Genomic DNA, 72089 nt, shown 5'->3' with positions numbered 1-72089 from the left:
CTTCTCAGTGTCCAGAGATGCTTAATAGGCAAAGATCACTGCTAGATTATAAAAAATGTGTTTAGCAAGCAGGGAGGGCAAGTTTAAGTTTTAGGAGTGAATATCTCAACTGCTCTTTTCATCTCAGAATGATGTAAATTTTCCTAGCATTAGATGATGAATATAAGTCTGTATCCACAGTATTTGATTCTGAAAGTGGTAGTTTTGCTTCTTGGGACAAGGTGGTGTGAGCTGCTCAGGGTGACTGGGGACTTTCAGCTGTGGATGGAGATGCCTGTTCAGGCACTTTCATTGACTTCCCTCGGCTCCTATGAGGCATCATCTCATGTACCATCACCTGATTAGATTAGGATGCAGCTCCTGCCGACAGCCTTGCCTACCTCTCCACTCTCCTTTTCAAACTCCTTTCCAGGCATTTCCCTCTCATATATTCTGGTCAGTCCTTCCTAGGCTACTTGGGCCTTCCCTGGACATGCCCTGTGTGTTCCTGCTCACATCTTTCTGCACATGTCTCTCTACCCGCCTGGTATGTTCCACTCCCCAGCTTTGTACACAAGATTTGTTCTTCGGGTCCAAGCTCAAAGGTCCCTTGAAACCTCAGCTTCCTGGAGGAACTAATTTATTCTTAATCTTTGATCCTACATGGCCTTATGTGTCCCTTAATTATGGCACTTACCACTTTCTGTCATAGTTTCTACAATGATAATAATTAATCCATCGGTGAAGCTCATCAGTGCTATCCTCAAAACATATCCCAAATCAACTACTTCCCACCACGTCTGCCTTTACCACTCCAGTGCAAACTGCTGTCCTTTCTCATCATGATTACTGTGATCACCTCTGAACCAGTCTCCTTGCCTCCATGCTTGCCTTCCACAGAGGGGCTAGCGTGGCCCTTATAAAGCATGCATTAAATTGAGTCACTCCTCTGCTCAGAACCTTTAGTGCTTCCCATGTGTATTAGCCCAGGCTCTCCAGAGAAACAGAAACAGAACAGTACACACACACACACACCTCTCTATATCTCTATCATCTATATCTATATCTATCTATAGGTATATAAAATAAGACATTGTCTTATACAATTATGGGGGCTGGTGAGTCCAAAATCCTCAGCATGCGCCGGCAGCCTGAAGACCCAGGGGAGCTGATGGTGCAGGGGAAGTCTAAAAGCAGTCTGCTGAACCATTTCCTCTTGATCCATGAGGCTGGTCCTTTTGTTCTATTCAGGCCTTCAATTGATTGGATGAGGCCCACCCACGTTAAGGAGGGCAATCTGCTTACTCAAAGTTCTCTGATTTAAATGTTAATCTCATCGCAAAACACCTTCCACGTTGACATATAAAATTAACCATTCCATCCCTGTCAACTTGGAACCCATACACATCTCCTTAAGTCATGCTATTAATCTCCAAATAAAGACAATAATGAAGTCATATTTCTACCGAACATTAAATAGCTATCCTGCCTACAATAAAAAAAAAAAAAAAAAAAAAAAAAAAACATACTAACTCTTTTCTCAGAAGAAGATTCGAAGTCCTTGCATGTATCTGTAGGGCATCTCCTGTACTGAAGTATGAAATGGTGAGGCAACTTGCCCAAGTCACCCTGTAAGAATCAAGACTATCTGCTCTCACAGCCCACTCTTTAGTGGTGTCTGTTCCCTGACCCAGTTGTAATCTCTGTAAGGATGGCAACTGTGACTTGTCTATCTTTATTTCCCCAGTTCCTTGCACAAGGTTGGCATTAACTAAACGTTTATGAATAGAACGCGTTCCAGCTTGTTCATCTTCCAGGTGCTACTGTGGTGACTTCCTGAGGCTCAGAGGTCAGAACTCCTAGTGGGTGACATTGTACTTAGCCTCTCAGTGCAGAGCATGCAGGAAAGAATTCAGACTTTGCTGTGAAACAAACTCAGGCTCTTTATTTACTGCATGCTATGTGACCTTGGGCCTCAGTTTTTCCATCTGCAAAATGAAGATACGAGTAATATCTGCTTCCAAGTATTATCTTTAAGGTTAACTAAAATAATGTATGTAAATCGTTTAGTTCTGAGATTTGAACACACTAATTGCTCAAAAAATGCTAGCTGTTATTATTTGCTGACCTTGTTCTGAACTTCTGCAGCACATCACTTGTTATTTGTACTTGGTCTATCACTTCTCAAATTCACAGTGTGTCATTTACCTCAAGATGAGCCTCTGGAACATGGGGGTGGGGAGAGACTATGCCTTGCACTTCTGTGTTGCTATGCAGGGCTGAAACCAGAGCTTTGTGCATCATGGTTGTTCAGTACTTAAATGAATCAATTTATTCCTGCAGCTCCCACAAAGGAAGTTTATGTCACCAGATCTCCACAATGATTCCATGAAAGTCTGAGGTAGGTTTCAGATGATGGATATGGGAATTTCTGTCTATACCAACATTCAGGGAATCTTGGATTGTAGGTCAGTGGTTTGGGTGGACCAAAATCAGAATAAAAACGTATACTTTAGCACGTGAACCTATGATCACATTTCTTCAAGCTCTTGTCCCTCATTTCTTTTTTCCCATAAGTATCATAGTAGTGCAGATGTCAAACAAAAATGCTGAAAAATTCTGATTTGACCTGGATTCCCAAACACTTGGAGTACAAGTCAAAGCACCCAGAATTCCAAAGGCATTAGACCATTATGCAAGTGGAGAGATCTGGTAAGGGCACAAGGAGCAATGGTAGAGACATATTAGAGAAGATAGGGAAGAAGGCGCTTGAGCAGAGATCTGAATGACATGAGAAACCAAGCTGTGCAAGTCTAGGGGGAGAAGGAGCAACTCAGGCAGAAGGAAGAACAGATGCAAAGGCCCTGAGGCATTGAATGTTAAGTGTGTAAGAGGAACAGCAAAGAGGCCAGGATGATAGAGTCTAGTGAGGAAAGGGAGGGTGGCTGGAGATGAGGGAGGTGAGGAATTAGAAAGCTAGATCATCTAGAGCTTCACAGGCTAGGGGAAGGGCATGGATTGTACTGTGAGTGATTTGGGAAGCTTCTGGAGAGTTCTGAGCAGAGGAAAAACATGGTATGATTTATATGGCTTACGTCTCTAACATTTCTTGGGCTTCTTTGTGGAATGTAGCTTGTAGGGGGAGAAGAGTGAAAGTAGGAAGTCCAGTTAGGAAGCTACTACGTAATTTGGGTGAGTGACTAGTGGCTTGATGGAGGTGGAGGTGATGAGGAAGTGGTTTATTTTGAAATATATTTGAAGGTAGCTGTCACAGGATTTTTGGATGAATTTGAAGTGTTTGAAGTAGTATAAAGATACAGGATAAATAGAGAAGGCTTTTTCTTTTATCTGGAGCAACAAATTGAATGATTCAACTCAATGAAATGAGGGGGACTTGGAGAGGAAAAAGCTTTGGGCAGCTGTGGAAATCATTCAATGTTGGATGTGTTAAATTTAGACATCCTAGTGGAGATATTGAATAGGAAGTTGGATAGAGAAGCCTGAAGAACGAGGGGGAGGGCAGAGCTAATGATACACATATTTTGGAATCATCAGCAAACAGGGGTATTTAAAGACATAGAAGTGGACGGGGTTATCTAGAGAGTGGGAGAGAGAGGAAAAGAGAGACTTTTCAAAACCTCCATCCTGGGGCACACCAATGTTTAGAGATTTGGAAGAGGAGGAGCTGTCAGAGGAGACTGAGACATGGCAGAGATGTTGGAAGAAAATAAGAATGTCGTGTTTCTGAAGTCAAGTTAAAACTCCATTTTAAAGATGGAGTGATCACCTATATCAGATGTCCCCAGGAGGCCAAGGAAGGTGAGCACTAAGAATTTGCTATTGAGATAAATGCAAGAATCCTCATAGAAGCACTGTTTATTTTTAGAAAAATACTGGAAGCATCCCAAAATGTCTATCAACAAGAGAATGGGTAAATTATACTGTGTTTTTACAATGGAATTCTGTTCAGCTGAGAAAATGAAAGAGCTAGAGTAACATGGGTGTATCCCATAGGCATTATAGTAAGTGAAAAGTTGAAGAATATATGCAGTTGAATACCATTTATAAAGTCTTAAAGCATGCAAAACAAATCTATCTTGTTTAGAGGAAGCTACATAGTAAAAATATAAAGGAATACATGGGAATGAAAAGTGTGAAATTCAGGATTCTAGTTACTTCAAGAATGGGGGAAGGGGAGGCAATCTGAGAACAATACACAGAAACATTCAATTGTATTGGTAATATTTTTGCTTTTTAACCTTGGTGGTAGGTGCAAACATAATATTGAATCATTTATACTTTTTAATACTCTAAATATTGCCTGAAAAATTCTAAGTATAAAAGAAAGATAATAATTTAATCACTGAATTTGTTGATGTGAAAGTAATCTGTGACTTAGACAAAAGAAATTTCAGTGAAATATTTACTGGGCACGCAGATTGATTGGCATGGGTTCAAGAAAGAAAGATATGGAGAAAGTGAAAATGACAAAGAAAACTCTTTAGAGAAGTTCTGGTATAAGGGGGGAGGAAAACGGAGTGATAGCTGGAGGGGTACATGAGGTAAGGGGAGGTTTTATTGAGAATGACTCCAAATGTAAAGTTTGCCAAGGCCAAGTAATGTATGAAATTAAAATATAGTTTTTGTTTAATTATTTATCATTAGCAGATAATCTAAATACCCTTGTTTCCCTTTGGTGTTTTGACATTTGGCTTTTGCTAGTATTCATTAGCATCGTACCCAGTGGGGGGAAGAACTCAAATCAGTATCTTTGGATATTGGCAAAAATAATTTACTAAAGGCGTCACTTGGGAAAAAGTTGGAAACCACTTATTTAAATGACATTTGAGACTATTTGTGGATTAATAATAATGGAACATTGAACAAAAACGTTACACAAAATGTGTGAATTATTTCAGATGCTTTAGAGTACATGGTTTCTGGAATTAGGAAGATTGTTCAAAATGATATGTAAAAGTCATTGATATCCATAACTTTCAAGAAAACTTCTCGAAGAAGGTAGATTTGAAGAGGCTTTTCATGTGATTGTTATTTTGCATATAAGATCTATTACCATTAAGGAATGGGTATTGGGTTTTCGTTTTCATTTTTTCCTAGTAACTGTTGCAGATTTATAAAGATCTTTTCACCTTATCTCCCGGAACCCATTTAGACCAAGGATATACCTCCCATCAGCACGTTAAGAGTTGTAACAAAATACATATGTACTCTAACTACAACTTGTAATCTATTGTGTGCCATACACTGTTCTAGACATTAGGGAAGATTTTATTCAACTCTTACAACCTCCGTGCAAAGTAGGTTTTATTATCCCAACTTTAGAGATGAGGAAACTGAAGGAGAAAGGAGTTCCACAGGTGGTAAGTTCTAGAACTGGGACTGGAATACAGGATGTATAATTCTAAAGCCAGGGCTTTCTCTACTTTTCTGTGCAACCTCTAAGAATGGCTGTAATTAGGTCCTCGACACAGAGTCACCTTAAACCCCATCCATGGGGTGGCCATTTCTGACAAAAAGGCCAATCTTCTCCTTGGTTCGTGATGTTTTGTGTTGCCACTGCACAGGGGACAACGTGGATAGGAGTGGCCATCATGAGAAATACAGTAGTACACCAGTTAGAAATTTTGAAGTCTGCAATTAATTGGGAATAAAACTGTGACTGCACGTTTTGAGGGCTTTTACTTTGAAGAACATCCTGTGTTTTTAAAACATCCACAGTGACTGTTGTTGTTCTATATTATTTAAATGAGTAAGTGTCCTAGTTTCAGGAGAAAGGAATTATTTTTTTCATCAAATTTACTGCACATCTGTTTAAAGAATGTGGCAACAGTGTGCATAAATCTCCAATCAAAATATTACAGAACAAGTCAATTTTATGATATTAAAAATGTATGGCCAGACGCAATGTGCTGAAAATATAAAATTACCCCATGGTGATTTTTTTGCTCTTCTTGTATTGGACTGTTCAGTCCTGAATTAAGTCTTGGGCAAAAATATACTGGACAAAAAAGGAGTTAAACTTGGCTCTGAACAATTCAACTGGTGTTATAAAAGTACGTCTATATAATATGCCAACATTGCAAATATATTTTTATAGCAATAGAATTTTTGTAGTATCTTAAATAGATTTTGAAACATTCAAATTATATATGCCATTACAAGTAATGATATTTTATAGTTATTGGATAACATTCTAATATAGAAAAATTTAAAAACTTCTTTAGTAGAAAATCTTCAGATGTTTTATGAGCAACCAGGAAACTATTTGGAGAATTTCTAGTGTAATTGGTACTTTGTGTTTTGGGGTAAGATCAGCACATCAGTGAAAGTCCAGTTGGACTTTTACATAAGCAGGATGATACCTTCAGTTTTCAGAACAGAGACATCATCATTATCTTCTTTCATGGAATATCACCACCACCATCACCACTGTGGTGACACCGGAATGTATGACTACCTTCCAGTAACATGTAACTATTAGGCATTGCGCATACATCATTTACTTCTCTATGTAAGCCCTATGAGATGATCCATATCAGCCCCATCTTATAGGTTGAGAACCTGAGGTTTGGAAGGTTAATTAATTTTCTCTAGGTAACACAGCCAAGATCTCTGCCCTTGAGGAGCCTGCACGTATGTAATGCTTGGCAATTCACAGCCCTATCCCAGCTGTTTGTCTTGGACAGCCCTCGCAACAGCTCTAGTATGGAGGAGCCCTAAGAGGTATGCCACTCAGAAGAGCAGTGGCTTCTCAAGGTCATCAGTGTTGGGACCAGGCTTTGAATTACTGACTTGTGTTCACTACCAAACTGCACAGAAAGTTTCACTGTGAAACAAAAGCTCTTTATTGATTGGGCCTGTAATGGAACTCCAGGGGGGAATGTGGATGACAGAGATAAGAAGAGGGGGAGTGGAAAGGGATTCAGAGAAAAACACTTCATTTTTCTTGGAGATTTTCTCTGCCAGTCAGTCTCCATGGCTTTACCTCTGATTCTTAGGAAGAGAGGCTGCAGGCAGAAACTCAAAATGTGGATTTCACACAACCCTCTGTGAGATTTTGGGAATACCCAGAAGCTCTCTTTCAGGAATGTAAATTTGGATCATGGTCCCAGAGGGTGTGTGGGTGAAGGGAAATCTTCCCTCTTGAGTAGTGTGGCTTCAGCTGCGTGGTACTGGCAGAGGGAGAGGCAGGGTGGGGCTGTGCACAGGAACTGGTTCTATCATTGCGAGGAAAGGCAAGCACATGGTGGTGCACTGTGGGCAGGATTGGAGCAGCCAAGGAGACAGAGCACTGGATGCAACATGGGTGTGGAAGGTTCTGAGTTTTCCCAGAAGTCACTGAAAAGACCTTGGGGAGGCATGGTACTAAACTAGAGAAGTGAGTATTACAACTGTAATCAAGGCCAAATCTCTGATGCATTTCACAAGACAGGCACAAATTTACCTTTGGAGGGTAGAGATTGGGATGGGTGTGGGATGTGGAGGAAATCAAGGAAGAGAAATATGTGGGTTATTGGAACTTGGCTGGGAAGTGAGGTCAGGGTGATTAGGGGATACTAAACACGGGCAGGAGGAGAGTGAGGTAAGAACAGAGAGGTTAGTTGTAGGTTGTTCTGGAATAAAGTAATATAAATTTGCATCATGATTCTAGAGGGTATGCGGGTGAAGGGGAGTCTTCCCTTTTGAGTGGCGTGTCTTTAGCTCAGAGTGTCACGGGTAGAGGGAGACATGGGATCCGGCTATGCATAGGAAATGGCTCTATCATCAGAAGGAGATACAAGCACATGATCTCAGATAGATGCAGTTGTTTTGATAAGCAGTGGGCATCACTTGAAGATTTGAGATCAGGTTAGTAGGGTGATCATAGCTCAGCTTTGAAAGATGAATTGGGAAGTGATATACTAGAATTTTTAGAGTGGGAAGAGTCTTGGAATATGAACAAACTGGTCAGGAGTTGTTTTTGACAATACGTGGGTACCTCATTTAGCCCAGGACAGAGATTTCTGAGAATGGAAGTGCTAAGTAAATTGGTTCCATAAAGACTCAATATAGCATATCAACAAAAACATGATTCAATAATGCATTATGTTGCATAAGATGCATATGGGCTTAGGGGATGGAGGGAGGAGAGGTTAAAGAGGACAATGGACTATAAATCCCAGTGAGCAGAGAGAACTGGTCTTATAGGTATAATTGAGTGAGGATACTATAATGATGGAATTTTTTGTGATTAGATAGTTCACTCTTTGGGGGTGAAACAATTTCTGGTGAACACAAGGTCTCTGGGTGGAGAAGTTCTTTGCAGTTGAGGAAGTCAGAGTGTTTGGAACCCTCAGGATAGTGGCAGAACTTGGTGAGCATCCCAAAGATATCAGCAAATGAGAAACGATGTCCATGAGGGCAGTAGGTGACAAAGCTGATGAGGACTGAGCATGCTGCAGGGAAAGGGACTTGGGGTTGTTTTTTAAAAGGGTGAAATAATGGTCTGGGAGCTGGAGGTAAGAGGATTTGGGACCTGACTTTGAATTCTGCATGCCTTACCAGTTTTGAATGATGTGAGTAACAGGACCACCCACTTGAGATGGTTGCAAGAGAATTAGGTTTTGGGCACAACCACATTAAGATCAGGGAGTAGGAAGACCCTCAGTGAAGACATTAAGAGTGTAAGGTAATTTGTTAATCAAGGAATCGAGACTCTAGAGAGCATAGGGCAAGGGCTTTGGAGAAATGTGATGCTAGCACTTGGATCAGGGAGGAAGAAACACCAAGCTATTTAGGAATCAGGAAAAAGAAAAGGACGATCATTAGTAGGACCTCAGTTGGAGAAGAGAGTCATGTGGCTGTTTGCCAATGTAAGAGGTCCCAGCAGTTTTCTAGTTTGAGTGGTGAGGTGCTGCCTGGCCCCACAGGATGAATGTGAGGCCGGGTCTCTGGGTGGTGATAGCACGAAGGAGCTCTTCTATGTGTAGGTGTGATCTGTGTGCAGAGACAAGGCTGGGTGGGTGTCACATGCTCTGAGCTTTTGAGGCTACACACCAGAGATGTAGGGCTGGATTCTGACAGGAAAGTTTTGCTAAAAAAAAAACTTGTGTCACCTCTATGCATAAAACCCTTCACACGGCACCACATCCTCTTCATCCTACAGTGAAATTGCTTTAACACAGTTTACGGGACCCTCAAACATCTGGCTCCAGCCTCCCTCTCCAGACTTCTGTCCCTTCCTTAACAAATCATGTTCCAATTATCCAGAGATGCTTATAATTTCCTGAACATTCTTTGCAGCTCCTGACTAGAATTCTTTGTTTCCTACACACCTTTCCCTCTCCTCTACACAGCAATGGTCCTACAGCCTTCACTTTGAAGATTTAGCTTAAAGAATCTCCTTCACCAGGAGGCTTCTCTTGACCACCTTATGTTGGACTACATGCCTCATCTCTCATAGAACCTCCATCCTTATCAACACCCTCTTCTATCAATACCCTCTTATTATCTTTGTCAAACTTAACTCTCTGTATTAAATGTGCCACATAATGTGATCTTTACGCAGAAAATCTCCACCAACAGCACTTGAGTCTGAGAAACTTTTGAGCAAGACTCGTGTCTTATTCATCATCATGTTCTCAATATCTTGATTGATACCCGGCACACAGAAAACTCTCAGTATGTATTCAGAGAATGATGGACATAACAGAAACTGAGTTAGGTCAGTGTTGTGGGGGAATGAAATGAAGAATGGACTCTAGGGACATTTGGTAGAGAACTGCTAAGAGTTAACAGATTTATTACTGTGTAAGTATGCACATTTGTGAGTTTAGTGGAGAAAAGAAGGACTCAAAGCCAGTGACCTGTTACTCATGAGTAATATTTACTTATCTTTACTCAATAGCCCCAGAAAACCTGAGTGTTATCCTCAGGATAGGAAGCAGCTGGCGAGGTTGTAATGGAAGAACCATCACTGGATATTTATCCTCTTTCCTGTAGGCATTTAGTAGAAGAGAATTACTGTTATTATTATTGGTATTATTCTCCTTAATACATGAATGCCATAGATTTGTTTAGGCTTAATTTCTTTAACATAAAGCGGAAGAATCTCTATTACCTCCTCTCAATCTCCCAACACTTTTCTGAAGCAAGTAAAGTACACATTATTCCCATTTTGCAGATGAGAATTAGGGTGTGGTGCTTACAATCTCAATAGGGGCGAAATAAGCATCAGAATGCTTCTTCTAGCTTCCATCTGCAACTGTTTGCACAGAACTGCTCTGCTGCTTCTGAGGGTGAGGAACACACATTAAACAAGAGATTGTAGTTGGTTTCCACTTCATTGTAGTTTTTAACAACATATGGGGGTTGGAAGTTAGACCTGTTTTCTGTGGTTCTCAGGTCTTTGCAGCCCTTTTCATAGAAAGAAGTTGCTCTGGCAATCAGCTACTATGGTGACATGTGGCTATTTGTAACTTCAAGGTTACAATTTGGCCAACAGCTTCACCATTTCATCCTCAAGTTCTTTCAGACCCTTGGGTGGGTGCCATGTATTCCTGGTGATTTATTTATTTCTAAATTTGCCAATTTGGTCTAAAGCATCTGTTTTTTACTGCATTTTTATTTCCCCCTAATTTCTACATTCCAAATGACAATTGGGAGCTAAGAAATTCTTCAGAGTATTTCAGATTACATACTTTCTAAGTAAGGTTGGGGTTTATGTAGACCAAGTCTGAATTAACATTGGCCAAAGATGCAAAATATTCATCTGTTGTGGTTTATATCCAGATGGGAAGTGGGGTGAAATATTCCTCTACTGTATCAAGGGTTGTGGTTAGGGTTGAGGGTTGATTAGAAATAACAGCAATCTTTTAGTCATGAGTGATACTTACTCCTCTTTATTTATCAGCCTTGGAAAATCTATTATCTCCATCTTTCTACTGAAACTATTATGAAAAAGTCAACAAAGAATTTCCTGAATATCAAACCCAAATGGTTGGCATCTCTTTTGTTCTTCTGGAATTTTCTGTGACACCTATCACATTTTCAGGCCATAATCCTAGGATTATTTATCTTTGATTTTTCTTTCTCTTTTATTTCCCTAATGATGATCACGTGGTTGTTCTTTTATTAACTTTTCAATGGTGAGTTGCAGTGATTTTTTTTTAATGTTAAATCAGTGTCACATTCCAAGGATAAATTCTACTAGGTCATGATTTATTATCCTTTCTATAGTTTCTTGATTCCTTAAGATATTGTTTAAGAATGTAGGATCTATGTAAATGAGGGATATTAGTTAGGAGTTTTGTTTTCTGACAATGTCTTTGTTTTGGTATAAGGAAAATATTGGTCTTGTAGGCTGACTTGAGAAGTATTTTCTCCTCTGTAATTTTTTGGAGGAATTTGTATAGAATAGGTATTATTTCCTCTAAAGTTTGTTAGAATTTACCAGTGGAACTATCGGGACCTAGAGTTTGCTTTGGGGAGGTTTTCAAGTATAAGCTTAATTTCTTTAATAGAAATAAATCTATTCAGGTTACATACTCTTGAGTGAGAATTATAGTTTGTGTCTTTCAAGAGATTTGTTCACTTTAAGTTTTCTAATTTATAAGCACAAAGTTGTTCATAATATTCCCTTATTATACTTTTAATATCTGTACAATCTGTAATGATGTCAACTCTTACACCCACTACTGATAATTAGTGTTTTCTTGCTGTTGTGTTTCCTGATCAGTGTTGCTAGAGGTTTATCAATTTTATTGATCTTTTCAAAGAAGCAGCTTTTGGTTTCATTGCTTTTACCTGTTGTTTTCTTGTTTTCTATTTCATTAATTTCCATTTTGATCTTTATTATTTCCTTTCTTCTGCTTACTTTGGGCTTAATTTGCTCTTATTAGCAGCATCCCACAAATTCAATATATGTATTTTCATTTTCATTCAGTTCAAAATAGTGTTCTAATTTTCCTTTTGATCTCTCATTTGACCACGAGATATTTAGAACTGTGTTATTTAGTATCTGAATGTTTACGGATATTTTCCATATATCTTTCTGTTATTGATTTATAATTTAATTCCATTATGGTCAGAGAACATATTTTGTATAACTTGAATCTTTTAACATTTAATAAGACTTTGGTTTATAGCCCCCAATGCTTTCGTAAATTCAATGGGATTCACCTTTGGGGGATCACATTTGCAATGGTCAATCAGCAATACCCTTGATAGCAATTTACAGCTTTTCAGTGGGCAACACCCAAATGGGCTGCTCCTCATAAAACTCCCTTGCTTCCTCTTTTTGTCTTCCCAACCCCTTAAGTCCCTTGATGCACACAGCAAGCATGAAGTTCACTTGCCTTATTTGATAGAATGAGAGGGAGGAGTGCGGAATTAGGCTAAATAAAGCCAGGAGAGAGGGAAGGAGGGCAAATTAAGCAGTAATCCAAGGAAGGCTGAGCTGGGACTATAACGAGATATTTTATTTTTTGGCTCATAAACTGACTCTAAAGGCAATTCCAAAAATGTTTTGAGCAATGAAAGCATTACTGTATGAAAAGTGTAGCCTTGGAGATTTCTTTGAATGACAACACTCATTTGGATGTATGAGTTCCTGAGTGCTTTAGAAAAAATTAATCATTATTTTTAGTTAGATATGTAACTATTTTTGTGAACATTTCCAACTCAGTGCAGTGTGAGCATAAAACAATTTTTCTTTCTCTGATCACTGCTTTCAACCATATTTTGTCAGATCTAGCTTTACTGTCTTCTAATAGCATCATGAACGTTTTATCAGAGCTTTCTAGTCACCTGCAGTTATTAAGTCCAGTAACAACCTTATCTCATGTTTTAGCCTACTTCTGGGATTGACTGTGGCTACTGATCCGCAGTGAAGAAAAAGCAGTTTCTCCCCTTTCCTCTTCTCTTCTGTATTCTTTTTATCCTTCAGCATGTTGGGAAGAGGATCAGAGATTAACAAAGGAACAAGTATCTCAAATTTAGCTGTTGCCAAGTAAGGTGCTGTGTGTGTATGGAAGACAGGGTCCCAGTAAATCTTTCACAGGAATTGGATACAGGGCCTGTATAAAGGGCAGACTGGCCTCCCAGGTGAACATTTGCTTATGCAGTGGTCTTGATGAACTGCACTTGGTGTAGAATCAGCCTGGATGATTCACAGGGTTTTCCTTTTGTCTGCCAGAATCACTCACATTTTTGATACAAAAAACAGTGAATGTTTAGTCAACTCGTCTACTACCCCTCTCTCTGCCTTGCTGTCTTCCTCCCATTCATTTTTCATTGGCTCAAATAGGCATCATATCCATTACCCAAGCAAATACTCAATAGGGGAAGAGAGGCCATTGTCCATTTTTGCTGCCCTTACGTTTACCTTCGAGGATGACAAGGACCTAAGTTGGTGGGAAGGATAAAAAATCATTGTACTCCCTCTAATTCCTGTTGTGGTAACAACACCTCCTAAATCTCAGGAGTTTAAAAAAACAAAGAAAAAATTCTTGTTTAAGTTACTTCTCTATCACTAGTTGGTAGGGAGGCTGTATTCATTATTGCTCACATAGAAGCCACCATTTGAATGGTGACAGATGGCACTGGCCTAGAAGTGACACATGGCCTACCACTAGTCACATGGTCCTGATATAACAGAAGGGTTGAGACATCCTACCAACCCTACTATGTGCCCAAAAGAGAAAAAAAAAGTACTTGATTGATAGCACTAATGATTACCATATGTAGTCTCCATTCCATGCCTCCAGTGCAGTGGTTCTCTCTCTCTCTCTCTCTCTGTCTCTTTTCTCCTCTCCTTCTCTCACACTTCCTCAGTCTTCTGCTTATATAGACAGTTGAGAGGTAGCGGTGGCAGGAAAGCAGCTGAGACGATGGTTGAGAGGCAGAATCTTATTCCACATATTGTTACACACGCATTCATGCCACACACATTCATATGCCTATGAATCACACCTCAGCAAAGCAAAGTTCAAAACTAGTGCAGGGATGGAAAACCTTGGGTTTGTAGATTCATAATCCAGCTCAACACCAATGATTACATCAAGTAAGTTCATTAAAGAACTATTTGTTATGCAGACTGTGTTTATGGATCCAAAAATATAGTCATATGGCCTGAAAAATTCAAATGTACTTCTGTGAGCAATGGAATGAAATAAAGAACCCAACTGTTTCACACAATCCTTGGGTTTACAGTGTCTCAGACTCCAGCCAATAAGAGGAGATACAGTTGAAAAGATCACTAGGTAGGGGCATTCTCATTTAGACTCTGTTGATATTTTAAATTGCTACTTCCATGGGAGATACCAAATCCATAAGAGAGACAGAAGCTGGTCAGGGCTCTGGGTTCTATTGATAGAACTTTTATATAAGCAAAAAAATGACAGATACCAGGATTCCATACTACAGTTCTACAATCCTATAAATATCTCTTTCTTCTTCTGGAAAGTGTGTCTGACCAAAACATATGAAGCAATGTGACAGGCTAGTAAAAGAGAATAGAGGTTTAAATGTCGGCTGAAACAATGTTCATTTCCTTAAAAAAAATCATTTGCACAGCTCTTCAAGCCGCCAAATGGAACCTCTTGCGGTTTGAAGTTCATCCAGAAAACCCTTTTACAAAATATTTGCTGAAACACTGTAATGTAGGAATAGTAAGGGATTAAGGCTTGTTTGCTTTCTCCTCCCCCACACCTATCTTCCCTAAGCTGACTTCAGCAGCCCGGAATCTTAAGTCCGTGTGTCTGAGACCCAGATTCCAAAACCAGCATATTGCTTCCCATCACCACTAAAAACTAAAATATTACTGAAATGTCTCACTTCTAACTAAAATCTGCCTAACTGAGCAGACCAATGGTCTTTCATACAATTCTGCCAGCCTCCAAACACCTCCAGTAGATCCCCTTTTTAAAAAATTGTAAATTGATAATTTACATTTGCATGAATTTATGGGGTACAAAGTGATGTTATGATTTATGAATACAATGTAGAATAATTAAATCAAACTAGTTGACTTACCCATCACCTCAGATACTTAACATTTTGTGTGATGTGAACATTTGAAATTTACTAAAAATTCTGAAATGTTTAATACTCTATTATTAACTGTATTCACTGTGCTGTGCAATAGAACTAAAAAAAAAAAATTCCTCCTGAGATTTTGTATCCTTTGACCACCATCTCCTTATGCTCCCACCCTCCAGCCTATGTAACTGCCATTCTCCTTTCTCCTTGTATGAGCTCAGTTGTTTTAGATTCACATAAGTACATGCAGTATTCATCTTTCTGTGCCTGGCTTATTTTAGCATAATGTTTTCCAACTCCACCCATGTTGTGGCAAATGAAAGAATTTCCTTTTTTAAGGCTAAGTAGTATTCCATGGTGTATGTATATACTACCACATTTTCTTTATGCATTCATCTGTTGATGCACACTTAGGCTCATTCCATAACTTGGCTATTGTAAACAGTGCTGCAATGAATGTGGAAATGCAGACATTTCTTTGACAAACTGATTTCAACTCTTTTGGGTAAATACCCAGAAGTGAGATAGCTAGATCATATGGTAATTCTGTTTTTAGTTTTTTGAGAATGTTCTATACGTTTTTTCATAATGGCTCTACTAATTTACATTTCCCCCAGGTGTTCCCTTTTCTCCGCATCCTTGCTAACCCTTATTAACTCCACCTGGTTGTGGGAGGGACCAGGTGGAGCTCATTGAATCACGGGGGCAGTTTCTCCCATCCTGTTCTCCAGATAGTGAGTTAGTTTTCACAGAGCTGATGGTTTCATAACGGGCTTCCCCCTTCACTGGGCACTCATTCTTCCGCTTCCTGCCACCATGAGAAGAAGGATGTGTTTGCTTCCCCTTCCACCATAATTTTAAGTTTCCTGAAGCCTCTCCAGCCCTGCAGAACTGTAAGCCAATTAAATCTCTTTTCTTTATAAATTACCCAGTGTCAGTTATTTCTTCATAGCAGTGTCAGAACGGACTAATACAAGGTCCTTGCCCATTTTTAAGTTGAGTTTTAAAAATTCTTTGTTTTTGCTATTGAATTATTTGAGCTCTTTTTATCATTTTGGATATTAGCTCTTTTCCAGTTGTATGGGTTACAAATACTTTCTCCCAATCTGTAGGTGTCCTTTGCACCCTGTTATTTCCTTTGCTGTACAGAGGCTTTTTCATTTGATGTAATCCCATTTGTCAATTTGTGCTTTTGAATATATCTCCTTTTGGACCTGTATGAAATTTTTTTTAGATATGTAATCTAGGAACAGACTTGCTAGGTTGTAAAATGTGTGCATTTAGTATGTGTAAGTCGTGGAAGGCTGTTTCCCCTGATAATGGCATTAGCCTGTATTACGATCAGCAATGCATGGGAATTCCAATATAACTAATTCCTTCCCCCAACAATTGGCATTATCCAGTTTTCTAATTCTTGCCAGTCTAATTGGTGTAGAGTGAAATCTTAATGTTGCTTTCATTTGCATTTTTTCTGACTATTTATGAGTTTGAGTGTCTCTTGATATGCTTCTCAGGTTTTGGATTTCCTCTTCTAGGAATTGTCTGTTTATATTAGTTGCCCATTTTTCTAATAGAGATGCTCTCCTCTTGATGTTAATTTGCAGTTCTTCCATATTCTAGATATTAATTCCTTGTAGTTTTAAACATTGAAAATATCTGTCTTCTGACTTCTTGGTGTTTAATGCACAGAAATATTACATTTTGCTGCTATAAACTTCATTGAGTTATTTTAGGATTAACACTTAAAATTTTTAGGAAGTTCTACATTCCTACATTACAAACATATTCTATATTTCTTCTGTGTGGTGTTAATTAGAGATTCAGTTGTTTTTCTCTACTGAATCAGTTTCTGCCAAAATGGCGAATTCTTTCCTCATTGATTTACAGTACTACTTTCTTGTACATTCTCCTATAATGTCATAGATCTCTGACAGTTTCTTTGGTCTATATACCTGTTTTTATGTTAATACCACAGGGAATTTTAAAAATCAATTTTCTAACAACATTTTGCAGGGCAAGTCTGTTCCATTTAGTCTTTTGTTTTAATCATGACTTTATCTATTGGTACTTTTTTTCCATCTACATGTTAAAGTATGCCTATCATGTTTCACAGAAATTTGACTTAAGATTTTAATTCAGTTGCCTTAATTTACCTATTAATTTATAGATAACCAACACGTTTAGGCTATTTCTCTATCCAAAGGCATGAACCTTCTTAATTTATGACATCTGTGTTATTCTCTTCTATGTTCTTTATTAGAGTTTTACATTTTCTTTACAGAGGTCCTGTGTACTTTTGGTGAGGTTAATTTCTAGATACTTTGTAGTATCGAGTTTGTTGATATTGTGATTGGTATTTTCCTTTTTTCAAAATAACATTTTCTTGTTGAGTTTTGATAGCGCAGAGAAATTATTTTTATTTTTAAGGTGAATCTTGTATCTGGCAATTGTGTTGGTTCTTCTAGACAGATGATCATATCTACCTAGAAGACAATTTAATCACTGGCTTTCCAATCCTTATCTTTCTTTTCTTTTACTTCGCTTGTAACATTGATCTCCTGTACTAAGTTAAAAATAGTAGTGAAGATGGAATGCATCATCCTTCATAGGTGTGAAACCTTATCAGCTGTGCCTTCTGTACCAATTGCTATTATAATATATGATGTAATTTATTTATATGCATTTTAACAAATTATATACAATTACTATATAATTTTTCTTTATCCTGAGTGTAGTAAATTATGTCATTAGATTTTTGATACATTTCTTGATAACACCCCTTGAGCTTGTTACACAAACCCACCCACACATCATTGTCAATTCTATTTTCTACTATTTTGTTTAGTATATTTTCATCTAAATTAATAACTGAAATGGCTCTAAAATTTTCCCCTCTTACACTGTGTTTATCTGGTTTTTAGAATCAAGATTATATTTTTCTCATAAAATAATCTTAGCAGGTTTCACCTCTTTTTCTATTTTTAGAAACAATGTTTAAAATTGGAATTCATCATTCCTTGAAAATTTTATAGAACTCTCCTATAAACTATCTGGCTAGTTTTGGGGCAGGAAAGTCATTGAATTTCCTTTCTAGCTCTTCTAAATATTTGTTGTTTTCTTTAAAGTTCCAAAATCTTTTTTTTTTTTTGTCTTTAAAAATTGTTTTAGGCTTTTGTTTGTTTTATCAACGTTTTCAAATATATTATCCTCCCTCCCTCCCTCCCTCCCTCCCTTCCTTCCTTCCTTCCTTCCTCCCTCCCTTCCTTCCTTTATTGGGAGGGCATGTAATTTTTCTCTTGTATGAAAACCAGTCTTGTCAGATGGCTTTTATATTTTATTTTTAGTAGGAAGCAAACAAAACCTCTTGAGTTGTTAACCTTCTGTTACTGTTATGTTCTCTGTTTCATTGATTTCTGCTCTTACTGTTAATATTTCCCTACTTTCTATTTCTTTGTGCTTGCTTTAAGACTCTTTCCCCTCAGTTTTTTAGTTGCATGCTTAATTTATTTCTAACTTTTCCATTTCCTGATAATTTATTTAAAACTCTAACTTTTTCCTCTAGGCATGGCTTTACTAATCTCCCATAGATTTTGTGGTATTTTAATTATCATTCGGTCCTGAATATTTCTAAATTTCCTCTTATTTCCTGTTTAACCCAAGAACTGTTTAATAAAATGTGGTTTCATTTCCAAATATGCTATTTAAATTATCTTTTTGTAGATAATTTCTAATTCTGTTTGATAATTGTTGAAGAACACAGTCTGTTTGATATTGTTCTTTAGTAATTTACTGAGATTGCTTTAATGATCTAATATGTGGTCTACTTTTGTTAATGAGGATGAGCTGAAAGTTATAGTCTCTGTTGGGGCGTACTTACCATGTGTACTCTTTATATACTTGCTAGAGTTTGATAATTGTTATTTAGGATTTTGATATCTCTGCTATTTTCTTATGCTCTCATTTCTAATAAATCTACCAAAACCAAACATTTTTATTAATATATTTCTTCCTGCAATTTAGATAACTATTGCTTTGTACACTTGAAGCTGTATTAGATGCATGTATGTTGGCTCTATCATCTATTTTTTTCTTTCCCCTTTTATGAATAGGTGATGTTCTTATTTGTTCCTTTTCAATTTTCTTAGCTTTAAAACCAATCTTAGATATTAAGATCACTATCAAGCTTTCTTTTGGTTCATGTTTCACTAGTTTATCTTTTCCATCCTATTTCTAAACTTTCTGTGTGTTTTTAAGTATGCATCTTGTAATCAATATATTGTTGAATTAAAACAATTAGAAAGTTTCTATCTTGTAATTAATGAGTTTATTTTATATTCAAATGACTATTACGTTAGAACTTAGTTCTATAATTATCTTTATTTTTTCCATTTACTATATTTTTCTTTTTAAATTTTTTATTCCTGCTTTTCCTTGGATATATTCATATTCTTCTAATTCTAATATTAATTTTGTAGTGGCTGCTCTTAAGAGTCATATTTGTATTCTTTATGATTTTTAAAGTCAGCCTTTCTTCTTCCTTCTCTCCCACCTGTCCTTCCTACCTTCTCTCTTTTTCTAACTCTCTCTTTGTTCTCACAAAACAAATATACTGGCAAACTCTTCTCTCTTAGTATCTTCACTTCTCTACCTCTTATTATGTTGATTTTTCTTAGAATTTTAGTTTTTGATTATTATGGATGTTTTTCCCTTTTCTTGTCTTAGCTTTCTTTTTTCTTTTCTTTTCTTTCTTTCTTTCTTTTTTTTTTTTAATTATAGTTTAAGTTCTGGGATACATGTGCAGAACGTGAAGGTTTGTTACATAGGTATACATGTGCCATGGTGGTTTGCTGAACCCATCAACCCATTATCTAGGTTTTAAGCCCTGCATGCATTAGGTATTTGTCCTAATGCTATCCCTCCCCTTGCCCCCGACCTCCACAACAGGCTCTGGTGTGTGATGTTCCCTCCCTGTGTCCATGTGTTCTCATTGTTCAATTCCCACTTATGAGTGAGAACATGCAGTATTTGGTTTTTTGTTCCTGTGTTAGTTTGCTGAGAATAATGGTTTCCAGGTTCATCCATGTCCCTGCAAAGGACATGAACTCATTCTTTTTTTGTGGTTGCATAGTTTTCCATGGTATAGATGTGCCACATTTTCTTTATCCAGTCTATCACTGATGGGAATTTGGGTTGGTTCCATGTCTTTGCTATTGTAAATAGTGCTGCAATAAACATACATGTGCACGTGTCTTTATAGTAGAATGGTTTATAATCCTTTGGGTGTGTATATATATATCCAGTAATGGGATTACTGGGTCAAATGGTATTTCTGGTTCTAGATTCTTGAGGAATTGCCACACTGTCTTCCACAATGGTTGAATTAATTGACACGTCTCAAAAGCTTTCTCTTTTCATTAAAAAATCATACTAGAATACTTTATCAACTTTGATTTCCATATCACTTGCAGTATCTCCTAGATTTATTTCTCTTATTATTTGAGCACTTCTTCCAAATGTGTCTTTGCTGTGCGTCTTTTTTATTTTTTATTTTGGCAAGCCTCTAGGGCATTATATATGTTAGAATATTTTATTATGTCCTCACATTTAAATGACAATTTAATATACTTAATTCTAGGTTCAAAGTTCTTTTCCTTCAATGCTTTAAAAATATTTCCTCATTGTCTTCTTTTGTCTAATGTTGCCATTGAAAAGTCTAATGTCAATCTGATTCTTGTTCTTACTAAATGATTTATTCATTCTAGAAGCTTTAACATTTATTTTTTTTCTCTGTTATGCCTACAGTTCTATACTGTATATGTGACATCAAGGGGTGTGTGTGTGTGTGTGTGTGTGTGTGTGTGTGTGTGTTTTATGCTTATCTCTTCTGTTTAATACTGTGCGGAGGTTCTTTTGATCTTAGGTTAATTAATAATTCTGAGAACTTTCTGCCCATATTTTTTCACATCTTTCTCTTACTTTTTCTATCACATTTGAGGATTCCTGTTATCTGATGGTGACACTTTTTTTAATCCTCCTCATTCTCAGTTCTTAATTTTATATTTTCTATCTTTTTTCTTTTCTGTGGTTTTTTCTTTTTTTTTTCTTAGACAGGGTCTCTGTCACCCAGACTGAAGTACAGAGTACAGTGATCATAGCTCACTATAGTCGTGAACTCCTGGGCTCAAGCAGTCCTCCCACCACAGCCTCCTGAGTGCTGGGACTACAGATGTGCACCAACACACTCAGCTAATTTTTAATTTTTAAAAATTTTTAGTTGTGTCAGGGGTGTCTCACTGTTGCCCTGCCTGGTCTCAAATGTCTGGCCTCAAGTGATCCTGCTACCTCAGCCTTCGACAATACTGGGAATTTTAAGTTCAGGTGTACAAGTGCACATTTGTTATATAGGTAAACTTGTGCCATGGGAGTTTGTTGTACAGATTATCTGATCATGCAGGCATGTAGCCTAATATCCATTAGTTATTTTTCCTGATCCTCTCCTTCCTTCCACTCTCCACCTTCTGAAAGACCCCAGTGTGTGTTTTCCTCTATGTCCATGTGTTCTCATAATTTAGGTCCCACTTATAAGTGAGAACATGTGGTATTTGGTTTTCTGTTCCTGTGTTAGTTTGCTAAGGATAGTGGCCTCCAGCTCCATCTGTGTCCCTGTAAAGGACATGAGTCCATCCTTTTTAATGGCTGCATAGTATTCCATGGTGTATACAAACCACATTTTCTTTATACAGTCTATCATTGATTTCTTTATACAGTCTATCATTTAGGTTGATTGCATGTCTTTGCTATTGTGAATAGTGCTGCAATGAACACATGCATGCATGTGTCTTTGTAATAGAACGATTTATATTCCTTTGGGTATATACTCATTAATGGGATTGCTGAGTTAAATGGTATTTCTGTCTTTAGGTCTTTGAGGAATCTCCACACTGTCTCCTACAATGGCTGAACTAATTTACAATCCCACTAACAATGAATAAGCATTACTTTTGCTCCACAATTTCACCAGCATCTGTAGTTTTTTGACTTTTTAATAATAGCTATCTGACTGGTGTTAGATGGTATCTCATTGTGGTTTTGATTTGCATTTCTCTAATGATCAGTGATGCTGAGCTTTTTTTCATATGCTTGTTGGCCCCATGTAAGTCTTCTTTTGAAAAGCATCTCTTCATGTCCTTTGCCTACTTTTTGATTTTTTTTTTCTTGTAAATTTGTTTAAATTCTTTGTAAATTCTGGATGTTAGACCTTTGTCAGATGGGTAGATTGCAAAAATTTTCTCCCATTCTTTAGGCTGCCTGTTTGCTCTGATAATTTCTTTTGCTGTGCAGAAACTATTTAGTTTAATTAGATTCCATTTGTCAATTTTAGCTTTTGTTGCAATTGCTTTTGGTGTCTTCGTCATGAAATCTTTGCGCACACCTATGAATGGTGTTCCCTAGGTTGTATTCCAGGGTTTTTACAGTTTTGAGTTTTACATTTAGTTCTTCATCCATCTCGAGTTAATTTTTGTATATGGTGTAAAGAAGGGGTCCAGTTTCAATCTTCTGCATATAGTTAGCCAGTTATCCTTGCACCATTATTGAGCAGGGGATACTTTCCCCATTGCCTGTTTTTGTCAGGCTTATTGACGATCAGGTAGTTGTAGGTGTGTGGTCTTATTTCTGGGTCCTCTATTCTGTTCCATTGGTCTGCGTGTCTGTTTTTGTACCAATATCATGCTGTTTTGTTTACTGTAGCCCTGTAGTATAGTTTGAAGCTGAGTAGTGTAATGCCTCTAGTTTTGTGCTTTTTGCTTAAGATTGCTTTGGCTATTTGGGCTCCTTTATAGTTCTATGTGAATTATAAAATAGTTTTCTCTAGTTCTATGAAGAATGTCAATGGTGGTTAAATAGGAATAGCACTGAATCTGTAATTTGCTTTGGGCAGTATGGCCATTTTCACAATATCGATTCTTCTTATCTATGAGCATGAAATTTTTGTGTGTGTGTCATCTGTGATTTTTTTGCATGATATTTTGTAGTTCTCCTTAAAGACCCCTTTCACCTCCTTTGTTAGCTTTATTCCTAGGTATTTTATTCTTTTGGTGGCAATTGTTTATGGGAGTTCATTCCTGGTTTCACTCTCGGCTTGACTGTTGTTGGTGTATAGGAATGCTAGTGATTTTTGCACGTTGATTTTGTATCCTGAGATTTTGCTGAAGTTATTTATTAGCTTAAGAAGGTTTTGAGCTGAGACTATGAAGTTTTCTAGATATGTGATCATGTCATCTGCAAACAGTGATAGTTCCTCTTTTTCTATTTGGATGCCCTTTATTACTTTCTCTTGCCTGATTTCCCTGGCCAGAACTTCCAATACTATGTTGAATAGGAGTGTTGAGAGAGGGCATCCTTGTATTATGCCAGTTTTCAAGGGGGAATGCTTCCAGCATTTGCCCATTCAGTATGATATTGACTGTGGGTTTGTCATATATGGCTCTTATCACTTTGAGGTATGTTTCTCAATACCCAGTTTAATGAGAGTGTTTAACATGAGGGAGTGTTGAATTTTATAAAAAGCTTTTTTTTTTTTTTTCGCTTCGATTTAGATAATCATGTGGTTTTTGTTTTTAGTTCTGTTTATGTGATTAAACACATTTATTGATTTGCTGAACACACTTGCATCCTGGAGATGAAGCCTACTTGATTATGGTGAATTAGCTTTTTGATGTGCTGCTGGATTCAGTTTGCAAGTAGGATTTTTTGAGAGAATTTCTTAGTCTTTATTTCTAATTTGATTGTTTTGTGGTCCAAGAGACTGTTTGTTATGATTTCAGTTCTCTTATATTTGCTGTGGAGTGTTTTACTTCCGATTATGCGATTGATTTTAGAGTAAGTGCCATGTGTCAATGAGAAGAATGTATATTCTATATACAATTGTTTTTGAGTAGACAGTTCTGTAGATATCTATGAGGTCCATTTGATCAGGTCATGAATATCTTTATTAATTTTCTGTCTCAAAGATCTGTCTAATATTGTCAGTGGGGTGTTAAGGTCTCTCACTGTTATTGTGTGGAAGTCTGTATCTTTGAATGTCCTGGAAAACTTGCTTTATGAATTTGGGTACATATATATTTAGGATAGATTCCTGTTGAATTGAACCCTTTACCATTATGTAATACCCTTCTTTGTCTCTTATGATCTTGTTGGTTTAAAGTCTATTTTGTCAGAAACTAGGATTGCAACCCCTGCTTTTTTCTGTTCCCCATTTGCTTGGTAGATTTTCCTCTATCACTTTATTTTGAGCTTAGGTGTGTCACTGCATGTGAGATGGGTCTCTTGAAGACAGCATATCAATGAGTCTTGGTTCTTTATCAAGCTTGCAACTCTGTGTATTTTAATTGGGGCATTTAGCCCACCTACATTTAAGGTTAGTATTAATATGTGATTTTGATCCTGTCTTCATGATGTTAGCTGGTTATTTTGAAGACTTTTTATGCAGTTGCTTTATAGTGTCACTGGTCTGTGTGCTTTAGTGTGTTTTTGTAGTGGTTGGTAACAATTTTCCCTTTCCATATTTAGTTCTTCCTTCAGGAGCTCTTGGAAGGCACATCTTGTGGTAACAAATGCACTCAGTATTTGCTTGTCAAAAAATGATCTTATTTCTCCTTCACTTATGAAGCTTAGTTTGGCCAGATATGAAATTCTGAGTTGGAATTTCCTTTAAGAATGTTGAATATTGACCCCCCAGTGTCTTCTGGCTTGTAATATTTCAGCTGAGAGGTCCTGTTAGTCTAATGGGCTTTCCTTTATAGATAACCTGGCCTTTCTCTGTAGCTGCCTTTAAAAATTTTTTTCTTTCATTTCCACCTCTGAGAATCTGACGATTATGTGTCTTGGAGATGATCTTCTCATAGAGTATCTTACTGGGGTTCTCTCTGTGCATTTTCTGAATTTGAATGTTAGCCTCTCCAGCTAGGCTGGGGAAGTTCTCATGGATGATATCCTGAAATATGTTTTCCAAATAGGTTTTATTCTCCCCATCTCTTTCACGTATACCAGTCACAGATTCAGTCTCTTTACATAATCCCATATTTCTTGGAGGTTTTGTTCATTCTGTTTTATTCTTTTTTTCTCTACTCTTGTCTGTTTGTCTTATTTCAGAAAGGTAGTCTTCAGCTCTGAGATTCTTTCCTCTCTTGATCTATTCTGTTGTTAATACTTGTGATTGCATTATAAAATTCTTGTTGTCTGTTTTCCAGCTTTATTGGGTCAGTTACATTCTCTAGACTGGCCATTTTGCCTATCAGCTCTTGCAATGTTTTATCATAATTTTTATCTTCCTTGCACTGGGTTACAACACACTCCTTTAGCTCAGTGAACTTCATTCCTATTCCTATTCTGAATTCTATTTCTGTCATTTCAGCCATCTCAGCCTCAGCCCAGTTCTGAACCCTTGCTGGAGAGGTGATGTGGTCATTTGGAGGAAAGGGGGCACTCTGGCTTTTTGAGTTTTCAGTGTTCTTGTGCTGATTCTTTCTCATCTTTGTAGGCTTATCTGCCTTCAATCTTTGAGGTTGCTAACCTTTGGATTTTTTTTTTTAACAGTCTGGCCATTTTTCTGTCAGACTGCTGTGGTATGCTAGAGGTCTGCTCCAATCTCTAGTTGCCTAGATTTTTTAGTACCTGGAGGAATCACCAATGAAGTCTGCAAAACAGGAAAGATGGCAGCCTGTCTCTTCCTTGGGAACTCCATCCCAAGGAGGTGTAGACTTGTTGCTGGCCTGAAAACACCTGTAGGAGGTGGTTGATGACCCCAGAAGGTCCCACCCAATCAGGAGGAATGAGATTGGGGACTCACTTATAAAAGTAGTCTGACCAAGTTTTTGTATAGCAGCTTTGCTGTGCTCAGGGTCCACTTCAGCCCCTGGTCACTTTGGATGCCCTGAAACCCAAAGGTTGGAACAGCTAAGTCACCCAAACAGCAAAGATGGTGGCCTGCCCCTCCTTCTGGGAGCTCTGTCCCAGAGAGGCCTGAAATCTCTGTCAGCTGGAGGACACTGATGGGGGTAGCCAGAGACCCTGGTTGGGAGGCTCCACCTGGTGATGAGGAATGGGCTCAGGGACCCACTTAAAAAAGTAATCTGGCAATGCTTTGTGGGACTTCTCTGCTGTCTGGGGTACCACTTCTACCCCTGGTTGGCTTGGATTCTCCAAAGCCTGAAGGCTAGAACTGCTAAGTTGCCCAAACACCAGAGATGGTGGCCCACTGCTCACTCTCAGAGTTCTATGCCAGGGAGTTTTCAAATTTTTGGAGGCCAGAGAATACCGAAGGGTGTGGCAGGAGGCCCCAGTTAGGAGGTTCCGCCCAGTGAGGAGAAACAGGATTGGAGACCTGCTTAAAGAGGCAGTATGGCCACACTTTCATGGAGTAGTTGTGCTGTGCTGGGGTATGAAATAAAATGTGAAGACAAGATTAGAGAAAAAAGAAAAAAAAAGGAATGAACAAAGCCTCCAAGAAATATGGGGCTATGTGAAAAGACCAAACCTACGTTTGATTGGTGTACCTGAAAGTGATGGGGAGAATGGAACCAAGTTGTAAAACACACTTCAGGATATTATCCAGGAGAACTTCCCCAACCTAGCAAGACAGTCCAACATCCAAATTCAGGAAATAAAGAGAACACCATAAAGATATTCCTCGAGAAGAGCAACCCAGAGACACATAATCCGTCAGATTCACCAAGGTTGAAATGAAGGACACAGCTAAAGAAGTGTTTAGAGGGAAATTTATAGCACTAGATGCCCATGGGAGAAGCCAGGAAAAATCTAAAATCAACACCCTAACATCACAATTAAAAGAACTAGAGAAGTAAGAGCAAACAAACTTAAAAGCTAGCAGAAGACAAGAAATAACTAAGATCAGAGCAGAACTGAAGGGGATAGAGACACTGAAAACCCTTCAAGAAATCAATGAATCCAGGAGCTGGTTTTTTGACAAGATTAACAAAATAGACCACTAGCCAGCCATACTAATAAAGAAGAAAAGTGAGAAGAGTAAAATAGACACCATAAAAAATGGTAAAGGGGAGATCACCACTGATCCTACAGAAATACAAAATAACATCAGAGAATACTATAAACACCTCTACATAAATAAACTAGAAAATCTAGAAGAAATGGATAAATTCCTGGACACATATATCTTCCTGAGATTAAAGCAGGAATAAGTCGAATCCCTGAATAGACCAATAACAAGTTCTGAAATTGAGGCAGTAATTAATAGCCTACCAACCAAAAAAAGCCAGGACCAGACGGAAATCACAGCTGAATTCTACCAGAGGTACAAAGAGGAGCTGCTACCATTCCTTCTGAAACTATTCCAAACAATAGAAAAAGAGGGACTCCTCCCTAATGCATTTTATGAGGCCAGCATCATCCTGATAGCAAAACCTGGCAGAGACACAACAATAACAACAACAAAATTTCAGGCCAATATCCCTGATGAACATCAATGCAAAAGTCCTCAATAAAATACTGGCAAGCCGGTCAGGCATGGTGGCTCAAGCCTGTAATCCCAGCACTTTGGGAGGCCAAGGGGGGTGGATTACCAGAGGTCAGGAGTTTGAGACCAGTCTGGCTAATACAGTGAAACCCCGTCTCTACTAAAAATACAAAAATTAGCTGGGCATGGCGGTGGGTGCCTGTAGTCCCAGCTATTCACTCAGGAGGCTGAGGTAGGATAATTGCTTGAACTCGGGAGGCGGAGGTTGCAGTGAACTGAGATCTGCACCATTGCACTACAGCCTGGGCAAGAAAGCGAGACTTCATCTCAAAAACAAAAACAAAAACAAACAAACAAAAACTGGCAACTGAATCCACCAGCACATTAAAAAGCTTATCCACCACAGTCAAGTCAGCTTCATCCCTGGGATGTAAGGCTGGTTCAACATATGCAAATCAATAAATGTAATCCATCGCATAAACAGAGTCAATGACAAAATCCACATGATTATCTCAATAGATCCTGTGGCATTTTTAATCTGATCTTTCAACTCATCAATTTGCCATTCAGCTGGATCCATCCTATTATTTACCCTATTTTTAAAAATTTCCATTATTACATTTTTATTTCTAATACTTTATCATGTTTCTCTTTCATTTTTCTTTTTTTTTATATTGATAGTGTATTTATCCTCAAAAGTATATTTGTTACACTTATTCTAAATTCTTGGTCTTTCTGTTTCAATAATCATGCTTTATGTATTTAAAGTTTGTTATTTTTCTTTGGAGGTAGTTTTATTCTTCAGGTACTTAAGTATTTGGCTGTGAGCTTTGATTTTCTTAAGGATATCAGCTCCTCTGTTTGGTAATGAGGAGACAAAGGTGAACACTAGTCTGTTGGTCCTGGCAAGTTGAAGGAGACCAAAGAGGGTATCTCTGAGGATGGAAAGCCCCAGGTGCCACAAAGTCACAGTCAATTCTGTTTGCTATCATCCCTTCCCTTCCCCCACTGTCAATAGGAGTTTCAGGGGAGAGTTTCTTTTTAAGTTGTTATTTCATATTTCAGGAGTTTCATGTCTTCCTCTGGCATTTTCTCCAAGTTCAGTTTGGGGAACCAGCAGTCTGTGTTAGTTCACCATTTTGTCCAAAACTGAAAACTCTTTGGTTTTGATCATCACCTCCTAATATTTTATGAGCAGGGTAGAGACTCAAATATCATCTCCTTGAAGTCCTAATGAATGGCAACATAAGTAATGATCCTTTCAAATATAAAGGTCACAAGAGTTGATTTTTTTAAGAATTGTATTTGAAACATGAAACAGCTATCTCCAAGAAAAGAGAGCAAAGCTTTGTTTTTTTCCTTTTTGGACTCTGAGACAGCAGTGTGGTCTGCTTTGGAGCTTAGGATCAGTCACAAGAAAACAAAAAACAACAAAGCCAGAGAAATACCACATTAGTGTTTTGTATATTAAGAACTATGCATTCATTTTTACTTAATTTAACAAAAAAGCTTAGAGCAGTGAAATAAAAATCAAAAATATAGGAAAAGGTACACATAACCTAATTTCAAAACATAAAATAAGGTTGACAGATAAAATATAGTGTGCCCAGTTAAATTTGCATTTCAGATAAGCAACAAATAATTGTTTAGTATAATTATGTCCCAAGTAATATTTTTACTTTCCTTCCAGGGCACATATGCCCCTATGTAGCTTTTCCCTAGAGTAAGGCAGTTTGATCTTTAGATAAATCTGGCTTCAAAGTCCACCTCCATCTCTATTTTCTTTATTTTTTTATCTTGTGATTTCTTCTTTTTTTTTTTTTAAATTAAACTTTAAGTTCTGGGATACATGTACAGAGCATGCAGATTTGTTACACAGGTATACATGTGCCATGGTGGTTTGCTGCACCCATCAACACATCATCTAGGTTTTAAGCCCCACATATATTAGATATTTGTCCTAATGCTATCCCACCCCTTGCCCTCTGCCTCCCAACAGGCCCCGTGTGTGATGTTCCCCTCCCTGTGTCCATGTGTTCTCATTGTTCAACTCCCGCTTATGAGTGAGAATATGCATTGTTTGGTTTTCTGTTCCTGTGTTAGTTTGCTGAGAATGATGGTTTCCAGCTTCATCCATGTCCCTGCAAAGGACATGAACTCATTCTTTTTTTATGGCTGCATAGTATTCCACCGTGTATATGTGCCACATTTTCTTTATCCAGTCTATCATTTATAGGCATTTGGGTTGGTTCCAAGTCTTCACTATTGTAAATAGTGCTACCATAAACATATATGTGCATGTGTCTTTATAGTAGAATGATTTAAAATCCTTTGGGTATATACCCAGTAATGGGATTGCTGGGTCAAATGGTATTTCTGGTTCTAGATCCTTGAGGAATTGCCACACTGTCTTCCACAATGGTTGAATTAATTTACATTCCCACCAACAGGGTAAAAGCGTTCATATTTCTCTGCATCCTTTCTTGTATCTTTTGTTGCCTGACTTTATAATGATTGCCATTCTAACTGGCATGAGATGGTATCTCATTATGGTTTTGATTTGCATTTCTCTAATGACCAGTGATGTTGAACTTTTTTTCATATGTTTGTTGGCCACATGAATGTCTTCTTTTGAGACTTGTCTGTTTATATGCTTTGTCCACTTTTTGATGGGGTTGTTTTTATTTCTTGTAAATATGTTTAAGTTCCTTGTAGATTCTGGATATTAGACTTTTATCAGATGGATAGATTGCAAACATTTTCTCCCATTCTATAGGTTGCCTGTTCACTCTGATGATAGGTTTTTTTTGCTGTGCAGAAGCTCTTTAGTTTAATTAGATCCCATTTGTCAATTTTGGCTTTTGTTTCAATTGCTTTTGGTGTTTTAGTCATGAAGTCTTTGCCCAAGCCTATGTCCTGAAAGGTATTGCCTAGATTTTCTTCTAGGGCTTTTATGGTTTTAGGTTTAACATTTAAGTTTTTAATCCATCTTGAGTTAATTTTTGTATAAGGTGTAAGGAAGGAGTCCAGTTTCAATTTTCTGCATATGGCTAGCCAGTTTTCCCAGCATCATTTATTAAATAGGGACCGTTTCCCCATTGCTTGTTTTTGTCAGATTTGTCTAAGATCAGATGGTTGTAGCTGTGTGGTATTATTTCTGAGTACTCTATTCTGTTCCATTGGTCTATATACCTGTTTTGGTACCAGTACCATGCTGTTTTGGTTACTGTAAACTTGTAGTATAGTTTGAAGTTAGGTAGCATGATATCTCCAGCTTTGTTCTTTTTGTTAAGATTGTCTTGGCTCTATAGGCTCTTTTTTGGTTCCATATGAAATTTAAAGTAGTTTTTTCTAGTTCTGTGAAGAAAGTTAATGGTAACTTGATTCCTATCTATGAGCGTGGGTTTTTTTTCCATTTGTTTGTGTCCTCCCTTATTTCCTTGAGCAGTGGTTTGTAGTTCTCCTTGAAGAGGTCCTTCACCTCCCTTGTAAGTCATATTCCCAGGTATTTTATTTTCTTTGTAGCAATTGTGAATGGGAGTTAACTCATGATTTGTGTCTCAGTCTGTTATTGATGTATAGGAATGCTTGTGATTTCTGCATATTGAGTTTGTATCCTGAGACATTGCTGAAGTTGCTTATCAGCATAAGGAATTTTTGGGCTGAGATGATGGAGTTTTCTAAATATACAATCATGTCATCTGCAAACAGAGACAATTTGACTTTCTCTCTTCATATTTGAATACCCTTTCTTTCTTTCTCTTGCCTGATTGCCCTGGTTGGAACTTCCAATACTGTGCTGGATAGGAGAGGTGAGAGAGGGCATCCTTCTCTTGCCGGTTTTCAAAGGGAGTGCTTCCAGCTTTTGCCCATTCAGTATGATATTGGCTGTGGGTTTGTCATAAATAGCTCTTATTATTTTGAGATACGTTCCATCAATACCTAGTTTATTGAGAGTTTTTAGCATCAAAGGTTGTTGAATTTTATTGAAGGCCTTTTCTGCATCTATTGAGATAATCATGCGGTTTTTGTCATTGGTTCTGTTTATGCGATGGATTACATTTATTGATTTGTGTATGTGGAACCAGCCTTGCATCCTAGGGATGAAGCCAACTTGATCATGGTGGGTAAGCTTTCTGATGTGCTGCTGGATTCAATTTGCCAGTATTTTATTGAGGATTTTTGCATTGATGTTCATCAGGGATATTGGCCTGAAATTTTCTTTTTCTGTTGTGTTTCTGCTAGGTTTTGGTATCAGGATGATGTTGGCCTCATAAAATGCATTAGGGAGGAGTCCCTCTTTTTCTATTGTTTGGAATAGTTTCAGAAGGAATGGTACCAGCTCCTCTTTCTACCTCTGGTAGAATTTGGCTGTGAATCCATCTGGTCCTGGACATGTTTTCGTTGGTAGGCTATTACTGACTCAATTTCAGAACTTGTTATTGGTCTATTCAGGGATTCGACTTCTTCCTGGTTTAGTCTTAGGAAAGTGTATGTGTCCAGGAATTTATCCATTTCTTCTAGATTTTCTAGTTTATTTATGTAGAGGTGTTTATAGTATTCTCTGATGTTATTTTGTATTTCTGTGGGATCAGTGGTGATCTCCCCTTTATCATTTTTTATTGTGTCTATTTTATTCTTCTCCCTTTTCTTCTTTATTAGTATGGCCAGTGGTCTATCTATTTTGTTAATCTTTTCAAAAAACCGGTTCCTGCACTCATTGATTTTTTTTTTGAAGGGTTTTCAGTGTCTCTATCCCCTTCAGTTCTGCTCTGATCTTAGTTATTTCTTGTCTTCTGCTAGCTTTTAAGTTTGTTTGCTCTTACTTCTCTAGTTCTTTTAATTGTGATTTTAGGGTGTCTGTTTTAGATCTTTCCTGCTTTCTGATATGGGCATTTAGTGCTCTAAATTTCCCTCTAAACGCTTCTTTAGCTGTGTCCCAGAGATTCTGGTATGTTGTGTCTCATTGGTTTCAAGTAACTTATTTCTGCCCTAATTTCATAATTTACCCAGTAGTCAACCAGGAGCAGGTGCCCACCTCCATCTCTAGCTGGGTGACATAAGCAATAAATCTGAACCCCAGCTTCCTTATTTGTGAAATGGGAATAAATCTACACACCTTGTAAGTTGTTGCTAGAACCAATTTTGATAAGGTGTGTAAATGCCTAGAACAGTGCAGGACACCTAAGAGGTGCTGCTAACATTATTTATCTTTCCTATTTCAAATAAAAAATTACTATCATCCAAAATTAATACCAATAACAAAGTTTTTTTCTGTTAAAAATTAGTATTAGCCTATGTATTTACTGATCTCCTATAAAATGTTACATCACATAGAAAACAGAAACTGGCATATATGTATGACATCTGAAGAATAATTAGTCTATGCTATTATTTAAGTATTATGAATAAACATTTTTGGGGAGTACAGATGTTTTGATATATTTAAAGCATAAGTGTCTTCAGACATGGAGCTTAAATTAGTCTTTCTCTTGGATTTGAATCTTCCTTTACCCACTTAACAATGGTAAGGTAAGATATACGTTTCAAATCCCTCCTAATGACATCTAATGATAGTTGAGATGTAAAATTGAGTGACTAAGCTACATGTTATTCATTTTAACAATCATTTTCCATGGAAGTTGTCTAGAATAAGTGTATTCTACTTGTTGCCAAAGGATTCTAACTGATATATGTGTTCTGGCACTGTGTATTGGGTTTTGTAGCACAACGTGTTTTGGGGTTTTATCACAAGGGTTAGAATCCTCATTCTCATTACAATAGCTCCTTGGAGGTTTTTCAGGAACGAGGTGCTAATCTAGTAATACCCACAACCATTTGTTGACTATATTACCCTGTTACAGATGTTTTATAAATAAACATTAATTATTTTATCTTTTACAACAACCTTGAAAGGTAGATGCATAATCTCAATAATTCAGATGGGGAAACTGAGGATCAGGGGGGTTAAGGCACTCGCCCAAAGTCAAGGAACTCATACATGACAGAGCTGGGATTCAAACCTGTCTATGCTGACTCTGGTATTTTTCTGCTTTCCACTGCTCCAACATGGCTTCAGAAATTTTAAATGAGGGAAAAACCCCATATACCCTTAAATCTCCCCTCATTTTATTTCATCCCATTGTAAGGGGCTTGCTTATACAACTTATCAAGAACATATACATGGCTAAAATGTCAGCATCCATCTAACTTATTTCACTTGTGATCCAAAATGATATTAAAACTCTGTTCTCCTGAGAGATGAAAAGTTGGTGGGTTATTGCATTTCTTGGTTTCTTGCTTAAAAATAATTAATTTTGTTCAGAGCTCCTCAGCTATTTCTCTTGCCCTAGTGCTGAGGTAGTGAACTGGGTTGGGGGCTGGGGGAAGAAACCAGGCAAGGGAGGTGGGTCAGTTTTGCTTTTATTGACAGTGAAAGCAGTTAATAGTTTATGGAGAGCAGGCTCCCTTGCTAAACTTTGCTGCCAGTACTGCCGCTGTGGTGAGATGATGTCTGGGGCCATACCTTTGTTGGAGGAGGGAGGATGATGGGGCAAACACTGACAAGGGGGCTCCTTCTTTCTGTTTATTACCAACAGTTTCAAAAAAGTGAATGCAAGAGAAAGAGACCATAATGGGAAAAATTAGACATCACAACCTGGTGATCCCAGTGAGGCTGGTGCCTTCTGTCCCTGCCTGTTGCTTCTGGAGCAAATTAGGCTTATATGAAGCTCAGAATCTCTCAAGAACTGAGAAGGGCCGTACATATTCCTGAAAGTCACAGTGACAGGTGGGAATGTGGCCAAACACCCCACACCATTCGTTCATCATCTCTTGTAACTGGCTGCTGCTGTGCAAGGTTCTCAGGGGCCAACTCGTGCTAACCAGCTCCCCAGTCTCTCTGACTTCCTTCAGGAGGCTGGCTATTTTGCCTTGCCTGAACTTGGGGTGGGGTGCAGGAGAGAATTTCAAAGAAGTGAATCAACTTTATCAGAAGGCCTGCTTAGTGTTTTATTTGGTGCTACATGTGCATAGTAAGCTCATTTCATTTCCACAGCAATTCTTTATTTAAAGGTAGGTATAATTTTCTCTGTTTTACAGAATATATAACTGAGGTCCAGGATATTAAATAAATTCCCTAAGACCCACCACTAGGAAGTGGTAAAAGTAGGATTCCAACTCATATTTGACTCCTTGTGGTCCTTCTGGTGACACTGATTCCTCTCAGCTGGGATGGTCTTCCAAGTTGAGAGGACAACCCCCGCTACCCCCTAGAAATGTGAACGATAATGATCATGGTGAACAAGGATGGTGATCATCTCAGAAAGAATGAGTGCTCCTTCACTGGAAGCTCTTGGATTTTGTTTGAATTTCATCTTGTCTGATTTACAGAAATTAATGAGCTACTATATCTAGACGTGGTGTGTCTTGATAAAAGGACTTATTTTTAGTGCTTTAGCATTTAAAAGGATCTGTTATAATTTCATGCTTAAATAACACCAGATAAGGGCCTGTGTTTGTCTAGTGCAATTGGAAGAAGCAATGGAAAAGGAAGCAGTTGCTTCTAAACAAATGGCATGAATGCATCCCAGGAGAAATTTGAAGGTAGAGAAACCTCCCAATAAAACAAACACCAGGGTTTTAATTATTCTCCTTGGAGAGCATTTCCCATAGACCAGAGATGGCCTTTGACACAGAGACCTACACAAGGAGGCTGGGGATGTGTGTGGGGTGGCAGTGGGCATTGGAAGCCAGGGGCAGGGTTGCCTCAGTGAGGAAGTGCAGCTATCCATCAACAAGTCTAGTTAGGTTGCTTGAAGACAGTGGGGAAAACACAGGAGTGAACCTCCCTCCATTCTTGGACTCTGGCAGGGCTGATTTGTGGACTTGTCCCTGTGCCTTTAACATCACCATCCTCAGGGCCTCTGAGACCACCTAAGTCACAGTACCCAAGGCAGTGGGAAAAAGCTGGCTGAAATAACTAAAGCTGGGAGAGGTTAGAGACTATGATATAGTAAAACGACTGCTCTCCCAGACGTCTGGACCTCTGAATCACGCACAGGCCACTGAGTCTCTTTCCTTCCTGCTCTCTCTAAAGGTTTTTCCTGCCTGGGAGCCTCCTCCTTCCGCATCCTCTTCCCCGCAGTACTTATTGGCCCCGCCCCTCCCGTGGCCCCGCCCCCTCCACACTCAGCCAGCACCCAGTCCCGCACCTGCTAGCCCCTTTCTCCCATGGTAAAATTTTGCTCTCTTTGTACATTTACATTTCTGCTGACTGCAAGGATCAGTTTAATTTCATGGGTGTCATTTCCTTCAAGAAATCTCTGTCTGAGCAGCAGCCCATCGAATCCCCGGTAAAACATATTTTCCTACGGTAATGATTTTATGGGCCCATAAGTCATGAATTTATTATGATCTCAGCCCTTGCTGCTGATTGCTGTAAAATGCAAAGTAATTAACAGCGAGCGGTAGCAGTTATTCCCACCTGGTAACGTGTTCCTTCGTTCGCTGATGGGTTTGATTAAAGTAATGACTAAAGAGTGAAGCCCCGCTGTAAAATATTAGCATGATTAATGCTGTATCCTAAATAAGAAACAAAACTAACGGGCATGGTCTGAGAAATTAAAAAAATACACACACAATCCTTCCTCTCCCCCTACTCCCATCTTCCTTAAGCAATTGTTATGGCTCATTTAAGGTATGTCTTCCTTCTCATTAAATAATGTATGGATTCCAAGGCCAGAGGCTGGCTAGCAGAGCATATCACACAGTTCCCATAATGTTTAAAGTGCTGGTGTTAAGTTTTTTCCTTTTCTCTTCGATGTGCAGAATGGAGCTTGGATGGGGGTGTTCTTTGAGCTAAAGCCTACAGAGCTGCTAATGGGCTTTCTAACCCACTCTACATGAGGCAGGGGTCTTTGGTTAGGGCTACCCCCAACCATAGAGATATGCTTGAAATTGATGAGTCTCTATCACCTTTCCCAACCTTAGGGATAATTTGTGTCTATTGTCACATTGGTCTGGGGATACACAACAACTCACACAATGCCTATGCCTATTTTGATGCCCAAACACTTAACTGCCCTTTACCCTGGTGCTATGAAGAGGTCAAGCTTCTTGAAGCTCCACCTTCCCTGGAAGACCAGGTAGGAAGCTCAGCTGTGAGTTGGCTCCAAGGCAGTCCTGCTCATGGCATGCCAGTGGCTTCCCCTCTCAACTCTGAGAGCACTCCACATTCCAGAGAGCCAAGAGACCACAAACAGGCACTGTTCTCCTGGAGTATGCATGGGCAGGTAGAAGCAGGCAGTGGGGCGGTGAGTGGGCTGGAGGACATGGCCTGCTTGCTGAGGAGGTCATGGAGAGATAGGAGGGATCTGTTTCTGCCCTTCTCCAGTGGTCAAATTCACCTTACATCCTTGTAGGTTGGAAGAGAACAGCCAGAAGAAAGTGAGGATATACAGGAAGCTATGTGCCAAGGGAGTTCCCTGAAGTATTTGGCTCCAGAAAGATTGTTTTGCCAAGGGTGAGATGACTGAGGCTGCAGGAAGACAAAAGCCCATTTGATTAACTAAATATTGCATACCTAGTATATGCCAGTCACAGGAATACACTCTGTACCATTAAGAAACTTCTAATCTAGAAACATAATGCAAGTGGAAGATGATCAAAAAACTTCATTTGCAAGGGACAGGAATAAAGAGAAGTGGGACCTTGGAAAGGGACTTGTGGCCATGGTATCCTCGGGGAGAGGTATGGACAAGTGGCTGAAGGGAGAATGCCACACTGCCACTGTGGGAGGTTGAAGTGGCTCTTCTGCACACCTTGTGAATTTGGAAGAGAAAAGACCATTTCTTATGGAGACAAATGGGCATCATTTTTCTGATTCATAACCATGGAGACCAGGAAAAAGAGCACTATAAATGTGCACCTCTCTCTGCTTCAGAAGAGCTCAAGGCATTTAAAAAAATACAAGGTCCTTATGAAGGAAGAGGTAAAGGACAGACATGCATGCCCCCGTTTTAAAGATTCAGGGACCTAATTATGGAGAAAGAAATGATTGGTCCAAAGCAGCTCTCAGTAAGGGGCAGATGCAAGGTCAGACCCTGTGTCTTTCCTGTTAACCAACTGGTAGCTGTTTGTTCAATGGATTGTGCTTCACATGCCAAAGTTCTGGAGGCTACACTTCCAAACCAATGGACCACTTGGCTGTGTTGGTTCATCCTCCAGCAGTGGCTATTATCATGACTCTGCTATCAATCCCAGGAATATCACGTGTGCCATGCTGGGACAGTACCAGGCAGAAAGGCACTAGGTTTCTCCTTATAGTAGAAAGACAGCTGTTTCCCAAATGGAAGGTACTTCTGCATTTTCCTAATCATGGATGAAGCAGAGACAAAGTGAGGTTGTGTTTCAGGTGAGAGGGAGTAGATCTATAAAACTACTTTTTATTCTTCTCTTCTCCTTCCTTCTCAATCACTTAAAACATAACCCTTGTTGCATCATGTCTCAGAAAAAATATAATGAACATGCACCTTTTTGCCTTTACTCCTCTGGCTCTTGCTCCTTATAAGGGGCAGATGAAGGAAGAGTTATTGGGATCACAGTGCTGGCACCAGGAAGATAAATGTGAAGCCCTCCCTCTCTCCACCGCTGAACAGGTCAAAAAATGATTGCATTGGGCGTGAAGGATTTATGTCTGCCGTGAGTCAGTCAGAGTGTTGGGGTAAATCAAGGCTGACATTTTTAGCATCTGGGAAAAAAAAGCAATTGCATTTTATGTCTACATTTTGCTCGGCTAATCAAGGTGCGGAAGAGGCAGTCTGCCTGGGGAAACTTTCCCACTTTTTATTGTTTAGGTAGAGTTTGGTTTTTCCCATAGAAACATGAAGCAAGGCTTTGGGTTAAAGAACGGAAAAGGCCCTCCCTGTCAGTTCTGACTTGGAGAGATTTTAATTTGGTGGAAGGGAATCTGGGGAGGGACTGGACATGTGAGCTACCTGAACAGTCTTAGGAATAGCTCTGTAGCAAGGGGGTGGATGATCAACTTTGCAATGAATTTCGTCTCTCCGTAGGCTTCTAGCAGGACCTAGGACATAACAGAAACATTAGGGGCGGGGGGAACTGGTTTGATGCTTTTGACTAAATTGACCAGCTACTACTAATTGATTACTAATCAGTCCTTTAACTGAAGCAACCAGTGAAATAACTATGCAGATTAGTTAAAACTGTTGACCCCGTTGATGCGTATTGACATAGTTCAAGATCAAGCCATAGTTAATGTGTGCAAGGGGAAAAGACAGATGAACAAATTATCTAGCAATTTTTTTTTAGCTTTCCATTTCCAAAGTCGGTTTATCTAAGTGCTTTGCCTTAGTAAATGAAAACGTATTTGGATTTCAAAATGTTGTATTTTGCACTAGGGACAAGATTCAGCAACTATTACTTTCATGTGTTAACAGATAGTAATAATGATAGTAATGTTTTGGAGGGAGGGGGTGTACTATATAAAGTGCTTAATAACTTTATATATATGATCTCATTAAACCTCCATTGCTCCAGGAGCTAGTTATGATTCCCATTTATCAATGGGGAAACTGATGGTTAAAGGGCTTGACTAATAAACCCAAGGTTATATCCAGCTCTTCTTAGCTGGTAAAAACTAGAGAAGTTTCTTGAACCGAGGGAATTCTGCCTTCGTAGCCTTCATCCTTAACTTCTATGCATGCTACTTCAGATTTGATCAAAGCAGCTATGCACGTTCTAACAATTTTGGCAATAAGAGATTCAACAAAAACAGATTTCATGGATGTGTAGATTTTCTTTTTATGGGCTTGAAAAAGGTTAGGAACCAACCACAAGTCCTGCAATTAGGTACTTATGATGCTAAAATGTATTGCTCACTTGTCATATGCCAGGCACTGTGCTAAGCTCTTTATGTATATATACTCATAGAAATCCTACATAGCTCTAAACAAGTCAGCCTATTATGATCCTATGTTTCAGATGAAAAAAATTGAGGCACCAATAAGTTTAGATTCTTTTTCATGCATTTAGCTAACAAGTGACAGCCAGGATGGGACACCAGGCACATTGACATCAGAGCCATCACACACACTCTTCTGGATACCCCTCGCGGTGGCTTTGCCATGCTCACAGAATGTGTTTCTGGTAAGGCAATGGTGTTGGCAGTTGTTAGTTGTTTGCCTGCCTTCTTGTGCGTGTGCGCCCTCGAATAATTGCTTTGTGATGGCTGACTAAAGAGACTTCCAAATTCTCTTAAAAAATTTTAAATACTCTTCCTTTATTAGCACATACTGAATTTAAAAATAATGGAAAAGAAAAAAACACTATTTGACTGGGAGGCCGAGGCGGGCCAGGTACTTGAGGTCAGAGTTCGAGACCAGCCTGGGCAACATGGTGAAACCCCATCTCTCCTAAAAATACAAAAATCAGCTGGACATGGTGGTGCACACCTGTAATCCCAGCTACTTGGGAGGCTGAGGCAGGAGAATCACTTGAACCCAGGAAGCGGAGGTTGCAGTGAGCCAAGATGGCACCACTGCTCTCCAGCCTGGGCAACAGAGTGAGACTCCATCTCAAAAACAAAAACAAACAAATGAACAAAATATTATTTGAGATTTCAATTAGTGCTTTCTTGCCCAGGGCCCTAGGACTCCTAGAAGTCCTTTAAGGAGGTAGAGGAGACCTTAAAGAAATGTTCTGTATATCTAAAAACTGAAATGGATTTACTGATAATAAGGCTTCAGAGGGTAACTCAAACACCAAGTTCGTGGAATTATATTAGCTCAGTGAGGTAATGCGGATTATTGCATACTGATTGTTCTTTGATGAATAAAGATAGGGAAATGGAAAATTCTTTAATAAAGGTTGTCAATGAGACAAAAACATTAAAAGTAGGAAACCTTAGAGGAAAAAGAATAAAGGAGGTCCTTGGTGCCAGAAATCCTGGGAGCCCCTGATATAAAGCCTTGTTCTTTTTGTTCCCTGTCCCTTGGTTATTTGTTCAAAATGTTATCAATATCCTTTTCAAAGCTCAGTGATGTAACTTATGTAGTGTTATGCAAATACTAGTTTTTATTATTAATATTAATAGTAATAGTTATGGTAATGATCTTGCTGTGGCACATGTGATTTCATTAACAATTATATCAAGAAACTAAATTTTAAACGTTCCATTTCCTAGGGTTAGATTTAACTTCTTCCCCAAACCCTGCATTAGCAGTTGTGCCCTGACATGCTGTGTGCTCTGTGTACATGCTTGTTCAACGCATCACCCATATGTGTGCATATGTGCAGTGCACACACCCAGCCCATGGTTTTGTGAGTTTTGTATTGCTCTCACCCCCTCTGCCTTGCACAGCTGCACATTATAAGATTATTTGTTCCGAAAACTTGTTTGAAAGGGCGATGAAGCATTTGGGTTGAGGTGTGGGTTTTTACTCCCACATTTTTTGGCAATAATTAGACAAACCTTACCACCAAATCTTCTTTTGCCTCTGTGGAGGATGAAGGGTCTGGGAGAAACTGAATTTGAAAACCTGAGCTGGCTGTCACATTGTTTGGGGACTGTGCCGACACACACAATTTGGTTCGAATGTCACAAAGAGGTTATGAACTTGTGTTTCCAGGTATCTCCCAATCATATACACCTGATGCCAAAAATGGATTTGACTTCATTCTTCCTTTTTAACTAGTTGTTTTGATGCACTTTGGAGACAGTCTGAATAATGCTATTAATTGGACAGATATTAGCACATAATCAAATCACATCTGCTTAAAAATGTCAGAGCCCTCTTTATTACAATAGCATAAAGTATAAATTGATTCATAGCAACCTAGCTCTGTATTCCCGACTAAAAAAAAGTTATCAGTAGAATAAGATTGGTACCTGCTTTAATATTTGTTATCACCCCTTCTTAGTCTGCTTCTGTATATTTCCTTCCTCTTATTTCCTTTATCTTGTATCTGGCTGCTGCTTCATCCTGGCTCACACCGCCAGCAAGCTGGGCACCCTCGTGGACACCCCAGTTCACTCTCAGGATCCCTGTCTTACTCCAGAGCTCTCTTCTGCTTCTCTCCTTTGTGTAAGGCTGTCTTCCTTCTCTTGGTGCCTTGGGTTCTGCTGGTCTTTTTTTTTTTTTTTTTTTTTTTTTTTTTTTTTTTTTTAGCATCTAGAGCAGCAGGACATCCCTGTCTACCACCTGCATGTATGCTTGAGCAGGGTGTGTTCTAATCCACAGCAGCTCCCTGTCCAATCATGGTTGTGTTATATCTTCCTTGCTCTGAAGCTCATAATTACTCATTTTCACTTAGACTGGGCCTCTTCTATAACATCAGTTTTCACCGCCAAAGAATTTGCCGGAGACTTAAAAAAAAGTTCTACCTTCCTCTTATTTCTGTTACTCAGATTGAACAGGAGGCTAAAGTAGCAGTGTGCCATGGTTTCTCAGATAGCAGAAGTACAACCAGGGCCTCCAGTGGGGGTCACAGGCAGTCATTTACTGCGTCAGGCATTGAACTAGGTGGGACATGAGTTGATCTGAATTGGTATTTTTCTCCAAGGCGGTCTCTGTAGATTTGGGGAGCTGGAACATACGTGGAATTAAGTGGCGGCCGAAAGGATGCGACAAGTGAACTCTGCTGCCACTTTGCAGCCTGGCAAAAAGGGAAAGGTTTTAGGTTTTGGAGTTTTACATGAGTCCAAATCTGGGTCTCCTGGCTTATTAGCTATGTAACTCCTGAGTCTCACTTTCCTAATCCATAAAATGAGAGTGATACCTGCTTCACAGGGTGTTATGAAGAATAAATGAGACAGTGTGTTTAAAATGGCTAGCAGAGCACACAGCAGGTCTATGGTTGTCATGTGCTGTGGTAGATCAAGAGAGGATATCCTTGGGCTATGGAAACCTAAAAATGTTAGCACAGTCATGCCACAAAAAAATTCTGAACATCAACGAAAATTGATGAGCATAAAAGTGCCAGAAACAGTTTCTAATGAAACTGTAGCCCTTGCTATGCTGAGCCTTGCACTTCCTGGGGGTCATGGCTGCCCAGGGGACTTTGCCTTTTAGGGGCAGTGAGGCAGGAGGACTGGAGCTATCCCAGACCAGTTTTCTAGCCTCAGGCAGCACCTCTGGTGGAAAAAAGACATGACTCACATCTTTAGAAGCCTGGGAGAAGGAAACAGAAGATAAGTCTCTAGAAAGAGTTGAGAGTCAGAAAGAGACTTAGAAGAACCCCAGAAAGGCAGCTACATACAAAATCAAGGGCAAAAGTCTGAAGATTGAAACATGAGAAAAAAAATGCAACTGTAGGAAGATGAGAAACAAGTTTCAAAAATATCTGTACCTGTTGGAACTTTGGTTAAAATCAAGAAGGCAATAGGAATACGTGGAGAGTCTTACACTTAGCTTATGTTATCAGTTGCAGAGATACAGTGTGTGTGTGTGTGTGTGTGTGTGTGTGTGTGTGTGTGTGTGTACATGAGCACACATGAATTCAACTGTGGTTGTCTCTCCTCTTAACAAAGACTAGTTCCTTCAAGCATGTCCAGGATTCCATTCTTGCTACTGTAAAGTCTCCAATGTTCTCCACTCTTCATCATTAATCTCCCCCTTTCTTACTGCATTATTCCTCACAGTTTGAATGAATGTGGTAGTATTTTCCAAGTTAAAATAAAAAAGCAAAACCTTCTCATGACTCGTTGTCTCTCTCCAGCCAGTGCCTCAATTCTCTGCTACCCTTCAACATAAAACTTCTTCTAGAAGTTGTCAAATTGTGCTGCTTTTATTTTCTCATCTTCTCATTCATTACTTAGTCCACTCTTTTGCCCTAAAAGTAGTAGCCCAAGGTCACTGACAGTTTCATTGCACCATCCAAGAGCAACTTTCAGCCTTATCTTCCATAGTCTCTCAGCCCCATTTTCTAAGGCTGATGGGTATTTTTCTCAGCATAGGCCTCCCTTGGCTTCTGTGACTCCACACATTTCCTGGCTGTCCTCTTCTCACCTGCAGTCTCTTTGCTGGGTCCTCTGTGCAGGATCTCTGAGTGCGGGTGTGCTCTAGGGCTTAGTTCTGGGTCCTCTTCTCATCTCTCCCTACGCATATTTCCTAGGTGACCTCCTCTATCCCCTGTGGCTTTAAGCACCATCTGTATGCTGATGACTTACCAATTTATGTCTCAAGTCCAGAAATCTCCTTTGAGATTCAGACTCATATATATCTAACTGGCTACTTGACATCTCTACTTGAAAATCTCATAGGCATCTCTAAAGAAACATGTAAAAATAACATTTTCTCTTTTCCTCCCAAACCTGTTTCTTTCCCAGAATACCCTGTCTCCATAGATGATGGCACCATCAATGCAGTTGCTCAAGTCTAAAGCCCTCAGTTCATTGATAAAATCTGCCACATCTATCACTTTAATTCATTCATTTTTTTTCAATTAGCAGTTAGAGTTGATGCTCATTGTGTGTGGCAATTATGTCCTATAAAGTCACTGTGAATACTGATTTAGCAAATACTGAACCATTGCTCTTAGAGAAAACACAGGGTTAGGTGCCTTCGAACCTCTGGTTACAATGTTTTCATCAACTGACCAATACATTTTAGGTGTGTTTCTGTTTAAAAACACCTTGAATATATATGTGTATATATAGTTGATTCATTAATGTTGAATTCACAGCCGACAGCACTGGCTCATACCGAAAGGAGGCTCACCTAACATACAAATTTTCTCTGTAAGTCACACCACAGCTTTCTTGCACTTAGGAACACTACATAGCGCTTCATCTCTAGGCCTGGGGGGCATTTTGTACAGCAAAAGCACCGACACAAAGCACAAAAATATGACCAAACATGGCACTAACGAGGCAGCAAAAAGGACAACTAGAAACAAGAAGGCAGAATGTGCTCTTGTTTGACCTCAACTAGGAACGTCCATGACTCAAACTCTTCACCTGTTTTTGCAAGTGCATTTCTGCAATCAATGGCAATAGTGCCATAGGCATTGATTTTGGGGTTGCAAATAAATTTTAGGGAATAATCAAATTCATAAACATGGAATCTGTAAATAATGAGGAGCAACTACATTGCTATTTACACACCAAAAACTGTACTAAGAACTGAAGATAAGTTTGCTAAGCAAAACACACATTGTTCCTTCCCTCACGGAAATACTAAGTCAAACTCCTGTGTAGACTGTATTTTGAATCAATGTGCTTTTTTCAAATTCTCCCCCAACTACCCTAATTCTTATGACCTATATTTGCCATTTGGGCAATTACCTATTAAATGATTTACTTCTATTCTTGCCCCTTTCTATTCATTCTCTAACTATGGGTAGACCAATTGCCTTAAACATGAACTGAATTGTGCCATGGTCTGCTTTTTGTCCTTTAATGATTTGCTCCTCAAGTATTTACTGTGATGGCAGAGTCTTGTTGATCTCTGCAGCCTCATCTTGAACACTCATGCTCCCACTACATGGGTATCTTTTCAGGTTCTCGTGTGTGCAAAGGCCTTTCCTGCCTCTCAGCCTTCACACATGCTGTTCTGTAGGGCTGTGTCTAGAGTACTCTGTAAATTTCTGTTCATCCTCAGATCTAATATAAGCTCTGTCCCCTTAGAAAAGCCTCCCCCAGACACTTTATACAAACATTTGTTTCTTTTATTACACACTTAATATTTTATAACATACTTACATTTAATATTTTCTTTACAGTTTACATCATCCCTCACTAGACTTTTAATTCCAGGAGAGTAGAGACCATGTTAGTTGTGTTTACCACTCATTTCTCAGTATCCAGTACAGTGCCTGGTACACAATAAGCATGTAATTAATATTTAGTAAATGAATGAATTCATGAATTATTAAATAAGATCCTTAGAGTATCAAAGTGTCCCTGTCTACCAGCTTGTCAGCTAAGGTAGAAAAGCTCCAATATTGTCTTCACCCAAATTTCTTTTGCTGTTTCTAGTAATTCTAGATAACTTTATTCCAGTTCTTATTCTGGATTTATAATTTAGCATTTTCATTAGGTCTAGGAGTCCGCTCTAATAAGCAGAACCATAGCAACCTATTCTCTTGTCAGGTTCCCAGATTCACTGCCCCACCATGGGCTTTATAAGGTATTCTTGAGGCTCTCCTAGTCAGTCAGTGCCAATGAAGGCTATTTCCAGACAACTCCACATCCTTGCACAGTCAACAATATAGCTGGTTTACATTAGGCCCTTTTACAGGTAAGTGAGCAGTCATGTGGACCAAATCTTTTGAGGAATCACCTGAACCTAAGTTGCCCTTTCAATCATTTGTAGCTCAGGTCATTGGCTGTGAAATACTCTGAGCTGCACAGAAGAGAACCAGTAACAATAGCCAGAAAGTTCAGAAAGTCCTATTTGGACCCAGTATATGAAATAACTTTTTAATAGTCATCTGATTGAAGACAAAATGGACTACATGAGTAGGTAGTGAACCCCAGTCCGTAGAGGGGTTGGAAAGCCATTGTCTGGAATGCTGGAGAGAGTATTATTGTAGCTGATGAACTGATGGTCTCAGAGTTTTTCAGACTGTGACCTGTGGACCAACTGCATCAAAATCATCTGGAGATGCTTGCAGGGCAGTGGGATTAGTTGTGGTGGCCCTAGCATGCTTGTTGAAAACCATTTCTTAGTTTACACCCCAGCCTTAGGTATAGATGGTATGGGGGATGCAGCATGGAGAATCTCTGAAGCTTTAGAATTCTGACCTAGATAGTCTCTAAGGTGATTTTATACCTTCAGATTTTGATCTTGTGATCTCATAATTATCTATTTATTATTCAACAAATATTTTTGAAAACAGTCAATGTTTTTGTCTTTGGAGATTCTGATGAATTAATTTCATGTGTCAATTGGCTAGGCTATGGTACCCAACCACTTATTGAAATACTAATCTGAATATTCTCGTGAAAGTATTTTGTAGACGTAGTTAATATCTATGATCAGTTTAAGTAGATTATACTTGATAATTTCATTTATCAGTTGACAATCTTATGAGCAAAAACAGGTTTCCCAGAGAAGAAATTCTGCTTCAAAACTACAGCTTGAAGCTTCTACTTGAGTTTTCATTCTGTTAATTTGTCGCACAGATTTCCAATTTGCCAGTCTTCACCATTGCATGAGCTAATTCCTTAAAATAAAACTCATATATATATAATATGTATATTTCACATATGCATATGGTATATATGATAGTATATGATAGATATTATATATATGTATATGTGTATGCGCACACACATACACACACGTTCACATATTTCTCTGGAGAACCCTGACTAATCAAGAGATATAGCAGAGAACAAAACTAAGTCGCCTGATTTCATTTAAGGTTCCACAGAGTGGTTAGTATTCTTTTCAGTATTTTTACATTTATTAAAACTGTTGAACTCCAGCATATGGTCTATCTTGGTGAAAATACCATGTGTACTTGAAAATGTATATTCTACGGTTGTAGGTTAAGGTGGTTGAAAGTATGGTTTGGATTACCTATGTCTTTACTGATTTTTATCTAAGTGTTCTATAAATTTTTGGAAGATAGATGCTAAAATCTCCTACTATAATTGCAGAATTGTCTGTTTCTCTTTTAATTCTGTAAATGTTTGCTTTATTTGGTTGTAGCTTATTATTAGGCACATGCCACATTGATTGTTAAGTCTTCTTGATAAGTTGATCCATTTATCATTTTGAAATGTCCTTCTTTAATGTTACTTTCTATCTTGAAAGCTTATTTTATCTGATATGAAAATATCCACTCTGGCCACCTTAGTTTTTAGTTTGTCTAGTGTATATATTTCCATTAATTTACTTTTAACTTATCTGTTAATTTATTTCTAAAGTGCATCTCTTGTAGGCAGCATGTGGTTGAGTCTTGCTTTTAAATTTATTCTTACAATCTGACTTTTTTTGGAGTGTCTAGTTCATTAACATTTAATGTAATTATTGATATTTTTGGATTTTCATCTGCCATTTTATTTGTTTTTTTGCACACTTTGTTTATTGTTCCTTTATTTCTCCTTTCCTGTCTCCTTTAGACTAAAACATTTTTACAATTCTACTTTATTAAATTGCATTTTTTTTGCATTTTTAGTGGTTATTCTAAGGACAGCAATATACATCCTTCACTTTTCATTGTCAACAAGGAGCTAATATACCAATTCATGTAAAATATAGAAACTTTGTAAGTTTATAGGCCCATTTACCTCCCTCAACCTCAACCAGGTCTTTTATGCTATAGTTGTCATATGCATTAAATTCACATAGACCCTATAAGACAATGTTACAAGTTTCCTTTAAAGTCATATGTATTTTATAAAAAATTAGAGAAAATTAGTATTTTATATATATTCAGATATACGCCATTTCCAATGTTCTGCAATCCTTCCTAAGAATCGGAGATCTTGTATCACTTTCTTTCAGCATGAGGAGCATTTATTATTTGTAGTGTGAATCTGCTGGTGATGAGTTCTCATTTTTAGAAAATCTGAAAATTCCTTAATTTTGCCTCATTCTTAAAGGATAACTTTACTGGATATAGAATTCTGGGCTAAGAGTTTTACCTCTAGCACAAAGATGTTATTCCATTAAATTTTGGCTTGCAAATTTTCCAACAGGAAGTCTATAGTAGTTCTTATTTTTTTGTTCCTTTGTATGTAATGTGTTATTTTGCTCTGTCTACTTGCAAAATTTTCTTTCTCTCCCTCCCTTTTTAAAAGCAGTTTGATTATGGTATGCCTAGGCATGTTTGTCTTCATAATTATCTTACTTGATGCTTCCTAAGATTCTTAAATCTGTACATTTATGTTTATCCTCACATTTGGGAAAACTTTGGTTATTGTTTCTTTATATTTTTGCTGCCCTCTTCTCCCCTCTTATTCTGAAACTCCAATAATGTATATATTGGATATTTTGACATTACTGTCGGTTCTAAGGTCCTGCCCGTTTTTTGATCACCTTTTTTCACCCAATCTTCAGACTGAATAATTTTTATTGATCTGTCCCCAACTTCCCTTACTCTTTCATATGTTATCTCTATTTTGCTGTTAAGCCCATCCTGTGAATTTTTAATTTTAGGTATCGTATTTTTACACTGTAGCATTTCTAGTTTTATGGAAGTTTCTCTGTTGATATTTTCTTTTATTTATTGTGAGCATATTTTACTTTATATTAAAGAGGATAGTTGTAATAAACAGCTGCTTTAAAATTCTTCTCTGCGAATTTCAGCATGTGAGTCAGCCTGTTATTAGTTTCTGTTATCTTTCCTCAAGATTCTTCAGCTTTTAATAGTTATTTAAATGTGAAATAATTTTGACTTTACCCCCAGCATTGTGGCTGTTCTGTTGTGAAGACTGCAGATTTAGTTACATAACCCTGACGAATGTTGACTTTTTGTTTTACCAATTAATTTGTTTAGATTTAAACTGCAAATCCTGTTTCTTGGTCAACAGCTGCTCTTTTCTCCTTAACTGATTTTGAGTCTTTCTGGCACTTCATTGTTCAGTGAGCCAGAGATATGGGTGTGGAGTATGTACACGGAATCTGGGGTTCTATCTCGTTCTTTCTTTTAATCTTTCTAGTGCCTGCAGTTGTAACAAACTCTGGTGGTTTTTGTTTGTTTGTTTGTTTGTTTTGACAGAAAGACTTTTTTTTTTTTTTGGTCTATTTGAGTTTTAATTATCTTATGAAATTCTGGCTCATTCTTAAAGTTGTAAATGGGAAATTCCATGCAATTTTCTTCTTTAAAGTCTTGGCACTCGTCCAGAATATGTCTGCATTTGGTTTTTGCTCTTACGAGCTTCCAGGTTTTTTTTTTTTCATTGTTTTGGATTTTGTCCTAAGTTTACAGTTGTTATCTGAGGGAGGATTAGTATGATAGTAGCATATTACTTAACGGCCCACATTGGAAGTAATACTTTGAGCATTACCTCTAATTTTAGACAGATATAACTTCAGGCCCTCAAGAAACATGTGCCTCTTCAAATAGATAGAAATGAGGGACAAAGTCAGGAGTTATCAAGGTTTTGGTAGGATCACCTCAGGGAGCTAGAAGGTATTGCCTGGGAACATGTTGCTGACCTTTATGTCAGGTATCTCATAGAAATTAATGACGAGGGAAGTGTCTCTGATTTCTATGTGTGGTGACAATTAGGATTAGGAGGAAGAAAATCCTTGAGCTTGGAACTCAGAATAGTGCAGATCAACTCCGTTACACCTCACTTGGTCTGTGGCAAGTGTTATAAGTTATCTAAGGTTACCTAAAACTCCTCATTGGAGAACTTATTGTAATGATACCTAACATTCATGCAGTTGTGAGGATTCAATGAGATAAAATACTTAAAGGCTCCTGGCACCAACAAGATGCTCAAAATATTTTCCTCTCTGTATTTTAGGAAATGGCCTGGTTTGCCTTGCAGTGACCATGTGATCTTGGGGAGAATTAAAGTTAAGATCAGGATCACTGATGCATAAAAAGGATATCAGAATTTCATTGAGTTCTAGAGTGAATTTCAGTTTTTTTTTTTTTTTTTTTTTTTTTTTTAATTAAAGAACCAGCATAGTACAGTGGGTGAGCATGGACTTTATGGTCAGAGAGACCTGGTTTGAATCCCAGGTTTTCCAATTACACACAATATGATTTGGGCCAATTATTCTCTGAGCCTCAGTTTTCTATCTACGTAACAGGAATAATAAAACCTTCCTCATAGGGTTTTATGAAGTTTATATGAAATTATTTATAAAGCTCCTAAAGCATCCATCAGAGCCTGGTACATAGTAGGCACTAATAGATGTTGTTTGTTGTCATTTTTATTGTGACTGTTTAATAAAAAACATGGGGCAAACGTAAAACTACTAATGTTTAAAGGTGAGATGGAAAGGTTCACTAGGAAAAAGGTGGGGCCAAACGATGTTGTGGGTGGGGTAGGGCAAGTCTGTTTTCGTAAAGAAAACAGTGGAAAGTGGGAAGAAAAAAGGGCATATTTTGATAGTGAGGCTAAACTATCCATGTGAGGGAAATTAACATGGGAGAACCATGTGGAGTTTCACTAGTGGAGTGAGTCAGGCCTACTCTGGGCCTTTGCCTCAAGGGTTAAAGATGAGACTAAATATTTAATGCCTATTCATAATTAGGTCCTTGGGAGCATTTTACTGACACAGTCATTTTACTGTCTCTCCATTTACATTTCCAGCTCTATAAGGAAAGCATTGATTCTACAGCATAATATGCTTGTGTGGAACAAGGGTTCCTTAACAAAATCACAGCCTTACGATCCGGCATTTGTAAGTTTAAAGGACAGGGTAGTTTCCGTGTCCTAGAGGATCTGTTAGCTGCCCTCCACCAGGACCAGGCGCTGGAGGAGGCACAGCACATGTCAGGTTGTTGAGGAAGCAGACCTCTGCTGTTTTGCATGGCATACAGGTGACAAGAGAAAGGAAGAGGGGTCAGAGGCGAAGAATCACATCTAAAGGATGAGTCAGCATCAATAACAGGAGGAGCGATTTGAAGGGCTAGATAGTCTGCATCCTCAATAGGAGGACACCAGAGATAGAGGGAGGTGGCAGGTGGTCTGAATGCAGCCTCCAGGGGCTTGTGGGATCAGACTTCAGATGTCCCCTTCCTCCTAAGCAAGGAGAATCTTTGGCACATATCAAACCTGAAGGAAATAAGCTGGCCTCAATAGCCTTTGTACTTCCACATGACTTACTAATCTATTTGGCTTATTTAAAACATGTCTGTAGCTTGGGGGACTCTGGACCTGTGCCAAAAACTACCTGCATTTATTGTAAAGTCAGCAGTTCCCTTATAAAGGGCACCAGGTCAGATGGTTGGAGCTTTGGGTCAGAAACTGGGGACCCAATCATGGACTTCCTGTGAGTTCTTGAGGAAAATCCTCTTTTCATGCCAGGCCTCAGCTTTTCTATTTTATATCCTACTTGGCATCTACCGCCTCACAAATGAGAATGGGCACAGAGATGGGAGAGCAGTCTGACCTCCTTATCTCCCTCACTTCCCACCGGCAGCTTAACTAAGTTGATAATTGAAAAATCACACACCCGCTATGGACCTCTGTCTCCTCTCATGGTTCCTGTCTTACCAAATGCCACCAACATCCCCTTAGTAAAAGCATCTTGCTGAACTCTTACCTCTCCCTTGTACCCCCCTCCCCAGTGTTCATCCATCACTCTTGTAAATTCTACCTCATACATATTTCTAAAATCTATCTACTTTTCCAAAATTCCACTGCCACTAACTTGATTCAGCTCAGAGTCATTCCTTGCCTAGATGATAATAATTTCCTGATGTTTTCCTTACCTCCTTATGCCTGCCCCCATCACTGCTCCCTGCTAAACTGAGTGATATTTTAAAAATGTGAATCTCATCCTGTTGGGTCCTGCTTAAAATCTTTTAATGGTACCCTGCTGCTAGCAGGTGAAAACTCAAACTCCTCACTGGGATGACAAGCTTTGGATCTGTCCCCTGCTAACCCCCTAAGCCTCCCCTCTTATGCCATCCCCCAACTCAAAGCCCACACTGGACCCCAGTCTTGATAAACCAGTCACAGCGCTCCATTTTGTTTGCCATTGGTCCCTCTGCCCGCAGCACTCTTCTCTGCCCTGTCTTTCCCACTCTAGTTCTCTTAGCCTGTGTTTGCCCTTATCTTGCAGGCTTCGACTTAGGCATGACTTCCACAGGTAATTCTTCTATGACTCTTCAAAGTCTGGATGCAGCGTCCCCCTCATGTGCATTTACATCCTGTGCCTCTTCAATCACATAGTCCTCCATTGTGAATGCTTCTATTGCAAGTGCTTTGTCTTGTCTGAATTCTTCAACAAGCTATGAACATGGAGAAGGTTGGGCCATGTCTGCCTCATTTCCTTTTGCACGTCCTAGCACTATACTTGGCACCAACCAGGGGCCTGATACGTATCTGTTAAATGAGTGAATATAAAGAGTTACTCAAATATAAGCCATGTGTTTTTTGGAGTGAAGGGAATTTTATTAAATTAGAGCCAAATAAAGTTGTTTCATTTCAGAAGGTCTTTGGCATTTCTCCAATACCCTGTACTTTTCCAGGAGTAGGATGAGGATGGCATTCATCACTCACCCAGAAACACATTGTCTGTAAGGCCTGCTTTGTAGGATTAGCTGTGTTAGTTTGTGAGGATCCAACCTTGCAGACAGAAAATGACTTCTGAGGAAATGTGAGGCCTAACAGGTCCTTATTTGCTCATCTGGGTGGGTCTGAGAGGAAGAGGGTCTGTAAGAAATGGGCCCTTAATAGACCAGGGTGACCCTTTTATGTCTCTGGGCAACTGAACTCAGAAAGGGTCTGATTCTAATTGCTCTGACAACGCACCAGGAGTATGTATTGAGCCTCAGAACAAGCCGGCAGCCTGGCTCCCTCTGTTCCTGGATGATGAGCTGGGCCCTCGGGCTCCTGACAAGCTGCCAGCATGAGCTGCATCCATAGTGTCTGAATGCTGCCCTGCTGCTGGGAGAACAGAAAACAGTGGTGTGTCAGCATAAGGACAGGCCCACTGGGAAGACAGGAGTCGGGACAGAAAACTTTTTATTCTGTCACCTGATGTAAAATCAAGGGGACATGGTAAAATCACAGGAACTAGATTAAAGGAAATGTCTCTGGCTATATTGTGTACTATAGAGCTGGTCTAAGTGTGGCAACAAAATTATGGGTTTTTATAGCACCTTTCTTCCCCAGGGCACAGGGTGCTTTACTGTCTATTAACAGGCTTGCAATAGAATGGATTCTCACAGGCCCTCAGTTCTGGTATCATTTATTTACTTTGTAGCATTAGAGTATTTATTATAGCACATAAAAAATGGATCAACAAATAGTCTGTTCTTGGCATGCACAGATAGGGGCATATGTGTGTCTCTGTGTCTAGGTTAAATTTAACCATTAAATATTAGATGGAATAGGAGGATATGTAATGAATACATAATAAAGAAAGCTAAAGAAATAATAAAAAATTTGTGTAAATCATTACAATTCAATTACAACATTGATGAGAAATCAAGGCCAGTTTATACTTTGGAAACAGTGAACAATTAGGTGAGTGAGTTTCTCTCTTACTCTCAAGGCCATTTCTATTTTTCAGAGGAAAATCTTTTCCTCTCCTTGGAAGTCATCACCAAATGAGTAAATATGAAACAAGAAAAACAGGCTTAGAATGAGGACATCAAAATGATTAAATCTTTGTTTCTGGGTTCTTGGAACTCAAACTAGCCCAACATTGATGAGTTTGCTTCTACTTAGACTTCCGTAGCAGTATGATTTACAAATAGTAGAAACAAAGATAGAATTAAGAAGCAATAAACATTCATGATGTTTTAAGGAAACTGTTTACTGACAGAAAAAAAACCCAATGAATTTAACAGTAAATGTAAATATATACTTAGGCACAGAGTGAAGGAAGATTGTTAAGAATAATTTCAAGCCATAGTATTGGAATTCATATGGTCATTAAATACTTAGAGGAATGCTCTCCAGACAAGAGATGAGAGTTTTATAGCCGTTCAAGTTAAGGTGAATGACTTCTGCTTCTGGCAAAGCTGGATCTTCCCTTTCACAAAACAACTAAAAATTAAACCACTTGTATGAAACAATAATTTATGGAACTTTAGACATCAGAAAAAGGATGGAAATACTCGAGAGATAGACAAAAAATAGTGTGAGCCCTGTGATTGCCCCAACATGCTACGGAGAGAGCTTCCAGGCCATGGCACAGGAAGGGGAAACCCAGGAACATCTTGGTAGTCTCTCTGATTTGAGGAGACAAATCTTGGAGTCTGGGGATGCCAGTGGGACTAGAGTTTGCAGGAAGAGTGCTCTGAGGAAAAAGTTGCACAGAAAGAGAACTCTGGAGATCTTCAGAAAGTCCCCCTTGAGTCTCCCTCTGAGTACTGTTGAGTGAAGGCTTGTGAGGAAATGACCTGGGGCTGGGGAAAGAATTACTTGAAAAGATTGGAGGGAACATTCGCCAAAGCTCACACAAGACTGAGAATATTTTCTCATCACATAAATATTTCTCATCAGAAAATTATTTCCCATCAGAGTGGGAAATCTCATAATTAATGAGACATCATCAATGAGAGTATTCACCAGGGTCCCACCTCTGTAGTGGGTTGAAATTAGCCCTAGACTGAGCACTGCTGTGGTACTGTCTAGCAAAGCTTAAAAGCATGATCAGAACTCTTCCCAAGTAAAAATCGTGGAGCAGAAAAAAACTAAAAAAAAAAATTACTAGAAATAAAAAAATGTCCAGCACCCAATAACACAAAATTCACAATGTCTGACATTCAATATTTTACCAGGCATGCAAAAAAGAAAGAAAGAAAGAAAAAAGAAAATAAGAAAATATATGGTGCATAATTAGGAGAAAAATCAATCAAAACTAAGCCAGAAATGGCATAGATGACAAAATTATTAGATAAGGACATTCCCTATGTTCAAGAACCTGGAGAAACAACCGAATATATTAAAGAGCATATTATGTAAAATATAAAAAACAACTTCTTGAGATGAAAACTACAATTTCTGAGATGAAAAATATACTGGATAGAATTGGGGATAGATTAGACAATGGAGAAGAAAGGGTTACTAAATATAAAAACAGAGCAGAGACTATCCAGAATGAATCACATAGAGAAAAAATTCTGGGAAACAATGGAAACAAAGCATACTTATGGTGGTAACTTTGGTAATATACTTCAAGTGGCTCAAGATGCACATAGTCTTGGGAGATGGACTCTCTAAAGAGGTTGAGTACAAAAAATATTTGAGGGCATAATGGCCAAATATTGTCCAAATTTGATGAAAACTCTAAATCCACAGTTTCAACGCTTGACAAATGGCCAAGAAATATGAAGGAAACAAACCAAAACACTTTATAATAAAATTGTTTAAAACCCCATGATAAAGAGAAAAATCTAAAAGCAGCCACAGAAAAAGATACATTGTATATAGAGAAACAAAGTTAAGGATGACAATAGATTTCTCATCAGAAACAATGTAAGAGAAGAGAGTAAGGCAATATTTAAAGTACTGATGAAAAACAATTGTCAACTTAGATTCTATACCCAGCAAAAATGTTTCCAAAGCTAAAAGTGAAGATTTTTCAGATATACAGAAACTGAAAAAATTTGTTACCAGCAGACTCGATATATATATGACACACATATATGTATGTGTATATATGACACATATATATGTATGTGTATATATATGACATATATGTGTGTCATACTATACATAGATGACATATATGTGTCAAGTATTGGAATTCATATGGTCATTAAATATGTGTCATATGTGTCATATATGTCATACATATGTATAGTAATGAAGAGTACATGGTAACAATGTGGGTAAACATAAAAATCCTTAAACAATCATTTAAATCTTAAAAAATGAGCATTTAAGGTCAAAAAATAACAATGTGTGTTGGAGTTTATAATATATATATAGAAGTAAAATGTATAACAACAATATCACAAAATCCAGGAGAGAAGAAATACAATTATGTGGTTATTAGATTCTTGTACTATATATGAAATGATACAATGTCACTTGAAGGTAGACTGTGGTAAGTTAAAGACGTATATTATCAATCTTAGAACCACCACTAAATTAACACTGCAAAGACTTGTAGCTAAAAAGCCAACCATGTTATGGTGGATAACATGGAATCATAAGGGATACTTAACTAATCCCAATGTAAGGTTGATGGATATAAACTTTATCATGATTGTGGTAATGGCTTCATGAGTATATACATACGACAAAGCTTACCAAACTGTAAACTTCATGTATATATTATTGTATGTCAGTTTTCCCTTATAAAGCCATTAAAAAGTTAAGGTGGGTCTAACTATTCACTGTATCTAAGATAAAATATTTTTCAGCAATAAAATGTTCCATAGTTCACATTAATGTGCCAGAAATTCAACTCCATAATTTTGGAGAATAAATTAGAATTGTAGAAGCATGGCATTTAAAAGAGCTAGAAGATATCTTAGAAGCCATCTAGTCCCCCTTTCTCATTTCAGTTATATGGAAATGAAGGCCCAGATAAATAATGCGAGTTACCCCAATTTATTGCTAATCATCCAAGATGAGAACAAACAATAATAAAAAAGTAAATGCTTACTTAATTTATCTTTTTTTGTGAAACTTCTCATTGTGATGGGACATGGTTTTGCCTACAACACGTGGGTTAAAGATCATGTTTTGACTAAGACTGGGAAATCAAGCTATGAATGGTACAGTAACTGGAGCTACTGGGAATAGCAACAGCTGAATTATATAGTTAATTCCAAGACAGCCTCCGTGTTGCTAGTGATCATGATCTTCTTGAATTCTTTAAGTAAGCAGTGACTTCAAAGACTTAGGGTATTAAACTTCAAAAAAGCGCATTTGGGGAATTAATCAATCTAATAAATATGGTGCAGAGGGAAGAAGTATTAAAATCTATAACTGGATGGAATTTTGAACATCTGAATAGACACTATAATTAAACCATAGTGGATTACAATTGCTCTGGAAAAGAAGATTGGAGATTGCTTGCTCTTTGCAAAGTGGATTTACAAAGGGTGGCTTAAAAACCTATGTGCAAAGAAAAATCTGACTTGGAAAGGGACAGGAGGGAATCAAATGAGAATATGCAACTAAAGTTAGGGCAGCCAAAGAGCAGGGTGAATTAATGTAAGCAAATGAGAATGAGAAAGGTTTTGTTGAATAGACAAAAAATAAATAAAAAATGTAGGCAAGGGAAATGGGAGGCCAGCTGATGGATGAAGATGATTACAAGATTAAAGATGACTTTGAAGGTTGCTGAGGGATAGCTACATTCCCCCTCCTCCCCTCTCTGCCATCTCTGCTTTAATAAGAGAAATGAAGAAAATAAACTCAGACAATTAAAAAGCAATAAAGACTCCACCAAAAGAGCTTTTGATAAAAAGCAGGGAAGAAAACATGTTACAACTTTGGCTTTCCATTAAGAAATAGCTCTGCTAATCAAAACTAGAAGGCAGTACAGGATGGAGCTTTCTATAGAAAGATTTAGGTATTTCTATAGGATTTAGGGAAATAAACTAGGTAAAATATTAGCCTTTGGAAAAGCTAGACACACCTAGGTAATAAATGTCAAAAGTAATGTTAATGTTTAGTAGAATAGTGGAATTTATTTGGACAGAGAAGAAAATCTATAAAAGTATGAAAAACAAACAATTACTATCATTGTTATATAGCCTAAATATTTAGGTATTCAAATTAAGTTATTTAGGTTATGCTTTAACTCTTTTGAGAAAGGTGTTTTTTGGGTGGGGGGGACTATATGAGGAGGAAAAGTAAAATGATCTGTCACACTTCCTTTTATAATACAGCTGTGAAAATCAGTCTGGATTTTCCATTTTCCAGGCTTGGGGATTTAAGGAATTCTGGCAACAAGCTCAAGCCCAAGTCTGTCCACACATGTTAGGGCAATAGGCATCGAGCTACTTTATGTGACATCCAGGATCTATGAATCTCCCCTGCCCAAAGCTACTCCCTTCTCCATCTGCCTGGAAACTTAAAATTCCCCAAGTACAGCCTTTGATTGGATAAAAAAATCCACTATGTTTAAATGTAGGGTTGTATTACCTGGGAGGGGTAAAATACATCGCCCTTAAATGCTACTTAATAGAGGAATTGATTAGGATTGATTTCCTTAAAGAATAAGAGATACAAAAGCTTTAAGAAACAATAAAAGCTAACATATATTAAGTGCCAGATAGCATGCTAATTGATTCAGATAAGATTCTCTCATTAATCCTCTGGATGTTCCTTTGAAGGAAGGTACTGATATAATTCCATTTTGCTGATGAGAAAAGGAAGGCACAAAGAAGTTTAGACAGTTGTCCATGATCAATTTGCCAATGAAGAGTGGAGCTGACATTTAGAAGGATGCAGGGAACAGGGACTATGGAGAGGAGATGGGACCTATGCAAAACAGAGGGGCTCCAAAAACAAAACACATAAACCCCTCTGCCTTCATCTTTTAAAAGGAGTAGGCTCTGGTTTTCCCACTTTATGGTAAGATAACGTATACCTAAAATTCTGTGATTCTACAACTCCATTAGGGAGCAAGGTCCTAGGAAAATGAATTAGAAGTTGGGTGTATTCTAGTGGGGGAGGATGAGATGGAGAAAGTGAGTTTAGAGGCTGGGGCATGGTCTCTGACTTTGGAAAGCATGGGAGGCCCAGAGCAGCTATAGGGCACCTTGTGGTGGCCTGGCTCCACTCACCCATTAGGGCCCTAAATATTTTACTGCTTTCTAAATGAAACCCTCTCCCATAAACATAGGAAAGACTCTGTTATCATCATACACATTTACCATCATACACACTAAAGTATTATCTCTAAGGCCCTGTGCATTTGTAAACCTGTTATCTTTTTGGGGTCCAGAGAGAAGGCAGCCTATGGATATCTGTGTAGGAGCAGAGAGTAGGCTTGTTGGGCAAGATGGGGGACCCAGGTTGGGGATGGGGCTGGTGGTAAGCCAGGTGTGAAGAAGGGGCTTGATGGGAGTCAGCAGAGTTGTCCTTCCTGCTTTTGGTAGCTAGTCTTCCTGCTTTTGGTAGCTAGTAAGAATTTAGCTCAGTTGAATTAGCTCAGTGGCAGGATGAATTGACACTAGCTGCTGATCTCTTTAATCCTAAAGCTCTCATTGTGATACAGTCAACTAGATGTTCCTCAGCCCCCTTTTTCTATACATATTTAGAACATCAAGGAGCAGGTTCTTTCTATTGGTGTTCTTTCTACAATCTATCTAGCTGTGCTCAACCCGGAAACCCCTATCCAGAAGGCAAACAGATTAGAGCCTGTATATGTCACTGCTCTGCCCATGAGCTTCTCAAAAGAGATCTTATTTTATTTCACATTTATGTCATGTAGCACAAATGATGGTTGTCCTTATTTTTCCTTTGCAGGTCTGGGCAATGGTGAACCAGGTGAATAGTGCTGGGAAGGGATCATCTAGAATTGAGGAACAGAGTGTTTGGTGGAGAGCAGGCACAGACACCATTTGAAGGTGTCTGTAGTTACCAATTATCATAGCAGGAATCAGTCCTGAATTTGTAGAGGCAGTCTGGATGGTGCCCAGGAAGAAATAATCACTGAGTAACCATGAGGCAGAACACAAGCCAGTTCTTGGAAATTAAAAGTCTAGAAACTCAGGTTAAAGCACACGGGCAATAGGAGTTGGAAAACAGAGATAAGCAGGTGAGGATACATATACAGCACGAGAGGCGAGAAGTAACGAGAAAGAAAACAACCCCCTAGTGTGTGATGTGCATGCACTGACTTATCCAGGATGACTTCACCATGTCCAGGGCAGGATTAGACATGGGAAGGCAGGGATTCTTGGCCAGGGCTGAGTATACTTACAAACTGGAGCAGAGGATGGGGAAGCCCACGTCTAGAAAGGTAACTGAACTAGATAGAACCAGGGTCATTCAGGCTGACATTGCCAGAAAAGCCAGGAAAAGGTCATCTGGGCTGACCTGGTTGGGCAGGGCCTACATAATGTAGGCCGGACTCTTAGGTGTATTGCAGAGAGTCATAGGCACAGAGAATGGGATGTAGTATTATCTAGGGTCAGCTAACAGAGGATTGAAAGGTTAGCAAATTTTCAAGAGAGCAAAGAAGGTTCAAGCCAGATCAATCTATAAAATACCCGGGGGAGCCTAATTAGACAGGGGTCCCTTGCTGAATGAGGCTGACTCTTATGGCATCTCCTGAAAAGCCAGTTATCCCTGCTTCAGAGTTTAGTCTAAAGCATGAAGGGATCTCAGCTGGTTAGGGAAGCTCTGTGTTCTTGGGGAGAGGGAGGTACTGGCTGTTGTTTACCTTGACATACCAAAATCTGAATTCTGAGTCAGGGCATGGTCCTAGAGTGGGGTTTTGTTGGGGTATTTATTAGTGGGGCCTTTTGGGGCCACATGCTGGGAGGGTGGTAGTCATTCTGTAGGGACTCGTCTTCTCAGCTTGAATCTTCTCCTTTAATACATAGTGCCTTTCTATCTTTCTAGAGCAGAAGCAATAATCCAGTCACACAAGCCCTGAGGAAAGTAATAATGCTGATTTGTTTGTTTATTGAGTCCTTTACTTGTTCATTCAATGAATGTTGATTAAGAATCTACCAGAGGATGGGGACAAGGGAAGGGATCGCATTAGGAGAAGTACCTAATGTAGATGATGGGTTGATGGGGTGCAGAAAAGCACCATGGCACATGGCACATGTATACCTATGTAACAAGCCTGCACATTCTGCACATGTATCCAAAACTTAAAGTATTTAAAAAAAGCTTTGAATAGCAAAAAAAAAAAAAAAAAAAGAAGAATTTACTAGGTTGATGCTCTGGATACAATGGTGAACTAATTAGACACCATCCCTGTCCTCTGAGTACTTTATAGGGAGGTGGGCAAGACCAAGAAGTAAACAGCTGTTGTATTAAAGTGTAATTAGTGATATAACAGAAGTATACATGGGTGCCTATGGGACTAGAGGCAAGAGGTATCTAACCCTGACCTGGAGGGTCAGGGAAGGCTCTAGGAGGTGGTCAGTCTTGGTCTGCAGAACTCCTCCTGATGGCCTGTCTCCCTCATTCATTCTGGCACAGGATTCTCTACCGCTTTCGAAATGAAACCCCCTTTTGTAAACATAGGAAAGACTGTTATCATCACACACATTTACCTGAAACACACTAATGTATTATCTCTAAGGCTCTGTGCATTTGTAAACCTTTTATCTCTAATTGTGGAATGAAAGATTATTTCCTGTTCAAAGGAATTTCATGCTTCAGCAAATAGATATAATGGGCACTTTTTCTATATATATATATATTAAATTGTGAGCAGGTGAGTATGCTGCATGGAAAGTGAGCACATAAAGTGTGATTGCAAGAGACTGAGAACTGTTTCTCTATATACTCTAATCATCAAAAATAAAAGACCAGTCCTAGACTGGAAGAAATATTTGCAGCACATGTAATAGATAAAGGGATTCTCTTCTCAATGCATAGAGGCCATTTAAAAATCATTAAAGAAAAATAAAAACAACCATGAAGAAATATTGGCAAAGGACTTAAAAAGACAACGGAGTCCTGTTTCTTTAGTCTTTTTACTAGCACAACTTGTACATGAAGAAAGTTCAAAATTGTTATGGAAAATTTACAAGAAAGTTAACTTGGCATATTATTGTGATAGACATATTATTGTGTTGCATGATAATTGGACTTAATCTGCATGAAGCCTGTAATATTACTTTTAGCTAGCCAAAGATTCAGTTCTTTTTCTAACTTTTAAAGTTTCTTGGTAATACTAATTACTGTCAAATATATCAATTTCCCCTCAACACATGCTCTTGCACACACACGCACACTCTTGTACGCACACACTCACCTTTGCAGGGAAAGTGAAAAATGTCATTGCTCAGGTTCCCACACCTCTGCCATCTCTACCCCGTGCCCTTAACCTGTGACTGCTGCTCCCCCTGTGATCATCTAAGGCTCCTCTACATATGGAGCGATGTTGTTGAGCAATAGAAAGTTCCCAGCACCTTTTCTCCTCTCACATTCCCAGGTGTCCCTTTGATAATGAACCCAAGACAGAAGTCTGTGCATTAAGGGAGGGGAAAACCTTTCTAGATAGAAAGTAGCAGTTATGTGGAGGGCATTGGTGAACAAGCACAAACTTGTTAGTGTTGGAGGAGAGACAGAGACAGAAGGACTGGACTGGGTAGTGCCAGGGTCTCAAGAAGGTACGAAAGAATCCCAGAAGACCCAGGGAAGGTAGAGGGCTCAGATACCTCTGACTCCAGACCCAGGCGCCACAGTGCAAGACACTAGCAATTCCAGGACTTTTCCCCCTGCAACCATTGCAGAAAAGGATGTCTGAGGGAGCAGTTCAGATACATTCATCTGAGGACAGCCAGGTGAGAAAGAGAACAGAACTCTCACAGTTCTTTCTGACTCATGTCTTCTATTCTGACCTTTGTCCCTCTGGGCCCACCAAGTCTTAGCCTGATGCTTAGGAGACCTGGGAGGCTCTCTGCTCTGTGCATTGCTTAGTTGATGCATGAAATTTCTTTCATGGGAGATAAAATCCTTAATTCCACAATTAAAGATAAGAGGCTTAAAACTGTCTGGGGGAACTAATGCATTCTTATAAAGGTGTTTTTGTCAAGTTGTAAAAGACTTAGAATTCCGGCATCCTCTTCTGTTTTGATGGAGAAGCAATGAGAAGGCAGAAGAACTCAGAGCCCGAGACCAGAAAGAGGCCATCAGGGTGCTCGTTACCCTGGAATCACAGTGACTTTTTGTGGGTCTGGAACAAGTGGAAATGCCTGAGGCCCAGGGTCCTTCGGGCTCATATTGTGAGAGTGCTGCTGAGCCCAGCCAGAGCAGTAGGTGAGGAGAAGTGTGGGTGGAAGGCAGTGCTAGGCGATGCTTACTAACAAGCCCTGGGCCTCCCACCCTCCTGAGAATCCATGTACACCTCTCAGGGCAACTAGACACTCTTACAGTCACAAGATTGTGTAAGTTAGTGGGAATCTTGTTCTACCATTATTTCTTCTTCTCAGCGCAGTTGTTGGTCTCTGAATTTTCTTCTCTCTCTCTCTCTCTCTCTCTTTTTTCCTGAGACAGAGTCTCGCTCTGTCACCCAGGCTGGAGTACAGTGGTGCAATCTCAACTCACGGTAACCTCTGCCTCCCGGGTTCAAGTGATTCTCCTGCCTCAGCATCCCAAGTAGCTGACAGTACAGGTGCCTACCACCATGCGTGGATAATTTTTATATTTTTAGTCCAGCTGGGGTTTTGCCATGTTGGCCAGGCTGGTCTCAAACCCCTTATCTCAGGTGATCTGCCTGCTTTGGCCTCCCAAAGTGCTGGGATTATAGGCACGAGCCTAGCCTGTGTTTTCTTGTGAAGACAGCTAGGCAGGAGTGAACATAGAGCTCTTGGGGGTGTGGAGCCAACTGCTAGATGTAATGGCCAAGATCAGTTTTTCTGTAATGAAAGTTGTCCTTCATACAGCTAGCCCCTTCTTGTTTCGTGGCCCACCCTTGATGTTTTATAGTCCTGTAATTACACAGGGGCTGAAACATTGTTTGGGTATGTGTGAGAACAGGTTATTTTGTCTGTGTAATAGTTGGTACCAATGTTATGAAACAGAAGTGACCAGACTTAAGAAACAAAAATTGGAGGGTTGAAAAGGTTAATGAGAGAGTCGTAAAGAAGCTGGTGGACTGCAAACATTGCTTCCCACTGAGATTATTTAGAAATTTGGAACCTATATGAGTCCCTGGAGGGAAAAGGGGATATTACATGCACAGATATTTTATTTATTGTTTTCTCTACAAACAGTAATAAACAGATGAAAGTACAAGGTTATAGAATTGTATTACCTTTTGGCTTTGGCCAAGTAAAACTTTAATTTTCTAAGTAGAGATAACAGACAGCTCCTGTTACTCTGAGGCAGGGGAAGGGCTGCTGTGAAATCTTTATATAAAGGGATTTGTTCTGGGCTTTAGTGGCTCCTGGGGCATAATGCACAGGGGGATGAATGATCTAGGGGAGAATGCTATGGATTAAGGGTAAGCTCCCTCCCAGAAGCAGGCCAGTCAGAGTTACAGAGATACCTGCACATGAACTGAACATTTTGAATTCCAGTAGTAGAGCATGGCTTATGTCCCCTCTCCAGCTCTTCATGCCCACCCCCTTAGCTCAAATTGAAAGTTCAAAAGGCGAATAGATCAATGCTTGATTTTCTCCTAGCATTCATGTCCTGCAGAGTCTGGGGTCAGCTGGTTGTGGCTATGGGGGAGAGGACACTAATGATTATTTTATGTGTAAATAAGGTTGCACTGAGCCATGTTGCAGTAATGAACAATCCTAAAAACCCAGTGGTTTGATAACAAAAGTTTATTTCTTGCTCCTGCAAAATTCACTGTGGTTCCAGCAATTCTCCAGGTAGCTGCCCTCCATGCAGTCAGTCATTGATCCAGCTGCTTCAGTCTTTTGGCCCTATTATCTCAACACATGGCCTCTAAACTCTTCACCAAAGGGAAGGAGAGAAGCTGGTGATTCTCACTGAGACTATTTGGACTCTGCTTGGAAGGGACGTGCTATTCACATATCATCCACCAGAAATAGTCACACGATTCTGCTAACTTCAAGGTGGTTAAATATTATAACCTCCTGTGTTCCCAGAAAGGAAAAGATTACTGCAGATTGGTAAGGACTGGTACTGTCTCCCATAGTGTTCCTCCTATGTGTTGATAATTTTGAAAACAAATGATATTGACTATTGATATTATTAATCCTATTTCTCACTCTAGAATACCAGGATTCAATAAAGTTGAGGAACTTGACAGTGAGCCACTGGGTCGATATTCAAAATTGATCTGTTTAACTCCCATACATATGGTGTTTATTCATTTAATTTTTATCTCAGTGGCAAAGGATTGGGTTAATCATATACATTATCACCATTCCATTGATGCAAATCAAGCCCCCCCTTTTTTGTTTTTATTTACTTATTTATTCCCTTCTATTTACATTACTCAGGCTCAGCCAACCTCCTGGTATCTCCTTAGGCAACTCCTCAAATATGTTTTATATACATAGTTTCTCTGTGCTCTTGTAAAATGCATGTTCATATTTGAATGGCCTATGCTCTATCAACCATGACATACCATTTCTCAAACTGCATTAATAATCTCTGGAAAATCCTTATAAAGATAGTGAACGGGAGAGGGAAACACTGATCAGGTATGTGTGATCACTCTATATAGCTCAGATAGAAGTCCCTGACTGCCAGTGTTCCCTGCAGTAGACTGTGTGTGTGTGTCCCTTTTAGTAAGGTACCAATTGCCTCCACCACATGTTTTTGCCCCTGCTAGTCATTATTTATCCTTAGCTTGGGCAGTTAATTAGTGTCTCAGGACCTCAGTTTAGCCATCTATGAAATGAAGCCAAGGACAGCTACCTTGTACTGTGAAGGGATGTCTTGATGTTTAATTACTTTAGAAGCCAAACTGAAAAGAGACCCAGGATTTCCTTGGAGGCTAGGGCTTTGCAGATATAAACTCTTATCATCCTTATTTTCTTGGTGACAGGTTTATAGCCTGTGGGACTCACTTGGTACCTGTCACTTACCTTCCTCTTGATCCCTTGCTACAGAGCTATATTTGTCATTGCATCTCACGATCAAAAGAATGTATAAAATCATGCTCATGGGAGATGGTGCTGGAAACACATTGTTATCTCCAGGACACCATAGGTACTGGACTGCCTTTGGAAGAAGCAGGAGGCATTTTAGGAGAGGCTGAAGTCTAGTCTACTTAGTGGCCACCCAGTCTACATTGTTTGATTAGCATCTACTGTATGCAGTGGGTGTACAGCGGATAAAACAGTATTAAGAACTGTGAATATGTTTCTTGACATAGGGGGCCTCGTTTGATTTATCTTTGCTAGCTGCTGGCTTCTCTGTCAGATTTCCTAAAACAGCACCCTCCAGTACTCTCAGTTGGCTCATTTTTTTCCCCTTAAATCTTTTATTACCTGCTATCTCATGTATTTGTCTATTTGCTATCTATGTCTCCCTTGCAGACCCTATGACAACAAACAACTAGACAACAAACAACTAGACAACAACAACTAGACAACAAACAACTAGAATGCAAGCTTCATGAGAGCAGGGACTTTGTTTTATTTACTGTTAATTTCTCAGTGCTTAGCACAGTGCTGGAAACACAGTAGGACACGCTCATTGACTGAATGGCTGGCAGGTACCCTTGAACACTGCCTCGTATGTGTATCTATACTATGAACGTGTGTCTTTGAGTTATAACGGCGAAAAGAGGATATCTTAAAAAATAACACCCACATCTTGCTTTTAAGACATAGCATAGTTAGGGAGACAAGGCTAAAGTGCACGAGATGAAACTCCATAGTTCTCCCAAGTGATTCTAATTGTATTCATTGTACTGTGCCTTCTAAAATCCCCTTGTGCACTATGTGAGCAGGCTATTTTTCTTTATTCTCTTTCTTAAATTGAGACACTGCTCTAGCAGTTAATAGCCATGGTATTTCACCTCTGAGGTGTCTGGCGCCTAGTAGTGTGGTGAAGTGATCACCGCGTTAAGCTTATCAATATCCATTTGGTGCATTTGTCTTTTAGACTGGCTCTTTCTCAGCCTGCCCCAACTGCTCTTTAATCCTGTAAGTCATTTTAATCTGAGATGCTCTGCAGATGAAAGTTATACTACATATGCCATATAAATTAATATTATGATGCTAAGACCATTCCATTTGTCTAGGGATTTGCAATGATTTACTTTTTACGGGTAAAGTTTTATTCAACTCTTAACAGTGAAACATAAAACTGTTACAATTGTAATGAAATCTATAAAAACACAGGGTAGTCTTGGGTAAAATGTCTCCTTGGGAGATGATGATACCTCTGGGAACAAATTGAAGAATGCTTTCATTTGTTATTCTCAAAGGTACTCCTGGCAAATTCTGGGTGATCCCAGATCAGGGCCCTGAAACAGCCTTGTATATAACTGTGGTTCCTGAAGTCCAATCTGAGTTTATCAAAATTTGAAACTCTCAGTGTTCACAGAGGCCCTAAAAAGGACATTAAAGAAAGATTAACTTGTTTCTAACCCCTTTGCCAAATATGGAACAGGTTGGGTGCCTCAGGAAGGGTTGCAGTAGGAAACAGATGGCAAAATCAGATTAGGATAACTTGAGAAGATTTTTATTCAAGGTACTATTTTCAAAGTTATGGGTGTAGGAGAACCATATGTGACAGCAGGACTCTGGAGCTGGTGAAGGTGGGGCTCCAGTACCACCCACAGGTCTAAAGGGGCTGGGAAGACCAAGTGGTTCCTGAAGCCCTGGGACAAATAGGTCTTCTGGAGAGTTTTACTAGTTAAGATCTTTGGAAAGACAGCCAGCCCACAGCTACCTTTCAGGAAGGGAACTGGAGAAATTCCTCCTTTCCTCTGCTCTTTTGCCAGTGTTGCTGATTGGCTAAACTCAGCTGCAAGCCAGAGGACAAATGGACCCATAGATGTTTTCTACTGAGGTCAGACTTGTGGGTCACAGAGAAGTTTGGGGCATAGTGAAGCATGGATTTAGACAGGCTCAGCAAGGATAAGGTTTCTTTTAAGAAGAGAAGACAGCTGGAGGAAAAGGTCAATGCCAGAATCTCAGCCTTTGCAGAGGTAAAGCTAACACTTCTTCAAGCTCTTATAAAACCCTGGCAATGCATGAGTCCACTGGAAGCTCTTAATAGGCAAAACCCAGTTATATAATTTTTGCTGCCTGCCTGGTTTTCTGAATGAGTTATGGCAACACAGAAGAGGAGAAAGAGGAAGAAGAGCCCTGGAAAAGTTGGACTCCAAACCTAAGAGTCAGGCTCTTTTGATATTGCAATAGTCATTGGTGTCACAAATTTGACTGTAAATTAAAGTTTTTACTTTTTTACCTCCTTTAGACTTTAGGATTTCCAACCTTTATTTTGTTGTTTAGAGTTAAAGTAAGAAATATTTTGGGGCCATGGAAGGTGTTTATAATGTTGTCCCTGGCATGAATTATCATTTACTATGTCAATCTTCATCAGTCTCTCGTCAAAAGCTGTGATTACCTTCCCAGGATCTCAGAAAGGGTTTAGAGGAGTGAGAATAAGCAGGGTAGGGTTGGTGCTTCTCAGGGTCTCTAGCCTTGATGCAGAAAGTGGTCCAGAGACCAAACAAGTATGTGAACCATTAATCAAAGCCAGAGTTTTCAAACTTTGATTATTTGTTTGAAATAATACATAGATCGTTTTGCCTTGTGTGTTTAAAACTGTCCTGCTTCATCTCCTCATTGTTTATCTCACCTAAGAATGCCATATGACACATGCACAAATGCAATTCCCTTTGTTTTTTTCTAAGATGGAGTTTCACTCTTGTTGCCCAGGTTGGAGTGCAGTGGCACAATCTCAGCTCACTGCAAGCTCCGTCTCCTGGGTTCAAGAGATTCTCCTGCCTCAGCCTCCAGAGTAGCTGGGATTACAGGCATGTGCCACCATGTCCAGCTATTTTTTTGTATTTTCAGTAGAGACAGGTTTCATCATGTTTGCCAGGCTGGTCTCAAACTCCTGACCTCAGGTGATCAGCCTCCCAAAGTGATGGGATTACTGGTGTGAACTACCATGCCCGGCTGCAAATATGCAATTCTTCTTTTGTTCTTTTTTTTTTTCTTTTTTGTAGAATGATTTATTTTCCTTTGGGTAAGATTGCAGTGTCAAATGCTAGTTCTAAGTTCTTTTTTTCTTTTTTTTTTTTTTAAATTATACTTTATGTTCTAGGGTACATGTGCACAACGTGCAGTTTTGTTACTTATATATACATGTGCCATGTTGGTGTGCTGTACCCATTAACTCATCATAAAAAAGGATGAGTTCATGTCCTTTGTAGGGATGTGGATGCAGCTGGAAACCATCATTCTCAGCAAACTATCGCAAGAACAGAAAACCAAACACCGCATGTTCTCACTCATAGGTGGGAGTTGAACAATGAGAACACCTGGACACAGGAAGGGGAACATCACACACAGGGCCTGTTATGGGGAGGGGGGCGGGGAGGGATAGCATTAGGAGATAAACCTAATGTAAATGACGAGTTAATGGGTGCAGCAATTCTTACTTCTTTATTTTTGAAATCTGTTGATGAATGTTGAGTTACTTATACCCCTCAGTTAATGATATGTTCTTCCCATTGGTCCATGTAAGATTGGCTACTCATTCAGTCATTCTCTTTTGTTCCATTTCCTTCCTTGTTCCTATATGCAACCATTCTAATGTCAAATGTGCATCCTCTTGTTTGGATGTATTATCTTAAAAAGTAAATTATTATTTTGTGTGTGTATATATATATATATATATATATTCAACTTACATAAATTGTGTTCTATTATGTACTTACCAGCACTGTGTTTTCAGATATATCCATGTTATTATGTGTACACATAGCCTATTGCTTTTAACTAATTCCTTTCATTTAGGAAAATATCGCATTAATGATATTAACTCCTTAATGAATATCACATTGATGGTTTTTCGCCATAGTTTGCCTATTCACTCTCTTATTTATGGCCCCCTGGATGATCTCCAACTGCTTACTATCTGAAGTCATACTTCAGGTCAATATTTCTGCCCAGTGCTCAAGGGTTTTTATAATTCTATATCATCACTAATACCTTGCTTTAACCAGCTTTCTAATTCTTGCCACTTTAATTGATGTAAAGTGATGCCTCATTGTTGCTTAAATTTACAATCCTGTGATTACTAATAATTTTGAACATTTCTTCATATATTTCATAGCCATTTAGGTTTCCTTTTCTGTGAATTGCATGTTCCTATTCTTTGCTCATTTGCAAACTGATGTTTCTGTATTTTTTTAAAAAAATGTTGACTTTTAGGAATTTCTTGTATATGCCAGATGATTTTTAAGAAGTCTGTCTTCACAGCTAGGCACATAGATAAGGGGTTCTCCTACAGTTTTTTCTGCTTAACTTTATAAAAGTACCTTTTATGTTTAGCTCTTTAATCCATCTACTTTTCAGCTTTGTATGAGGCATTAAATAGATACCCAGTTTTACTTTTCTTCATGTAATGAGCTAGTTTCCCCCAGCCCTACTCCCTAAATAACAATTGTTTCCACTTTGATATGGGGTGCCATCATTATCCTACATTAAATCCTCATACATACATGGCTCCCTTTCTGAACTATGGCTGTTCTCAATGGGACAATGCTGTTCCATGGTCCATATTTTGTTCTTGTGCCAATATCACCTTGCTTTCATTGCTATGGATTTACTACTATTTTTAAGTAGATCTTTACTCTTTTGTATAAAACTTTCAAATGAGTTTATTGAATTCCTCTAAATTCTAACTGATATTTTAAATGAGATTGTATTGAAGTTATAAATTAATTTGGGGGAGAAATGACATCTTTATGATACTAAAATCCTATTGACTTTTACAAATTGATCTTGTATCTTCCAAACTTGCTGAATTTTCTTTTTCATCTGGCTGCAGATAATGATAGTTTTATCTCTTTCTTGGAAAACATTATTTCTCTTATGTCTTCCTTTCTTTCCTTGTAGTTTTGGCCATGACCTCCAGTACCATGTTAAATAGGAGTAGTGCTGATGATGATTTCCTTTTCTTGCTCCCGATTTTATAGGGAAAGCACCTGAAATTCTTCATTAAATACAGTGTTGCTATAGGTTTTTGTTATATTACCTTTAAAAAGTTAGAAAAATTGACTACTGTATTCCTGCTTTCATAAATATGTTTTTAAAAATCACCATAAATTAGGGGTGACTTGTCAAATACTGTTTTTGCATCAATTGAAAGAATCATATCTTTGATTACTGTCATAAATTTCATTCGTAAATTTCTCTAATTTTTGAATCCATTTTTAAAATGCCAAAATAACCTACACATAATCATTTACTTCACTTTTTCTTATGCAAAATTAAATAAAAAGTACAGAGAATAACATGATTATCTCCTATGTGTCTAACACCTAATTTTAACAATTATTAACTTCTGGCCCATCTTGTTTCACCTATTGCTCCTTTTTCACATCCTCCCAGACTGAATCATTTGAAAGAAATTCCAGACATTTTATCATTTCATCAAGAAAAACTTCATTATGTATCTCTCAAAGATAAGATCTTTAAAATCACTTAATCACTGTATCATTATGATGCATTTATATTTAATCACTTAGCTGAAACTTTATATAGAATTTTTCATCTCATTTAACATGATGTGGGCCTGTAATTTTAATTTCTTATATTGTTTTTACTTGGCTTTAAAGAAAATATTTATTATTGTTGCCTCATGAAGTTAACCTGGTGGTTCTTGTTTTTCTAGTCTCTTGAAAATGTCATATAGTTTAGGAAATAGCTAATCCTTGGAATTTGGCAGAATTCATCTCTAAAACAATCTGAATATGAGAGTTATAGATTTTTTTGAATGGGAGACCTTTAACGCAGATTTTTCTTTTTAAAAGTGTCTACTGGCCATGTTCTCAGTTTCTTCACATTTTGGCACTTGACATTTTCTATTCTTAGGTCTTCTAGGCCTCAAAGCTATTAATATGCAGTCATTCACAGTATTCTCTTTTGAATCTTTGTTGATTTCATAATTTGTTTCCCCTCCCCCTACATTTTATGTATTTGTATGTTTTCTATGATCAGTTTTGCCAGAGGTCTCTTTCTCTTGCTAATCTGTTCAAGGAACCAACTTGAACAATGAACAATAAACTTTCCCAAGAGATGTAACTCCTTTTATTTTGCCAATCTCTTGCAGCACCTCTGCTTTTATTCTTATTTGAATATATCCTTCAAGAGTGTTTTTAGTGTGGATTTTTGCATGTCAAACCTCTTGATACCT

At 38.6% G+C, this 72089-nt stretch overlaps 1 long non-coding RNA gene across 1 annotated transcript; it reads right to left on the bottom strand.

Moving 5' to 3' along the window:
• Window positions 1-36498: 36498 nt before the first annotated feature.
• On the bottom strand, window positions 36499-46283 carry LOC104672019. The gene is made up of 4 exons (XR_749349.1): window positions 45443-46283; window positions 45234-45346; window positions 37714-37882; window positions 36499-37049 (listed from the first exon to the last, which is right to left on the bottom strand). It is a non-coding gene; the product is annotated as an uncharacterized LOC104672019 (long non-coding RNA).
• Window positions 46284-72089: the final 25806 nt, after the last annotated feature.

Source organism: Rhinopithecus roxellana, chromosome 8 (assembly GCF_007565055.1).
Source record: "Rhinopithecus roxellana isolate Shanxi Qingling chromosome 8, ASM756505v1, whole genome shotgun sequence".
Taxonomy (NCBI): Eukaryota; Metazoa; Chordata; class Mammalia; order Primates; family Cercopithecidae; genus Rhinopithecus; species Rhinopithecus roxellana.
The sequence above is the reverse complement of the archived record's forward strand: the minus strand, read 5'-3'. Positions and strand labels throughout refer to the sequence as shown.